We start from the raw sequence: 60,948 nt of genomic DNA, 5'->3' as shown, positions 1-60,948 counted from the left end.
TCTGATGAAACCAAGAGATTCAACTCTTTGGCCTTAATGCCAAGCGTCACGTCTGGAGGAAACCTGGCACCATCCCTACGGTGAAGCATGGTGGTGGCAGCATCATGCTGTTGCGATGTTTTTCAGCGGCAGGGACTGGGAGACTAGTCAGGATCGAGGGAAAGACGAACAGAGGAAAGTATAGAGAGACTCTTGATGAAGTCCTGCTCCAGAGTGCTCAGGACCTCAGACTGGGGCGAAGGTTTACCTTCCAACAGGACAACGACCCTAAGCACACAGCTAAGACAACGCAGGAGTGGCTTCAGGACAAGCCTCTAAATGTCCTTCAGTGGCCCAGCCAGAGCCCGTACTTGAACCCGATCGAACATCTCTGGAGAGACCTTAAAATAGCTGTGCGGCAACGCTCCCCATCCAACCTGACAGAGCTTGAGAGGATCTGCAGAGAAGAATGGGAGAAACTTGTAGCGTCATACCCAAGAAGACTCAAGACTGTAATCGCTGCCAAAGGTGCTAAAGCAAAGTACTGAGTAAAGGGTCTGAATAGTTATGTAATTGTGATATTTCAGTTCTGTCCAAAAAAAAGTCTAATAACCTGCTTTTGCTTTGTCATTGTCATTATGAGGTATTGTGTGTAGATATAGGAGGGGGAAAAAACTATTTAATCCATTTTAGAATAAGGCTGTAATGTATCAAAATGTGGAAAAATCAAGGGGTCGGATTACTTTCTGAATGCACTGTGCATTCCAATATTCAACTACTTGTGTTTTCTAAGAAAAAATATCCAGATACTTACTTTCAAATGTTGTGAAAGTAATGGAAATACTGAAAAAAATATTTGAATCTAAGTCAGCATGAGCATAATTGGACAGTGACATTTAGTGGAGTTGCACATTGTCTTGTAACTACAGTGCATTGCAAAACGGCGATAGTGTTGACTCACATTGCACACACTTCTACTTTATACTCTTGAACAATGCTGATCTCATCGATGAGGTTCATTTTGATTTCAAACTTTGGCAAAACTAGAAATAAGTGAACAGCAGTTAACTCATGAATGTTCCAGGATTGTGATGCATTGATTCAACTGCCAGATCCATAATATTACCTAGCATGAAAGGTCCAATAAAGAAGCTCAACTTACCATACTTTTCTACCTTGAAGTGATGGTATATTTTGTTTTCACCAATCCACACTACAATAGCATAGGGATCCAACGGCTTCAGAGTTCAAGGGGTGAGAAAGCTGCAGAATGTTGCCACTGGATATAATGTTGACCAACTGTCCAATCCTGTTCTGATTAACATCCTGTTGATTGATAGAACAAGGGACACGTTTAGCAGGGCACAACATTGTGGAACAGTCACATACAAATATGTTATGTAGGCCAAACTTGCCTGTCTGACATGTAGAATAAGGAGTCACGTCAGCTCTATTCATGACATTTCTATCTGCAACGTTACGAAGTTTGCTTGCTGAAGAACGCTCAGATGTGATCACATAAAGCTGATAGGGAGTCTTCTGGAAACTGCCATGTGGAAATGAATGATGACCTATAGTACCTAGTTACACAATGTTGTACTGTCAACGGCAAGACAAAAGTCTGGTTAATGTTTTATGAATAACTCTCAAATTCCACCAAAATTAACAGAGGAGCAAAGCTGTCAACAATAGAAACTAGGCAGATGCTTGGCTTTGGCTCTTCAATTAAACATCACATATAGCTTTTGCACTGGGACTCTAATGTAAATTCAGTAGATTAATTCAATCTAAGGAAAAAAAATCCCATACATTCAAATCTGATCTATATGAATGGAAAAAACTGTCTTGTGGTGAATGTTTAACGACATTCAAATCCACCCACTCAGGTTTACTTAGAAAACCTGTGCAGACATGTACAGTATGTTTGCCCTGAGTTCAATGGGTCTCAACTGTTTTTGTAGCCTTATCAAACAAATAACATTGGCTAAAGATTTGGATTTTGCCCAATAGTTGTTCATGAACAATAAGGCTTTGGAAATGTTTTGAAGTACTAATGAGATGTGAATGACGTGGTGGCTAGTTGAAAATGCATTTACAGTATATTGTACATATTTATCCTTGTCCATAGGGCAGGAGCCTATCTCCTGTTTCTGTAACTTGAGGCAGCCTGGACAGGACACTAGTCTATCGCAGGGCATTAACCCCAATCCATCTCCTTAACGCTGAGTGCGAAGCAGAGAGGCATCGGGTCCCATTTTTAGAGTCTTTGGTATGGCCCATAAAAAAGGTTAATTGACCACAAAATCTACATTTTGCTATGGCCATCTCAGTCTTCAGACTTGAACCCCATTGAAAACCTGTAGTTTGAATTGAAGATAACTGTCAATAAGCGCAGATGAAGGATATCAAGGATCTGGAAATATTCTGTATGGAGGAATGGAAGCTCAGTAGTTCTATTATTTATTTTATAGTCTTTTTTGCTCATCTCTATCAAGGGATCCAATCATTTTGGACCCCACTGTATATTATGGACAAACAAACAAAAACAGGCATTGCATGCAATCTACTGAGATGTAATCAGGTCATGCACTGTACTGTTTGTATAGTGATGGTGCATCAAGAGAATCAGCCAATCACAACAGTGAAAATCACTGTTATTGACACAAATTGGTCAAACGTTCACAAGGCTATTACTTCAATCATTTAACCTGGCTACACCAGTTCCTCTCCTTGTCCTCTAAACAGTGCAGTAGGGAGGTCTTGCCAGTAGAAATACCGGGACATAGGCTGACTTTGTGTTTTTTATTTCCTTCAGTCATGGTTCCTTCTGGACTTCAGGTTTGGAGATGGATACTCTTTGCTTGCTTTCACTGGCTTTGTGTCTGTCAAGAAACTCCAAGACCGTAAGTAGAATTGAGTAATCAGACGTGGCGCCTCATCCTGGTGTAACATTCTCTCTGTCAGAGAGCAAATTTAGAACAGTTTTTCATCTACCCTTTCTGCAAATATTTTTTCTGTGTATTTCACCTATACCTACATATTATTCTTAATTTTTTGTATCTTTTTTTATTTTATTTTTTAAATGTTTTTATTGGCCCATCCACCCTCTTCGGAGGACAAAATAAAAATGATTTTTTACAGCTTTTTCTTTTGTTGTTACATGTACATTCTACACACATTTTACATATATGGTGCCAAAGGAAATGCAGAATGCACTAACACACTGTTATATTAACAGTATTGCACTTTGCCCAGCTAACAGCCAAAACACATATCAAGCAACATTATGGACTAAACGTTAAAATCCTGTGGCTGCAGGATTATTTGACAATACTGGTCAAATTAAAATCCTACATCTGTAGTTTCTTGTTTAGAGGTGCCCTCTCATTTTGTACTGATTTTCCTGTGTGTTTGTTGCTGTGTGCGTGCGTGTGTATGTTCTCTGTAGGGTTTACATGGTAGCCACTCCTGCAGTGATCCAGGCAGGCTCAGAGGCCAAACTTTGTGCCAGCCTTCTACAGCCCAATGAGACCCTGGTCATGACCATATCTCTGATCGCCAATGGACAGAACAAAACTCTTCTCCAAGAGAGTTCTGACCAAGAGTTTCACCGCTGCTTCCAGTTTCAGGTCAGCCCAGCACTGGGCGACATCCAGAACCATTCCAATAAGAGTGTACTGTACTTCTCAGCTTTGTGATGCATCTCTTAATTTTGTGTGCAATGCCAGGTTATTTTATGGGACATATCAATGTGGTGGCTTACTATAACTTTTCTGGGATTCAGGCTGAAATTTTACATAAAAAACATGACATCAACTACTAAAGAAAAAGCATTTTTAAAACACACTGATGAATGAAAAAGTTATTGAATCTACACATCCTTGACGTTGTTAGGAGCACGTTCATACCAACTGAGCTGCACAGGATCATATGTTATTTGTACATTGTCTCCCTGACAGGCCCCTCATGTGGAGAGTGACGAAGTGCAACTTTTTAAGGTGGAGGTTCGAGGTGAAACGTTTCTATCGACAGAGGAGAGAAAGGTCATGATTAAACCCTACAGTCCGATGACATTCGTCCAAACAGATAAACCAATCTACAACCCGGGACACACAGGTAATTTTACACAGAGCCAGTACACAATTAGTCTGCTTGCTAAGAAACAGGACCATTAGGTGGTAGCATGTTTCTATGATGGTTTACTCTGTAATCACGTTACTCATAAGAGACACTTGAAACAGGACCATCAGGTGCAGTTAAAGAAAAAAATCCACTGTGGGTTTACTCAAAATATGTACACTGGAGTATGAACCAACATACCCCATATTACAAGCTGTTCCTCTCCTGGACATTATCATTGGATTCCAATTGGCTCATTCATTCCCCATCCTCTCCCCTGTAACTATTCCCCAGGTCGTTGCTGTAAATGAGAATGTGTTCTCAGTCAACTTACATGGTAAAATAAGGGTAAAACAAATAATAATGTGATATCGATGGTGTAAATATTTTCTGTGAACTCACAGTGCAGTTTTCCTTTATCTGCAATTGATTGAATTGAGACCTTAATACCAACAGTGTAAAATATTATCCAGAGTAGCTGTCAAAAGTTTGTCTTGCAAAATTCTGGGAACTTTCATGAAAATCCCTAGTTTTCCAGAAATCCCGATTGAAAGATTCCTGGAATCTGGGAATCCTTCAATGGGGATTTCTGGAAAACCTGGGAAAGTTAGCAAAAATATGCTTCTAAACCTCTCATTGAGTGCCTGTCTTTGTCTTTTCATTGTCTTTTTACAGTGAAGTTTAGAGTGATCACCTTGGATACAAGTTTTAGCCCTGTCAATCAGTTGGTGAGTATCAAAAATGTGAAACATTGAATATTGAAAACAATGACCTGTCTCCACTATTTCAAACAAAAAGACAGATACTGAAGAATCTCAAGAATCACAACGTTATATTACTGTCTGATAGACATAGCAATCAGGTATTATTGTCACGATCGTCAGGGAGAGACCAAGGCGCAGCATTGAATGCGAACATTATATTTATTAGAATGATCACACGATCAAAATAACAGACGAAAACGTGATGTCTCTGGTTACATAAACAACCCAAATAAGAACAAGAAACCACAAACACAAAGTGAAAGACAGACAGTTAAATATGGCTCCCAATCAGAGACAACCAGCTGACACTCGTTGCCTCTGATTGGGAGTCACTCAGGCCAACATAGAAATACAAACATAGAATTACACACCCTGGCTCAACATAACAGTGTCCCTAGAGCCAGGGCGTGACAATTATGTAACCCTATTTATGATATTGTCCAACCAGCTAAACTCTGCGGCCTTGTGGTTAGAGTGAGAATGGATGGGGGGGGGGGGGGGGGGAATCGAGTCATACCAAAGACTGTAAAAATGGGACCCGATGCCTCTCTGCTTGACACTCAATATTAAGGAGATGGATTGGGGGTAAGGCCCAGCAATACAGGTTGCTTCACGCTACAGAAACAGGACACAGGCTCCTGCCCTATGGACAAGGACAAAGCATATTATGTACAATATACTGTAAATGCTTATTTGAATTCAGCAATCAACTAGCCACCACGTCATACACATCTCGTTAGCACTCAAATGACCAATAAGACTTTGGAAATGGGAAATGTTTTGAACAACTATTGGGCAAAATCCCAAATTCAAATCTTTAGCCCATGTTGTCTGTTTGATAAGGCTACACAAACAGTTGAGACACATAGCACTCAGGGCAAACATACTGTACATGTCTGCAGAGGTTTTCTAAGTAAACCTGCGTGGGTGGATTTGACTCCGACCGCGCCAACTAAATACCACAGGGGAGGGACCGGGTGGGCACTCCGCCTTGGCGGCGGATCCGGCTCCGGACCTGATCCCCACTCCCTCTCCAACCCCCCAAAGTACCCCTGGTCCGGTCTGGCCCCGCTGGCCGGAGCTGGACTGCACACTGATGGAGCGGATTGCTCTAGCTCCGGCGTAACGCATCTGACCGGTGCCGGACCAGGCACCAGTGGAACAGGCACGGGCCGTGCCGGACCGACGACGCACACCACTGGCTTGGTGTGGGGAACAGGCACGGGCCGTGCTGGACTGACGACGCACACCACTGGCTTGGTGTGGGGAGCAGGAGCGGGCCGGACAGGGCTGACGAAACGCACCACTGACTTGGTGCGGGGAGCAGGCCGGGCCGAGCTGGCGACACGCACCGTAGACTTGGTGCGGGGAGCAGGAACGGGCCGAGCCGGGCTGACGAAACGCACCACAGACTTGGTGCGGGGAGCAGGAATGGGCCGGACTGAGCTGGCGACGCGCACCACAGACTTGGTGCGGGGAGCAGGAATGGGCCGGACTGGGCTGGCGACGCGCACCACAGACTTGGTGCGGAGAGCAGGAACGGGCCGGACAGGGCTGACGAAACGCACCACAGACTTGGTGCGGAGAGCAGGAACGGGCCGGACAGGGCTGACGAAGCGCACCCCTGACTTGGTGCGGGGAGCAGGAACGGGCCGAGCCGGGCTGACGAAGCGCACCACTGACTTGGTGCGGGGAGCAGGAACAGACCGGACCGTACTGGGGACACACACCACTGGCCCTACATCGGGATCTGGAACGGGCCGGACCGGACTGGTAACACACCCCAGTACCTCTCGCCGTGCCTCTCCACCTTCCATCCCCTCTTCGACCAGTGGCCCCCGTAACCCGGCGGCCTCCTCTGCCAACCCGCTGGACCGCTCTATCGCGGCCTCCTGCTGCCCCGACGTCGTGAGCCCCCCCCCTAAAAAAATTCTGGGGGTCTCTCCTCCCCGTGGGCCAGGCCTCTATCGTTCTCGCCCAACTCTCGCTCTTCTGTCTCCAACTCCCGCTATTCAGCTCCTCAATGGGCTTGACCCAGTCGAAGCTCTTCCTCAACTGTTCCCAAGTCCACCCTCTCTGCTCCTCACTAGGCTTGACCCAGTCGAGGTTGCCACGGAGATCTGCTAGCGATGGCTCCTGGACACGCTGCTTGGTCTGGTTTTGTTGGTTTCTTCTGTCACGATCGTCAGGGAGAGACCAAGGCGCAGCGTTGAATGCGAACATTATATTTATTAGAATGATCACACGATCAAAATAACAGACGAAAACGTGATGTCTCTGGTTACATAAACAACCCAAATAAGAACAAGAAACCACAAACACAAAGTGAAAGACAGACAGTTAAATATGGCTCCCAATCAGAGACAACCAGCTGACACTCGTTGCCTCTGATTGGGAGTCACTCAGGCCAACATAGAAATACAAACAGAATTACGCACCCTGGCTCAACATAACAGTGTCCCCAGAGCCAGGGCGTGACAATTATGTAACCCTATTTATGATATTGTCCAACCAGCTAAACTCTGCGGCCTTGTGGTTAGAGTGAGAATGGATGGGGGGGAATCGAGTCATACCAAAGACTGTAAAAATGGGACCCGATGCCTCTCTGCTTGACACTCAATATTAAGGAGATAGATTGGGGGTAAGGCCCAGCAATACAGGCTGCTTCACGCTACAGAAACAGGACACAGGCTCCTGCCCTATGGACAAGGACAAGGCATATTATGTACAATATACTGTAAATGCTTATTTGAATTCAGCAATCAACTAGCCACCACGTCATACACATCTCGTTAGCACTCAAATGACCAATAAGACTTTGGAAATGGGAAATGTTTTGAACAACTATTGGGCAAAATCCCAAATTCAAATCTTTAGCCCATGTTGTCTGTTTGATAAGGCTACACAAACAGTTGAGACACATAGCACTCAGGGCAAACATACTGTACATGTCTGCAGAGGTTTTCTAAGTAAACCTGCGTGGGTGGATTTGAAGGTCCTCAAACATTTACCACCAAGACATGGTGTTTTCCATTCATATAGGTCAGATTGGAATGTATGGGAATTCTTTCCCTGAGATTGAATTAATCTACTGAATTTACATTAGAGTCACAGTGCAAAAGCTACATGTGATGTTTAACTGAAGAGACAAAGCCAAGCATCTGCCTAGTTCCTATTGTTGTTGACAGCTTTGCTCCTCTTAAAATGTTGGGTAATTTGCGAGTTATTCATAAAACATTAACCAGTCTTTTGTCTTGCACTTCACAGTACAACATTGTGGAACTTGAGGTAAGACCCTTAGTCTGTCAATGTATGATGACTGTCACTGTAAATACTACTACATTATAAGACAATGACTCCACCAGCTAGGTCCTGTAGGTCATCATTCATTTCCACATGGCAGTTCCCAGAAAACTCCCTATCAGCTTTATGTAATCACATCTGGGCCACCTTCAGCAAGCAAACTTTGTAACTTTGCAGATAGAAATGTCATGAATAGAGCTGATGTGACTCCTTACTCTTCATATCAGACAGGCATGTTTGGCCTACATAACATAATTTATACCTGAACGTTCCACAATGTTGTGCCCTGCTAAACGTGTCCCTTGTTCTATGAATCAACAGGATGTTCATCAGAACAGGATTGGACAGTGGGTCAATACTACATCCAGTGGCAACATTCTGCAGCTTTCTCACCCCTTGAACTCTGAAGCACCTGTAGGATCCTATGCTATTGTAGTGTGGATTGGTGAAAACAAAATATACCATCACTTCAAGGTAGAAAAGTATGGTAAGTTGAGCTTCTTTATTGGACCTTTCATGCTAGGTAATATTATGGATCTGGCAGTTGAGTCAATGAATGACAATCCTGGAACATTCACGAGATAACTGCCATTATTTTATTTCTAGTTTTGCCAAAGTTTGAAATCAAAATGAACCTCCCCGATGAGATCAGCGTTGTTCAAGAGGAGTATAAAGTAGAAGTGTGTGCAATGTGAGTCAACACTATCGCTGTTTTGAAATGCACTATAGTTACAAGACAATGTGTAATTCCACTAAATGTCACTGTCTAATGAATCGCATTACGCTAATGCAGACCTTGATTCAAATACTATTTTCAGTATTTTAATTACTTTTACATACATTTCAAAGTACATTTATTTGGAAATGTTTCTTTGAAAATACTAGTAATTCAGTATTGGAAAGTATTTGTAAATACTTAAATACAAATATTTGAATACTCCATGCATTTCAACCCAGGTCTGTTTGGTCCTAGGGGTATTTGGAAACAAGTATTTGAAAATGTCAAATAGTAGGCTATCTATAGGAAATTATTTGAAAATATTTTTCAAATAGAAGTTGTTGATTGGGCCATATTCTTTGAAAATACTCAAATACACAGAAAATATGTATTTAAAATACAAATACTTAAATATGCATGTACTTGAACCAAGGTCTGTGCTAATGACAAATACTAATTGAAGACCTACAATGCTACTGCTCAATGTCATAAATTGCTTCTGTGAGTACCCTGAGAATTAAAAAGTTTGGGACAGTGGTATTTACATGAACAGCCGGGCCTGTATTCATAAAGCATCTCAAAATAGGATTGCTGACCTACGATCAGGTCTCCCCTGTCCATGCGACCTTGTTCGTTATGATCAAAAAGTTTACACTGATCCTAGATCAGCACTCATACACTGAGAGGAGATGATTGTGGACTTCAGGAAACAGCAGAGGGTGCACCCCCCTATCCACATCGACGGGACCGCAGTGGAGAAGGTGGAAAGCTTCAAGTTCCTTGGTGTACACATCACTGACAAACTGAAATGGTCCACCCACACAGACAGTGACGTGAAGAAGGCGCAACAGAGCCTCTTCAACCTCAGGAGGCTGAAGAAAGTTGTCTTGGCACCTAAAACCCTCACAAACTTTTACAGATGCACAATTGAGAGCATCCTGTCGGGCTGTATCATCGCCTGGTACAGCAACTGCACCACCCGCAACCGCAGGGCTCTCCAGAGGGTGGTGCGGTCTGCTGAACGCATTACCGGGGGCAAACTACCCGCCCTCCAAGACACCTACAGCACCCGATGTCACAGGAAGGCCAAAAAGATCATCAAGGACATCAACCACCCGAGCCACTGCCTGTTCACCACACTATCATCCAGAAGGCGAGGTCAGTACAGGTGCATCAAAGCTGGGAACGAGAGAATGAAAAACAGCTTCTATCTTAAGGCCATCAGACTGTTAAATAGCCATCACTAGCACATTAGAGGCTGCTGCTGCCTATTATAATCACTGGCCACTTTAAGAAATGGAACACTAGTCACTTTAATAATGTTTACATATCTTGCACTACTCATCTCATATGTATATACTGTATTCTATTCTATAATATTATACTGTATCTTAGTCCATGCCGCTCTGTCATTGCTTGTCCATATATGTATATATTCTTAAATTCCATTCCTTACTAGATTTTGTGTATTGGGTATATGCTGTGAAATTGTTAGATATTACTTGTTAGATATTACTGCACTGTCGGAGCTAGAAGCACAAGCATTTCTCTACACCCGCAATAACATCTGCATTTGATTTCATTTGATTTGAGAGGCTTTATGAATACAGGTCCATTGGCAATGTTGAAAAAACTTGACTTAAAGAAAGCCTGCAGGAATAATGCATTATAAATTGTTCTAAGCATGCATGTATGAGCCTTTGTAATGTCTCATATGAGGTTTATAATATACTATGTATCTCTAAGTAGGAAATATACAGTTGAAGTCGGAAGTTTACATACACCTTAGCCAAATACATTTAAACTCAGTTTTTCACAATTTCTGACATTTAATCCTAGTAAAAATTCCCTGTCTTAGGTCAGTTAGGATCACCACTTTATTTTAAGAATGTGAAATGTCAGAATAATAGTAGAGAGAATGATTTATTTCAGCTTTTATTTATTTCATCACATTCCCAGTGGGTCAGAAGTTTGCATACACTCAATTAGTATTTGGTAGCATTGCCTTTAAATTGTTTAACTTGGGTCAAACGTTTCGGGTAGCCTACCACAAGCTTCCCACAATAAATTGGGCGAATTTTGGCCCATTCCTCCTGACAGAGCTGGAGTAACTGAGTCAGGTTTGTAGGCCTCCTTGCTCGCACACGCTTTTTCAGTTCTGCCCACAAATGTTCTATAGGATTGAGGTCAGGGCTTTGTGATGGCCACTCCAATACCTTGACTTTGTTGTCCTTAAGCCATTTTGCCACAACTTTGGAAGTATGCTTGGGGTCATTGTCCATTTGGAAGACCCATTTGCGACCAAGCTTTATCTTCCTGACTGATGTCTTGAGATGTTGCTTCAATATATGCACATAATTTTCCTTCCTCATGATGCCATCTATTTTGTGAAGTGCACCAGTCCCTCCTGCAGCAAAGCACCCCCACAGCATGATGCTGCCACCCCCGTGCTTCACGGTTTGGATGGTGTTCTTCGGCTTGCAAGCACCTCCCTTTTTCCTCCAAACATAACGATGGTCATTATGGCCAAACAGTTCTATTTTTGTTTAATCAGACCAGAGGACATTTCTCCATGTGCAGTTGCAAACTGTAGTCTGGCTTTTTTATGGTGGTTTTGGAGCAGTCGCTTCATTGATATAGGACTCGTTTTACTGTGGATATAGATACTTTTGTACCTGTTTCCTCCAGCATCTTCACAAGGTCCTTTGCTGTTGTTCTGGGATTGATTTGCACTTTTCGCAACAAAGTACGTTCATCTCTAGGAGAAAGAACGCGTCTCCTTCCTGAGCGGTATGACGGCTACGTGGTCACATGGTGTTTATACTTGCGTACTATTGTTTGTACAGATGAATGTGGTACCTTCAGGCATTTGGAAATTGCTCCCAAGGATGAACCAGACTTGTGGAGGTCTACAATTTTTTTTCTGAGGTCTTGGCCGATTTCTTTTGATTGTCCCATGGTGTCAAGCAAAAAGGCACTGAGTTTGCAGGTAGGCTGTCACGATCGTCGTTAAGAGAGGAGGACCAAGGCGCAGCGTGATGAACGAACATGTTTATTTGTCATTAGCGATAAACATGGACAGTAAACAAAAACAATAAACGACTCGTAACGTCCTAGGTAACATAGACCAACACGGAACAAGAACCCACAAACACAAAGGGAAAAACAGACAGTTTAAATATGGCTCCCAATCAGAGACAACCAGCCACAGCTGACACTCGTTGCCTCTGATTGGGAGTCACTCAGGCCAACATAGAAATAAACAACCTAGAACTCCCAACATAGAAATACACCACAATGAAAGAACACACCCTGGCTCAACATATAGAGTCCCAGAGCCAGGGTGTTACATAGGCCTTGAAATACATCCACAGGTACACCTCCAATTGACTCAAATGATGTCAATTGGCCTATCAGAAGCTTCTAAAGCCATGACATAATTTTCTGGAATTTTCCAAGCTGTTTAAAGGCACAGTCAACTTAGTGTATGTAAACTTCTAACCCACTGGAATTGTGATACAGTGAATTATAAGTGAAATAATCTGTCTGTAAACAACTGTTGGAAAAATGACTTGTGTCATGCACAAAGTCGATGTCCTAACCGACTTGCCAAAACTATAGTTTGTTAACAAGAAATTTGTGGAATGGTTGAAAATCGAGTTTTAATGACTCCAACCTAAGTGTATGTAAACTTCCGACTTAATAATAATAATATGCCATTTAGCAGACGCTTTTATTCAAAGCGACTTACAGTCATGTGTGCATAAATATTTACGTATGGGTGGATTGAACCCACTACCCTGGCGTTACAAGCGCCATGCTCTACCAATTGAGCTACAGTGGACCACAACAACTGTATGATGTTTTATGTTTTTGATGTGTTTTATTATTACATAAAATCAGATACACGTATGGACAACCTGTACCTGGTAAAGCAGAGGTAGAGCTGTGCCGACCCTTAGGGCACAATGTATTGATACCAATGAGATTTGATGAGAAAAGTCAACAAGGAGTTCCTGATTATACACCCCCCTGCCATAAGGAGTCAATAGAGGTATGTATGCTTTCCTGAAGAAACGATATAATTGTTTTTACCATCATATTACATTTGAATGTGATGTGGTTACATTTATTTAAATCATTTCTTAATGTGTGTGGTTTTGCTTGCTTTTCCCAGATGGACCAAACTGGCTGTGCTTCTCATGTCTTCAACATGTCTATTTTCACAATGAATGCTGGCCAGAAAATGCTCAGAGACAGGCTTAGTTTTAACACAAAAGTAGAAGAGGAGGGGACAGGCAAGTCATTTATCACAAGAATTTGGAGATGGGAAAAGTGCTGACACCATTTGCCTGAAGTCAAATGAAAACATTTTTTTTTTTTATTGAGAGTGAATGGCATGATGTCAATGTTTAATTAGATCATGAAGATTGGCAAGACCTGTGTGTTTGACCTTCGTTGCTACATCATAATATTTTATTCCGCTTTTTTTTTATTGTATTTTGTTTTTAATCATGTTTTTAATATCTTGAGTAAGCTGCACTGGAATTCAGTTTCTACATTGTGAACTGCCATTGTGCATCATGGTGACGTGTAGTTGTGAAATAAACCATCCTATTTTAATTTGTTTTCCTTTGACAGGTATTACACAGTCAAAGGAAAAACACATAACGCTCTCTTATGCGATTGGAAAACTCACATTTGTCAACACACCCAAAATCTATGAGCATGGATCAATTATCGAGGGCAAGGTAAGTCCAAATACAGTGATATTGTTTCTTGTACTTTGTTGAATTGTGGATGCCATTTGTTCTTTGACACTCCTGTTTACTTAACTACCAATGGTGGGTAACAGTGACACATAGCATCACTTCATACAACTTTCCCCACTTTTTCCTCAGATAAACGTTGTTCACTTCAACAACACACCTATCTCTGACATGTTAGTCTACCTGTTGGAGAAGAAAGGCAGGTCCTCACATCGTCTACAGAACCTAACCACGGACAGTCATGGTATTGCCAGTTTCTCCCTCAACACAACCAGTATGCCCAAAGAGAATATTAAACTCATAGTAAGTATGAGGTTTTGAATGTCCTTCTAGGTTTTGAAAGACTCTGAAGACTCTTTATGCTCAACCCTAAATCACCCCCTTGACCCTACGCCCTAGGGCCTATCATGCTCTTGTGGAGATCTTATAAGATTCCATTGGTATAATAAGCAATATGGTGAAACTTCCACCTAGCCTATCAGAGGGAAAGGTGGAGCTCTAAGGGTCGATTTGGGATTGGGCCTTTAGTTATACTCTCTCTTCCCTCTGTTGCTTTCCAGGTAAGCAACACACCACAAGTGGAGAACACTAGAGACAGGGTCCCCTATTTCAACAGAGGGCAACACATACTCTCACTGATCCAGCCCACTGCACCTCACAGTAAAACGTCCAGCTCTCTGGATATTCAGAAGATGGAGAAACCACTGGCATGTTGGGAGGAAGTGTCAATCACCATACAGTACGCCATCGTAGGGGAGACCGTCCCAAAGGGCTCCGTGGATGTCATCTACCTGGTGAGTAGAACCAGGAGCAATTTGTGACAACCTGCTAACCCAGGGTGCATCCAAAATGGAACCCTATTCTCTAATGCACTACTTTTGAGCATGGTCATTTCAGACATAGTCCCAGCCTCTCATCTTTTTTTATTTTTTATTTTTTTATTTAACCTTTATTTAACCAAAGGAAGGGTGTCTCTATACCATATCAATGATGTTGCTCTTGCTGCTGGTGACGCTCGGATCCACCTCTATGCGGACGACACCATTTTGTATACATCTGGCCCTTCATTGGACACTGTGTTAACAAACCTCCAAACGAGCTTCAACACCATACAACACTCCTTCAGTAGCCTCCAAATAGTAAAACTAAATGCATGCTCTTCAACCGAACGCTGCTTGCACCCGCCCACCCGACTAGAATCACTACTCTTGGAGGGTCTGACCTAGAGTATGTGGACAACTACGAATACATTTACATACATTTACATTTACGTCATTTAGCAGACGCTCTTATCTAGAGCGACTTACAAATAGGTGCATTCACCTTATAGCCAGTGGGATAACCACTTTACAATGTTTTTTTTTGGGGGGGGGGGGGGGGGGGGGGTTGGGGTAAGGGGGGGGGTAGAATGATTACTTTATCCTATCCCAGGTATTCCTTAAAGAGGTGGGGTTTCAAATGTCTCCGGAAGGTGGTGAGTGACTCCGCTGTCCTGGCGTCGTGAGGGAGCTTGTTCCACCATTGGGGTGCCAGAGCAGCAAACAGTTTTGACTGGGCTGAGCGGGAACTATGCTTCCGCAGAGGTAGGGGAGCCAGCAGGCCAGAGGTGGATGAACGCAGTGCCCTCGTTTGGGTGTAGGGACTGATCAGAGCCTGAAGGTACGGAGGTGCCGTTCCCCTCACAGCTCCGTAGGCAAGCACCATGGTCTTGTAGCAGATGCGAGCTTCAACTGGAAGCCAGTGGAGTGTGCGGAGGAGCGGGGTGATGTGAGAGAACTTGGGAAGGTTGAACACCAGACGGGCTGCAGCATTCTGGATGAGTTGTAGGGGTTTAATGGCACAGGCAGGGAGCCCGGCCAACAGCGAGTTGCAGTAATCCAGACGGGAGATGACAAGTGCCTGGATTAGGACCTGTGCCGCTTCCTGTGTAAGGCAGGGTCGTACTCTCCGAATGTTGTAGAGCATGAACCTACAGGATCGGGTCACCGCCTTGATGTTAGCGGAGAACGACAGGGTGTTGTCCAGGGTCACGCCAAGGCTCTTCGCACTCTGGGAGGAGGACACAACGGAGTTGTCAACCGTGATGGCGAGATCATGGAACAGGCAGTCCTTCCCCGGGAGGAAGAGCAGCTCCGTCTTGCCAAGATTCAGCTTGAGGTGGTGATCTGTCATCCATACTGATATGTCTGCCAGACATGCAGAGATGCGATTCGCCACCTGGTTATCAGAAGGGGGAAAGGAGAAGATTAGTTGTGTGTCGTCAGCGTAGCAATGATAGGAGAGGCCATGTGAGGATATGACAGAGCCAACTGACTTGGTGTATAGCGAGAATAGGAGAGGGCCTAGAACTGAGCCCTGGGGGACACCAGTGGTGAGAGCACGTGGTGCGGAGACAGCTTCTCGCCACGCCACTTGGTAGGAGCGACCGGTCAGGTAGGACGCAATCCAAGAGTGAGCCGCGCCGGAGATGCCCAGCTCGGAGAGGGTGGAGAGGAGGATCTGATGGTTCACAATATCAAAGGCAGCAGACAGGTCTAGAAGGACAAGAGCAGAGGAGAGAGAGTTAGCTTTAGCAGTGTGGAGAGCCTCCGTGACACAGAGAAGAGCAGTCTCAGTTGAATGACCAGTCTTGAAACCTGACTGGTTTGGATCAAGAAGGTCATTCTGAGAGAGATAGCAAGAGAGTTGGCTAAAGACGGCACGCTCAATGGTTTTGGAGAGAAAAGAAAGAAGGGATACTGGTCTGTAGTTGTTGACATCAGAGGGATCGAGTGTTGGTTTTTTGAGAAGGGGTGCAACTCTCGCTCTCTTGAAGACGGAAGGGACATAGCCAGCGGTCAAGGATGAGTTGATCAGCGAGGTGAGGTAAGGGAGAAGGTCACCGGAGATGGTCTGGAGAAGAGAGGAGGGGATAGGGTCAAGCGGGCAGGTTGTTGGGCGGCCTGCCATCACAAGTCGCAAGATTTTATCTGGAGAGAGAGGGGAGAAAGAAGTCAAAGCATAGGGTAGGGCAGTGTGAGCAGGACCAGCAGTGTCATTAGACTTAACAAACGAGGATCGGATGTCGTCAACCTTCTTTTCAAAATGGTTGATGAAGTCATCCACAGAGAGGGAGGAGGGGGGGGGGGGATTCAGCAGGGAGGAGAATGTGGCAAAGAGCTTCCTAGGGTTAGAGGCAGATGCTTGGAATTTAGAGTGGTAGAAAGTGGCCTTAGCAGCAGAAACAGATGAAGAAAATGTAGAGAGGAGGGAGTGAAAAGATGCCAGGTCCGCAGGGAGTCTAGTTTTCTTCCATTTCCGCTCAGCTGCCCGGAGCTCTGTTCTGTGAGCTCGCAATGAGTCATCAAGCCACGGAGCTGGAGGGGAGGACCGAGCCGGCCGGGAGGATAGGGGACATAGAGAGTCAAAGGATGCAGAAAGGGAGGAGAGGAGGGTTGAGGAGGCAGAATCAGGAGATTGGAGGGAGAAGGATTGAGCAGAGGGAAGAGATCATAGGATGGAAGAGGAGAGAGTAGCGGGAGAGAGAGATCGAAGGTTGCGATGGCGCATTACCATCTGTGTAGGGGCAGAGTGAGTAGTGTTGGAGGAGAGGGAGAGAGAAAAGGATACAAAGTAGTGGTCGGAGACTTGGAGGGGAGTTGCAGTGAGATTAGTAGAACAACAGCATCTAGTAAAGATGAGGTCAAGCGTATTGCCTGCCTTGTGAGTAGGGGGGGACGATGAGAGGGTGAGGTCAAAAGAGGAGAGGAGTGGAAAGAAGGAGGCAGAGAGAAATGAGTCAAATGTAGACGTAGGGAGGTTGAAATCCCCCAGAACTGTGAGGGGTGAGCCATCCTCAGGAAAGGAACTTATCAAGGCGTCAAGCTCATTGATGAACTCTCCAAGGGAACCTGGAGGGCGATAGATGACAAGGATATTAAGCTTAAATGGGCTAGTGACTGTGACAGCATGGAATTCAAATGAGGAGATAGACAGATGGGTCAGGGGAAAAATTGAGAATGTCCACTTGGGAGAGATGAGGATTCCTGTGCCACCACCCCGCTGACCAGATGCTCTCGGGGTATGCGAGAACACATGGTCAGACGAGGAGAGAGCAGCAGGAGTAGCAGTGTTTTCAGTGGTAATCCATGTTTCCGTCAGCGCCAAGAAGTCGAGGGACTGGAGGGTAGCATAGGCTGAGATGAACTTTGCCTTGTTGGCAGCAGAACGGCAGTTCCAGAGGCTGCCTGAGACCTGGAACTCCACGTGGGTCGTGCGTGCAGGGACCACCAGGTTAGAGAGGCAGCAGCCACGCGGTGTGAGGCGTTTGTGTAGCCTGTGCGGAGAGGAGAGAACAGGAATAGGCAGAGGCATAGTTGACAGGCTGCAGCAGATGGCTACAATAATGCAGAGGAGATCGGAATGAAATGAACTAAACATCTGGGAAAGGAGAGAGCGGGGCCTCCCTCACCACAACTCCCAAATATAACTCTTCCAACTTCCACCTCAGAAACTATAATTGTTGTAAACTACAGCGGTTCAATGTTTTCTAGGAATAGACTAACTTAGTTTATTCAGCTAGCTAACTAGGTGCAGTATTATTCCGTGAAAATCGTCCGGCACCTCGTCATAAGACGCCACAGCCAGCTAGCATGCTGGACTCCAACAACATGGTTTAGCGCCAATACTCGGCCACAACAAACCACCAGTGTATCAACACGCAAGCAGATCGTTCGTGTCCGTGTCTAACGTTGTGGGTTAGTCCCGACAGCTTGAGCGAGTCCATCGTCAACTTATTCAGCCAGTTAGTTAGCTAGAATAGTTTGCAAACTAGCTAGCCATTGCTTTCAGACAAAGAAGAACCCCTCATTTCACGGCACGAACACACAGAGAGAGCCAAACTAACGTTAACTAGTCACCCATGTCCCGAATTCCTTGAACGACTCGGGCTATCAATATGTAAAAAACAAAACACAGATGTAGGTTATGACTTACCCCTAGCAGCTACTGTTAGCTAGCCAAGTGCAAAGCTAGCCACTGAATTGACTCAGCCAGTTCGCGTCTGTTCGCTCGGTCGTTCCAGCTATTGTTTACTAGTACCTATCCAGGTAGCAACAAGCTAGCTAAATTTCAAGCACAGTAGCCACTTGCTACCTAACGTTAACGGTTCAGACAATGAGGTTAGAAAACAGCTGAATGGTAGGCAATTATTGTATGTAATCATTTTAGGCAGCCAGCTGGCGTAATTACAGGCACTCTCAGGCGTGAAACAACTATACCGTTGCTAATAGCTACTCGCCAGCTAGTCCAGGTGGTGGGTTAGCTAGCTAGCTTCGTGCTACACCCGGCACAGCCGAATACAATACTAACCTACAATAATTACATACAAAAACCCACGATAACTACCTACAATACCTAACTACAATCTAAATACATAGCTTAAGCCTTACTCGACAAAGCCCAAGCTATGTATAAAGCCAAGCTTACCCGACGCCAAGCTTACCCGACGACCTCCTCCTAGTGCTTACGGCTCAATTTAACACCGGACCACAGTTCCCCCAACAATCAAGAAGGGATAGAATCCTTTAAGAAGATAGTTGAAGATTACCACCGTGCTCAACCTAACAGTACCAAATACCTAGGTGTCTGGTTAGACTGTAAACTCTCCTTCCAGACTCACATTAAGCATCTCCAATCAAAAGTTAGATCTAGAATCGGCTTCCTATTTCGCAACAAAGCCTCCTTCACTCATGCTGCCAAACATGCCCTCGTAAAACGGACTATCCTACCGATCCTTGACTTTGGCGATGTCATTTACAAAATAGCCTCCAACACTCTACTCAGAAAATTGGATGTAGTCACCAAAGCCCCATATACTACTCACCATTGTGACCTGTACGCTCTTGTTGGCTGGCCCTCACTACATATTCGTCGCCAAACCCACTGGCTCCAGGTCATCTATAAATCACTGCTAGGCAAATCCCCGCCTTATCTTAGCTCACTGGTCACCATAACAACACCCACCCATAGTCTGCGCTCCAGCAGGTATATCTCACTGGTCATCCCCAAAGCTAACACCTCCTTTGGTCACCATTCCTTCCAGTTCTCTGCTGCCAATGACTGGAACGAACTGCAAAAATCTCTGAAGCTGGAGACTCTTATCTCCCTCACTAACTTTAAGCATCAGTTGTCAGAGCAGCTTACCGATCACTGCACCTGTACACAGCCTTTCTGAAATTAGCCCACCCAACTACCTCATCCCCATATTGTTTTTTATTTTGCACCCCAGTATCTCTATTTGCACATCATCTTTTGCACATCTATCATTCCAGTGTTAATACGAAATTGTAACTATTTTGCACTATGGCCTATTTATTGCCTTACCTCCATAACTTACTACATTCGCACACACTGTATATATATTTTCTGTTGTATTTTTGACTTTATGTCTCAACTGGCTTACCTGGTTAAATAAAGGTGAAAAAAAAAAATATATATTTTAAAAAATACAACACCAATACTCCTCATCATCTCCTTCTTGCTGTCTTGATGGGATAACTGTTTTTCCCTTTCCCTCCTCCAGGCCTTATCCAGAGGGGTGATAGTTCAGCATGGACATATGAAGGTTACTGTGCGGCATGGGAGTCCTGGTATGGAAGATTCATTAAGTAATTATGAATGTACTGGAAGGTGCTTGATGACAATGACAATGAGTACGGTTACATGCGCACAATAATGTGATTATTGTGGATAGTCAGATGAATATAATACTTCGATTAAAACGTTTACATGCTTTGCAAGAAGAACAATTTCCCTAATAATCCTGTTTACATTGATGTCTGAAATAATAATAATTTACCATTTAGCAGACGCATTTAGCAAAGCCTCCTTCACTCATGCTGTGTATGGGTGGTCCTGGGTTTCGAACCCACTACCCTGGCGTTACAAGCGCCGTGCTCTACCCGCTGAGCTACAGAGGACCACGAAATCAAGCTACTGATGGCACTCTGATGAATGCAGAAATCGTCAAACAAAATAGACGTTCTACCACAGCGACTATGCTATTTTTGGGAAGCTTATTTGATTCTGAGGTCGGAAATATAAAGTTTGTATGTGAAAACTACTTTTAAGACACATACAGTGCATTCGGAAAGTTTTCAGACCCCTTGACTTTTTCCACATTTTGTTACGTTACAGCCTTATTCTAAAATGGATTAAATAAAATAAATATAAAATCCTCATTAATCTACACACAATACCCCATAATGACAAAGAGAAAACAGATTTTTTTTTAAAGTTTGCAAATGTATAAAAATACATAGCCAGTTTTTTTAGTTTTTTGTCTATTTTGTATATATTTCTAATTTTTCATTCTTTAAATAAATATACTTTCCTGTAACCCGCCTCACTCAACGTGGAAAGGATTCTATTATTTATTTATAACTTTTATTAAGAAACTAGTCTAGCTGCAACCAAATGGCTACTTGCTATTAGCCACCGTTAGCGTCTTCACCATTGTCCGTGGCCTGCACTACCCACCAGCCAGCTCTAGCTCTAGCCTGGACAATTTGTCGACCCAGAGCATATCGGATTTTCTGCCGGAATCACTGGACCCTAGCGCCGGATCATCGCAACCAGCTAGCTGCAACCAAATGGCTGTTGTCGTTGGCTAATTACCATTGCCCCTTAGCAAGCACCAGTTAGCCGCGAGCTAGCCGCGAGCCAGGCCCATCTCCCGGCTATCTACGTACCTCTCTGTCAACCTGACGGGACCTCCTAGTGTTGACACGGAGCCCCGCCGATCCAACACGACTGGTTTGCCGACGAAATCGTCTGATGTGGTTTCAACAGGCTTCCCGTTACGACGTCGATCACGAAGATCCATCTGCTTGCACACGCATGCCGGGCCTCTTGCTCGCCAGTGCTGTAGCAGCCCCCGAACTACCTCCGAACTCTCCTATTGCTGTTCACCGGACCTTATGATAACTCAGCTATACAGCTGATACCTGCTGGACTGTTCCTTTATTTGGTACCGCATCCTGTTTATGTTTAGCCTCAGCCCAAACTTTGTTGCCATTGCCAGCTGTTGTCTTAGCTCACTCGAATAACACCTGTGAATTCTTTATGCCTCTCTCCCATGTCAATATGCCTTGCTTATTGCTGTTTCGGTTATTTCTTATTGTACTATTTCACTGTAGAGCCCCCAGCCCAGCTCAACCTGCCTTAGACAGCTCCTTTGTCCCACCCCCCATACACGCGGAGACCGACTCAATCGGTGCCTCCAGTGATGCTATCTCTTTCATCGTTACCCAACGCTTAGGTTTACCTCCACTGTACTCATATCCTTCCATATCCTTGTCTGTACATAATGCCCTGAATCTATTCTACAACGCCCGGAAATCTGCCCCTTTTTTTCTCTGTACCCAACGCACTAGAAGACCAGTTCTTAAAGCATTTAGCCGTATCCTTATTCTACTCCTCCTCTGTTCGTCTGGTGATGTAGAGGTTAACACAGGCCCTGTAGCCCCCAGTATCACTCCTACTCCCCAAGCGTAATCATTTGTTGACTTCTGTAACCGTAAAAGCCTTGGTTTTTTGCACGTTAACATCCGAAGCCTCCTCCCTAAGTTTGAGTTATTCACTGCGTTAGCACACTCCGCCAACCCTGATGTTCTAGCAGTGTCTGAATCCTGGCTTAGTAAGGCCACCAAAAACGCAGAAATGTCCATCCCCAACTACAACATTTTCCGTCTCGATAGAACTGCCAAAGGGGGTGGGGTGGTGTTGCAATCTACTGTAGAGATAGCCTGCAGAGCTCTATCATACTATCCAGGTCTGTGCCCAAACAGTTTGAGCTTCTACTTCTAAAAATCCACCTTTCCAGAAATAAGTCTCTCACTGTTGCCGCTTGCTACAGACCCCCCTCAGCCCCGAGCTGTGCCCTGGACACCATATGTGAACTGATCGCCCCCCATCTATCCTCAGAGTAGTTCGTACTGCTTGGTGACCTAAACTGGGATATGCTTAACACCCCAGCCAACCTACAATCTAAACTAGATGCCCTCAATCTCACACAAATTATCAACGAACCTACCAGGTACAACCCAAAATCTGTAAACATAGGCACCCTCATAGATATAATCCTGACAAATGTACCCTCTAAATACACCTCTGCTGTCTTCAACCAGGATCTCAGCGATCACTGCCTTATTGCCTGCGTCCGTAATGGCTCCGTGGTCAAACGACCACCCCTCATCACTGTCAAACGCTCCCTAAAACACTTTAGCGAGCAGGCCTTTCTAATTGACCTGGCCCGGGTATCCTGGATGGATATTGACCTCATTCCGCCAGTAGAGGATGCCTGGTTGTTCTTTAAAAGTGCTTTCCTCTCAATCTTAAATAAGTATGCCCCATTCAAAAAATTCAGAACTAAGAACAGATATAGCCCCTGGTTCTCCTCAGACTTGACTGCCCTTGACCAGCACAAAAACATCCTGTGGCGTACTGCATTAGCATGGAACAGCCCCTGCGATATGCAACTTTTCAGGGAAGTCAGGAACCAATATACACAATCAGTTAGGAAAGCAAAGGCTAGCTTTTTCAAACAGAAATTTGCATCCTGTAGCACTAACTCCAAAAAGGTTTGGGACATTGTAAAGTCCATGGAGAATAAGAGCACCTCCTCCCAACTGCCCACTGCACTTAGGCTAGGAAACACTGTCACCACCGATAAATCTACAATAATCGAGAATTTCAACAAGCATTTTGCTACGGCTGGCCATGCTTTCCACCTGGCTACCACTACGCCGGCCACCAGCTCCGCACCCTCCGCTGCAACTTGCCCATGCCCCCCCCCCCCCCCCCCCTTCTCCTTTACACAAATTCAGACAGCTGATGTTCTGAAAGAGCTGAAAAATCTGGACCCCTACAAATCAGCTGGGCTAGACAATCTGGACCCTTTCTTTCTAAAATTAGCCGCCGAAATTGTCGCAACCCCTATTACTAGCCTGTTCAACCTCTCTTTCGTAACGTCTGAGATCCCCAGAGATTGGAAAGCTGCCGCGGTCATCCCCCTCTTCAAAGGGGGTGACACTCTAGATCCAAACTGTTACAGACCTATATCCATCCTACCCTGCCTTTCGAAAGTTAACAAACAGATCACCGACCATTTCAAATCCCACTGTACCTTCTCCGCTATGCAATCCGGTTTCCGAGCTGGTCATGGGTGCACCTCAGTCACGCTCAAGGTCCTAAACGATATTATAACCGCGATTGATAAAAGACAGTACTGCGCAGCCTTCTTCATCGACCTGGCCATGGCTTTTGACTCTGTCAACCACCGCATTCTTATTGGCAGACTAAATAGCCTTGGTTTCTCAAATGACTGCCTCGCCTGGTTCACCAACTACTTCTCAGATAGAGTTCAATGTGTCAAATAGGAGGGCCTGTTGTCTGGACCTCTGGCAGTCTCTATGGGGGTGCCACAGGGTTCAATTCTCGGGCCGACTCTACTCTCTGTGTAGAGTCGGCGCAGCGACGCCGTTCTTCAAACAAAGTCAACACAGTAGCCATTGCTAGCCAGCCAACACTACCAGCTGGCTGTACTGTGGTAGCTAAATACAATATCTTTGTGCTAGCTACCCAACGTTTAATCATTGCTGCGTTATGAAAGGTAAGCTTGGCTTCTTATATGGTGTTGAGTTAAGCTTAAACCATGTATTTAGATTGTAGGTAGGTATTGTAGTTTGGTATTATAGGTAGCTTACTCAGGTAGTTATTGAAGGTTATTGTAGGTAATTATTGTAGGTAAGGACTGTATTCGGCAGACTCCGGCGAAGCACGAGGCTAACCTACCCACTACTTGGACCAACAAAGCTAGCTAGCTAGCGGGTAGCTACTGGTAACTTTTTGCAACTGTGGTTAATTGTTTCCAATGTTATTTCATGCTTGAGAGTACCTGTGATTGAGCCAGCTAGCTGCTACCATTCAGCTGTTTTTCTAACCTCATCCAAGGCATTAACGTTAGGTGGTTGGTAGCTGCTGTACTTAATCACAGCTACTGATAAGTCTGCTGTAGTCTACAACAATTCTAATTTCTAAAGTGGAAGTTGGGAGAGTTTTACTCGGGTGGTTCAGTGAAACAATTATAGTTTCTGAGGTGGAAGTTGGGAGGGTTATATATATATATTTTGTTTTTTTTGGTGAGGGAGGCCTGCTCTCTCCTTTCCCTGATGTTCAGTTCATTTCATCCCGATCTCCTCTGCATTATTGTAGCCATCTGCTGCAGCCTGTCAACTATGCCTCTGCCTATCCCTGTTCTCTCCTCTCCGCACAGGCTACACAAACGCCTCACACCGCGTGGCTGCTGCCTCTCTAACCTGGTGGTCCCTGCACGCACCACACACCTGGAGTTCCAGGTCTCAGGCAGCCTCTGGAACTGCCGTTCTGCCGCCAACAAGGCTGACTTCATCCCAGCCTATGCTACCCTCCAGTCCCTCGACTTCCTGGCGCTGACGGAAACATGGATTACCACTGAAAACACTGCTACTCCTACTGCTCTCTCCTCGTCTGACCATGTGTTCTCGCATACCCCGAGAGCATCTGGTCAGAGGGGTGGTGGCACAGGAATCCTCATCTCTCCCAAGTGGACATTCTCAATTTTTCCCCTAACCCATCTGTCTATCTCCTCATTTGAATTCCATGCTGTCACAGTCACTAGCCCATTTAAGCTTAATATCCTTGTCATCTATCGCCCCCCAGGTTCCCTTGGAGAGTTCATCAATGAGCTTGACGCCTTGATAAGTTCCTTTCCTGAGGATGGCTCACCCCTCACAGTTTTGGGGGATTTCAACCTCCCTGTGTCCACATTTGACTCATTTCTCTCTGCCTCCTTCTTTCCACTCCTCTCCTCTTTTGACCTCACCCTCTCACCGTCCCCCCCTACTCACAAGGCAGGCAATACGCTTGACCTCATCTTTACTAGATGCTGCTCTTCTACTAATCTCACTGCAACTCCCCTCCATGTCTCTGACCACTACTTTGTTTCCTTTTCTCTCTCGCTCTCCTCCCACACTACTCACTCTGCCCCTACACAGATGGTAATGCGCCGCCGCAACCTTCGCTCTCTCTCTCCCACTACTCTCTCCTCTTCCATCCTATCATCTCTTCCCTCTGCTCAATCCTTCTCCCTCCAATCTCCTGATTCTGCCTCCTCAACCCTCCTCTCCTCCCTTTCTGCATCCTTTGACTCTCTGTGTCCCCTATCCTCCCGGCCGGCTCGGTCCTCCCCTCCAGCTCCGTGGCTTGATGACTCATTGCGAGCTCACAGAACAGAGCTCCGGGCAGCGGAGCGGAAATGGAAGAAAACTCAACTCCCTGCCGACCTGGCATCTTTTCACTCCCTCCTCTCTACATTTTCTTCATCTGTTTCTGCTGCTAAGGCCACTTTCTACCACTCTAAATTCCAAGCATCTGCCTCTAACCCTAGGAAGCTCTTTGCCACATTTTCTTCCCTGCTGAATCCCCCCCCCCCCCCTCCTCTCTCTCTGTGGATGACTTCGTCAACCACTTTGAAAAGAAGGTTGACGACATTCGATCCTCGTTTGCTAAGTCTAATGACACTGCTGGTCCTACTCACACTGCCCTTCCCTATGCTTTGACTTCTTTCTCCCCTCTCTCTCCAGATAAAATCCTGCGACTTGTGACTGCAGGCCGCCCAACAACCTGCCCGCTTGACCCCATCCCCTCCTCTCTTCTCCAGACCATCTCCGGTGACTTTCTCCCCTACCTCACCTCGCTGATCAACTCATCCTTGACCGCTGGCCATGTCCCTTCCGTCTTCAAGAGAGCGAGAGTTGCTCCCCTTCTCAAAAAACCAACACACGATCCCACTGATGTCAACAACTACAGACCAGTATCCCTTCTTTCTTTTCTTTCCAAAACTATTGAGCGTGCCGTCTTTAGCCAACTCTCTTGCTATCTCTCTCAGAATGACCTTCTTGATCCAAACCAGTCAGGTTTCAGGACTGGTCATTCAACTGAGACTGCTCTTCTCTGTGTCACGGAGACTCTCCGCACTGCTAAAGCTAACTCTCTCTCCTCTGCTCTTGTCCTTCTAGACCTGTCTGCTGCCTTTGATACTGTGAACCATCAGATCCTCCTCTCCACCCTCTCCGAGCTGGGCATCTCCGGCGCGGCTCACTCCTCGATTGCGTCCTACCTGACCGGTCGCTCCTACCAAGTGGCGTGGCGAGAAGCTGTCTCCGCACCACGTGCTCTCACCACTGGTGTCCCCCAGGGCTCAGTTCTAGGCCCTCTCCTTTTCTCCCTATACACCAAGTCACTTGGCTCTGTCATATCCTCACATGGCCTCTCCTATCATTGCTACGCTGACGATACACCACTAATCTTCTCCTTTCCCCCTTCTGATAACCAGGTGGCGAATCGCATCTCTGCATGTCTGGCAGACATATCAGTATGGATGACGGATCACCACCTCAAGCTGAACCCTGGCAAGACGGAGCTGCTCTTCCTCCCGGGGAAGGACTGCCCGTTCCATGATCTCGCCATCACGGTTGACAACTCCGCTGTGTCCTCCTCCCAGAGTGCGAAGAGCCTAGGCGTGACCCTGGACAACACCCTGTCGTTCTCCGCCAACATCAAGGCGGTGACCCGCTCCTGCAGGTTCATGCTCTACAACATTCGGAGAGTACGACCCTGCCTTACACAGGAAGCGGCACAGGTCCTAATCCAGGCACTTGTCATCTCCCGTCTGGACTACTGCAACTCGCTGTTGGCTGGCCTCCCTGCCTGTGCCATTAAACCCCTACAACTCATCCAGAATGCCGCAGCCCGTCTGGTGTTCAACCTTCCCAAGTTCTCTCACGTAAACCCCCTCCTCCGCACACTCCACTGGCTTCCAGTTGAAGCTCGCATCCGCTACAAGACCATGGTGCTTGCCTATGGAGCAGTGAGGGGAACGGCACCTCTGTACCTTCGGGCTCTGATCAGTCCCTACACCCAAACGAGGGCATTGCGCTCATCCACCTCTGGCCTGCTGGCTCCCCTTCCTCTGCGGAAGCACAGCTCCCGCTCAGCCCAGTCAAAACTGTTCGCTGCTCTGGCACCCCAATGGTGGAACAAGCTCCCTCACGACGCCAGGACAGCGGAGTCACTCACCACCTTCCGGAGACATTTGAAACCCCACCTCTTTAAGGATTACCTGGGATAGGATAAAGTAATCCTTCTACCCCCCCCAAAAAAATTGTAAAGTGGTTATCCCACTGGCTATAGGGTGAACGCACCAATTGGTGAGTCGTTCTGGATAAGAGCGTCTGCTAAATGACGTAAATGTGCCCTTGAGCAAGGCACTTAACCCTAATTGCTCCTGTAAGTCGCTCTGGTTAAGAGCGTCTGCTAAATGACTAAAATGTAATGTAAAATGTAAAATCAATGATGTTGCTCTTGCTGCTGGTGACGCTCGGATCCACCTCTATGCGGACGACACCATTTTGTATACATCTGGCCCTTCATTGGACACTGTGTTAACAAACCTCCAAACGAGCTTCAACGCCATACAACACTCCTTCCATAGCCTCTAACTGCTCTTAAACACTAGTAAAACTAAATGCATGCTCTTCAACTGAACGCTGCTTGCACCCGCCCACCCGACTAGAATCACTACTCTCGGCGGGTCTGACCTAGAGTATCTGGACAACTACAAATACCTAGGTGTCTGGTTAGACTGTAAACTCTCCTTCCAGACTCAGATTAAGCATCTCCAATCAAAAGTTAGAACTAGAATCGGCTTCCTATTTCGCAACAAAGCCTCCTTCACTCATGCTGCCAAACATGCCCTCGTAAAACGGACTATCCTACCGATCCTTGACTTCGGCGATGTCATTTACAAAATAGCCTCCAACACTCTACTCAGCAAATTGGATGTAGTCTATCACAGTGCCATCCGTTTTGTCACCAAAGCCCCATATACTACCCACCATTGTGACCTGTACGCTCTTGTTGGCTGGCCCTCACTACATATTCGTCGCCAAACCCACTGGCTCCAGGTCATCTATAAATCACTGTTAGGCAAATCCCAGTCTTATCTTAGCTCACTGGTCACCATAGCAACACCCACCCGTAGTCTGCGCTCCAGCAGGTATATCTCACTGGTCATCCCCAAAGCCAACACCTCCTTTGGCCGCCATTCCTTCCAGTTCTCTGCTGCCAATGACTGGAACGAATTGCAAAAATCTCTGAAGCTGGAGACTCTTATCTCCCTCACTAACTTTAGGCATCAGTTGTCAGAGCAGCTTACCGATCACTGCACCTGTACACAGCCTTTCTGAAATTAGCCCACCCAACTACCTCATCCCCATATTGTTTTTTATTTTGCTAATTTGCACCCCAGTATCTCTATTTGCACATCATCTTTTGCACATCTATCATTCCAGTGTTAATACGAAATTGTAACTATTTTGCACTATGGCCTATTTATTGCCTTACCTCCATAATTTACTACATTCGCACACACTGTATATATATTTTCTGTTGTATTTTTGACTTTATGTTTTGTTTCACCCATATGTAACTCTGTCTTGTTGTTTTTATCGCACTGCTTTGCTTTATCTTGGCCAGGTCGCAGTTGTAAATGAGAACTTGTTCTCAACTGGCTTAACTGGTTAAATAAAGGTTAAATAAAATAAAAAATTTAAATAAACATTAATGGAATAGCCTTTTTACATAAATATTCAGACCCTTTGCTATGAACTCGAAATTGAGCTCAGGTGTATCCTGTTTCCATTGATCATCCTGGAGATGTTTCTACAACTTGATTGGAGTCCACCTGTGGTAAATTCAATTGATTGGACATGAGGTCCGACAGATATAAGGTCCCACAGTTAACAGTGCATGTCAAAGCAAAAACCAAGCCATGAGGTGAAAGGAATTGTCCGTAGAGCTCCGAGACAGGATTGTGTCGAGGCACAGATTTCTGCAGCATTGAACGTCCCCAAGAACACAGTGGCCTCCATTATTCTTAAATGGAAGAAGTTTGGAACCACCAAGACTCTTCCTAGAGCTGACTGCCCGGCCAAACTGAGCAATCGGGGGAGAAGGGCCTTGGTCAGGGAGGTGACCAAGAACCCGATGGTCACTCTGACAGAGCTCCAGAGTTCCTCTGTGGAGATGGGAGAACCTTCCACAAGGACAACCTTCTCTGCAGCACTCCACCAATCAGGCCTTTATGGTAGAGTGGCCAGACGGAAGCCACTCCTCAGTAAAAGGCACATGACAGCCCGCTTGGAGTTTCTTAAAAGGCACCTAAAGGACTCTCAGAACATGAGAAACCAAGATTGAAGCGTCACGTCTGGAGGAAACCTGGCACCATCCCTACGGTGAAGCATGATGGTGGCAGCATCATGCTGTGGGGATGTTTTTCAGTGGCAGGGACTGGGAGACTAGTCAGGATCGAGGGAAAGATGAACAGAGCAAAGTACAGAGAGATCCTTGATGAAACCCTGCTCCAGAGCGCTCAGGACCTCAGACTGGGGCGAAGGTTCACTTTCCAGCAGGACAACGACCCTAAGCACACAGCCAAGACAATGCAGGAGTGGCTTCTGGACAAATCTCTGAATGTCCTTGAGTGGCTCAGCCAGAGCCCGGACTTGAACCCGATCGAACATCTCTGGAGAGACCTGAAAATAGCTTTGCAGCAACACTACCCATCCAACCTGACAGAGCTTGAGAGGATCTGCAGTGAAGAATGGGAGAAATACCCCAAATTCAGGTGTGCCAAGCTTGTAGTGTCATACCCAAGAAGACTCGAGGCTGTAATCGCTACCAAAGGTGCTTCAACAAAGTACTGAGTAAAGGGTTTGAATACTTATGTAAATGTGATATTTCCGTTGTTTTATTTTTTATACATTTGCAAAAAAATCTAAAAACCTGTTTTTCTTTGTCATTATGGGGTATTGTGTGTAGATTGATGAGGGGGGGGGGGGGGAACAATGTAATCCCTTTTAGAATAAGGCTGTAACATAATAAAATGTGGAAAAAGTCAAGGGGTCTAAATACTTAACGAATGCACTGTTCATTCGAAATCATTTCCCTTGAGCTAAAGAGGGCAGATCGCTCGGATGGTGCGTGCACATGCGCAGATCAAATACACTGCTGGAACACTGATTAAGGTGTTTACATGTCCAAAGAATTTGAAAGTTTGCTCAGAAAACCAGGGGCCTCATTCACAACCTTTGCGTAAATTTAACACAAAATATCGCCATAAATGCGCATGTTTTCGTTAAGAATCAGACCTCTCGTAAACTGTGCGCGCGTGAACGAGCATTATAACTCCGCCTGGAAAAAGCTCATCATACTTTTATGGTGACAGTAACGCCCTTATTGGCTGTATACTTTAAAAGTATTGGAATTAGGCGAAGACCCTATCTAATTGAAATAGCAATGGCGAACTTGATTAAATATCTTTGGAGGTGTTGGCAGAATTGTTTCTTTTGTAGGCTATCTGACCGTTTCTTAAAAACAAAAACAATAGCAAATTATTGTGGACCTGTAAACAGATCGTTTGAATGCAATAATGTTTTGCATTCATTTTTTCCCGAACCTAAATATGATGCACTGCCCACGAATTCTGAAACATTGTCTACAATGTAAACTACAGTAGGCCTACTTACAGTGGTAGCCTACACACTTCAATGCAAAAGATTAACTGCTGTTCATCTGTTAAATTTTACTGTATGTTATAAACCGCGCTCCTTGTCGAATGCATAGAGCAAAAACTTGAAATGACAGTACACTAGCCAATCTAATAGGCCCAATAAATGAGAGCTGCACATGGTAATTTGTTGTATGGCTACTTCGGGAATATGAACTCATCATGGCCAGGAAAGGTGAGGAATGTATTCTGAAATGGTTATGATATATGTATTATGTTTATAAATGAAATATTGTCTAATCGAGAAATTCGACATTACAGTATTCAGGACGCTTATAAAAGTCAAGGAAAAGGTGAACCGTCTGCTCTATCGTTAAACTGCGCTTCGAATCGGATCGCATAGAGCCAAATACTTGAAATAGCTCATCTATTTATTGTGAAGTGGGTCCAATTAAATGAGAGATGGGACGAACGGTAGCCTATCCTAACTTGTTGTAGGCCTATGGGCTATTTCGTGAGTAGCCTATGAAACCATCACAGTCAGAAAAGGTGTGCCAAGCTTGTAGTGTCATACCCAAGAAGACTCGAGGCTGTAATCGCTACCAAAGGTGCTTCAACAAAGTACTGAGTAAAGGGTTTGAATACTTATGTAAATGTGATATTTCCGTTGTTTTTCTTTGTCATTATGGGGTTTCAAAATGTATTAAAATGTATTCTGCAATGATCATGGAAATGAAATGAATAATTAGAAATAGGCATCTATTTCCTATTATTTTAAAATGCAAAGATAAAATAAATGTTCGCTTCTCTCACTAAGGGCAAGTGATTGCATCTTGTTATATGTAGATAACGGTTTTTTTGTTATGAATAAGAGTGTAATATATTCCTACACAAGACTACTTTTGCCCTCTTGCAATGCAATACTTCAACCACTAAAAACTGCATACGCATGGTCTGAAGTTTGCAGGAGGATAGTAAGCACATTCTCACTTCAAGTTCAATTTCTATACTGCCATAATCACTTTACTATCGAATTATTACTGTGCAAGTAAACGTACTCAGTGTGACATGCTCTTGCGTTGCAGTAACTGAGGGTGAAGTCACTTTGAAGTTGGCAGTGGTTCCAGAGATGGCGCCAATAGTACAGGTCCTGGTGTACAGTATGCTACCCAGTGAGACTGTCATCGCCCACACCATGAACTTCCCCACTGAGAAATGCTTCAGGCACAAGGTGTGTGTGTATGCATGCATGCGTCTGTGTGTGTCATATGGTGTTCATTTTATGGAAGGTAAAAAAAGTGTCAAGTATTTCCATGCACATAGATATCATTCCTTGAGTAAAGGTGTATAATGTACACGTATGTATGTCATGTGCACCAGGTGTTGGTGGAGTTCTCACCCTCAAAAGCAGTTCCAGGGGAGGAGAACACCCTGCAGCTCTCGGCCCAGCCCGGCTCCCTTTGTGGCCTCAGCGCTGTGGACCAGAGTGTTCACATCATGGAGCCAGGGAAGAGGCTGGATGCTGACAAGGTAACAGAGCTCACTGAAGTGAATATCAACGGTCATACCACCATATAAACAGCTTTTGTGGTGCTGGCAATACAACCAGCTTCAGGGGAATAATAAGTGACTACAGCATACTTGGAGTGGGTCTGTTCACCGTGGGCCATTTGGTGTGCTTTCATCAACTGGAAAGCATATCCCTATTGGTTCATATTGACATTCTGTTCATATTCATGTTCATATTCTGGGTTGTGTTCATTAGGGCACGGAAAGCATTAAAAACGTTTAGCAATGAGCGTTTACAATAAGTCATTTAGCAGACACTCTTATCCAGAGCGACTTACAGTTAGTGAGTGCATACATTATTTTTAATTTTTTCATACTGGCCCCCCATGGGAATCGAACCCACATGCTCTACCAACTGAGCTACATCCCTGCCGGCCATTCCCTCCCCAATCCTGGACGACGCTGGGCCAATTGTGCGCCGCCCCATGGGTCTCCCGGTCGCGGCCGGCTACAACAGAGCCTGGATTCAAACCAGGATCTCTAGTGGCACAGCTAGCACTGTGATGCAGTGCCTTAGACCACTGCGCCACTCGGGAGGACTCGTTTCTTATGAAAGTCCAAGTAGTCCCTGCCTTCTGTTTGGTGCCCAATGAACATGGTCATTTCATGTCTCCTTATTATCCCATTCCAGATATTTGATTTGTTACCAGTCAAGGAGACTACATATATTCCCTACGAGCTTGATGATCCAGTAACATGTTTACGTGTAAGACCAAGGAGATACATAATGCCATACCCAGATAGACCATCTGAGGAGAAAAATCAACCTTATGAAGTTTTTCAGGTAACTTCTGCCTTTTTTTCTTTTAACTTGAAGCCTCTTTTCCTCTCTCGTAAGAATCAGTTACCGTACTGTTACCATGCATTCATCTTCTTAAATTATACATTTCTAAAATAGCCTGTTTGAAGCAAAAAAACACATTTAGAATAGAAAAATTAAACAGAGACATTCATTAATATTGAGCTCTGTTTGTGATTTCTAGAAACTGGGACTGAAGCTGGCAACTAATCTGGTTCTAAGAGTACCTTCTTGCCTAAGTTACAAGGGGAACCAGTACCATCACTATCGCTCCTATGGTGAGATGTCCTCCTTACCATCGCTTACTCACGTCATTGCCAGAAGTCTTTGGTGAATCTTGGGAAATGTTATTCTAACATAGCCTGGTTAAACCAGTCTGAACGCTGCATGCATCACCAGTGACCACAGTATTCAGTCTGGGTTGACCAGGCTGATTCTAACACGACAATAATGACTATGTTTTGTTTTAGTAGGACCCTATAGATACTACTCCCACCCTGTAGCCATGGTCAGTTTAAGAAAGGCTGCAGTTGTTCCGGGATCTCCAGTGGCTGTAGCTGGAGAACATGCACGACCTCCGCCACCCATAGAGACGGTCCGTACGTTCTTCCCCGAGACATGGATATGGGATCTTGTGGAAATTGGGTAAGAGGACAGCACAGTGAGGCTCTTGCCCTATAGACGGGTTGGCTGACAACGTCACAAAAATAATGAGCGCACATCGATGAGGCAGAAGGCCATGTGATGTTAAGATTCTGAACGGTCAGATAGTTAGCAACAATAACAAGAAGCTGCCATGTGGGGAATAGTAGGTGGCTAGTTTCAGCTCGTATCTTGTTATTGATACCATGTCTTGTTTTGAGGTGTTTTGACTCATGTCATGTCTATGCTAATATGGCAAAAAAATTGCTAGCTAGCTAACCAAAAACTGTAACGATGTATTTGAGAGACAAAAACTGCTCATTGTGCAAATCTTTTTATGTTTTCAATAAACATTTGGAGGCAAAAGATAGTTTACATGTTGTCAACAATTTAAGCCAACCCTGTCTGTTTCGCTCCATAGTTGCGCATGTATCGGTTTTGTTGCTATACAACCAACCCGCCTATATCAAAACATACAGTAATGGTGTAGATTAGGAACCTGTACCTGATTAAACTGCATTACAGAGTAGGGGAGAGTGGGGTAAACAGATAAATGTTTTTACATTCAACATCACTCTGTCAAGGGAAATATAGTATTCTTTCTAACAAAGATATCGATTTCAGGATGTTGTGTATCCCTGGAAATAATCACAATTCATGTAAGCATTACAGTTTTGAACATTGCTTGTCCAAAAAAAGTGGTCTCCTGGCACAACACACCAGGTTTTTTTATTATTATTTTTTTATTTAACCTTTATTTAACCAGTTAAGCCAGTTGAGAACAAGTTCTCATTTACAACTGCGACCTGGCCAAGATAAAGCAAAGCAGTGCGATAAAAACAACAAGAGAGTGTTACATATGGGGTAAACAAAACATAAAGTCAAAAATACAACAGAAAATATATATACAGTGTGTGCGAATGTAGTAAATTATGGAGGTAAGGCAATAAATAGGCCATAGTGCAAAATAGTTACAATTTCGTATTAACACTGGAATGATAGATGTGCAAGAGATGATGTGCAAATAGAGATACTGGGGTGCAAATGAGCAAAATAAATAACAATATAGGGATGAGGTAGTTGGGTGGGCTAATTTCAGATGGGCTGTGTACAGGTGCAGTGATCGGTAAGCTGCTCTGACAACTGATGCTTAAAGTTAGTGAGGGAGATAAGTCTCCAGCTTCAGAGATTTTTGCAATTCGTTCCAGTCATTGGCAGCAGAGAACCGGAAGGAATGGCGGCCAAAGGAGGTGTTGGCTTTCGGGATGACCAGTGAGATATACCTGCTGGAGCGCATACTACGGGTGGGTGTTGCTATGGTGACCAATGAGCTAAGATAAGGCAGGGATTTGCCTAGCAGTGATTTATAGATGGCCTGGAGCCAGTGGGTTTGGCGACAAATATGTAGTGAGGACCAGCCAACAAGAGCGTACAGGTCACAGTGGTGTGTAGTGTATGGGGCTTTGGAGACAAAACGGATGGCACTGTGATAGACTACATCCAATTTCCAAAGAGTGTTGGAGGCTATTTTGTAAATGACATCGCCGAAGTCAAGGATTGGTAGGATAGTCAGTTTTACGAGGGCATGTTTGGCAGCATGAGTGAAGGAGGCTTTGTTGCGAAATAGGAAGCCGATTCTAGATTTAACTTTGGATTGGAGATTCTTAATGCGATTCTGGAAGGAGAGTTTACAGTCTAACCAGACACCTAGGTATTTGTAGTTGTCCACATACTCTAGGTCAGACCCGTCGAGAGTAGCGATTCTAGTCGGGTGGGCGGGTGCCAGCAGCGTTCGATTGAAGAGCATGCATTTAGTTTTACTAGTGTTTAAGAGCAGTTGGAGGCTACTGAAGGAGTGTTGTATGGCATTGAAGCTCGTTTGGATGTTTGTTAACACAGTGTCCAGTGAAGGGCCAGATGTATACAAAATGGTGTCGTCTGCGTAGAGGTGGATCTGAGAGTCACCAGCAGCAAGAGCGACATCATTGATATACACGGAGAAAAGAGTCGGCCCAAGAATTGAACCCTGTGGCACCCCCATAGAGACTGCCATAGGTCCAGACAACAGGCCCTCCGATTTGACACATTGAACTCTATCTGAGAAGTAGTTGGTGAACCAGGCGAGGCAGTCATTTGAGAAACCAAGGCTATTTAGTCTGCCAATAAGAATGCGGTGGTTGACAGAGTCGAAAGCCTTGGCCAGGTCGATGAAGACGGCTGCACAGTACTGTCTATTATCGATCGCGGTTATAATATCGTTTAGGACCTTGAGCGTGGCTGAAGTGCACCCATGACCAGCTCGGAAACCGGATTGCATAGCGGAGAAGGTACGGTGGTATTCGAAGTGTTCGGTGATCTGTTTGTTAACTTGGCTTTCAAAAACTTTCGAAAGGCAGGGCAGAATGGATATAGGTCTGTAACAGTTTGGATCTAGAGTGTCACCCCCTTTGAAGAGGGGGATGACCGCAGCAGCTTTCCAATCTCTGGGGATCTCAGACGTTACGAAAGAGAGGTAACAGGTATGGGGTAAATTGAGCCATGTGACAGGGTAAGTTAAGTCGCCTACAAATGTCTGTACTGAATGAAATATTACCACTACCTTATTAAAACCATAGCTAGGTTTCCATCCAAATGGTGACATATTTTCATGTGAATATGTTCTAAAATCTGCATAAAAACAATATGTGTATTTTCCTACCAGAGATGTGTTTCCATCAGATGTACTTGTTGTGGGTAAAATGCTGTGCGTAGTGCACATAAAAATACATTTTGTGGTTAAATTCCCATGTACTGAATAAAAAAGACAAGTTAAATGGGTTTCCATTGCATTTTCAAAAATGTGTGTTATAGCGAGTGTGCCCACTCTGGTATTGGCACGTGTGCTCTAGCCAACAGCTGGTAGATACAGTGCGGGTAGAGCCTACATGATGAGATTATTATGGACAAAAGAGCGAGATTATTTTTATTTGTCAAAAGGCAGCCAAGCATCACCAGAATAAAACCCTCAATATTTATTGGAAAGGAGCATCAAGCTCTTCATCTTGCACATTCACCACCCTGTGAAGTTCATCATAATTTATTTAATCTGTAGCCTAATAAACGACACAACATGTCATCGCGTGACTCCAAGTTTACTTCGATATGATGGTTATTTTATCAATATTTGCGCATAAAAGCGTTTCCATTCCCATTTCTCGCATAATTTATTTTACAGACACAAAAAGACCCCACCTTGTCTAGCGTATTTTGTTTTGTCAACGTTTTGAAAGTTTACTGACAAATGTTGTTTCCATCAGGCCTGTCATGACATTTTTTATCCAATGTACTTTACGGGCATAAAACGGTTAGATGTAAACCTGGTTCATGTCTATCTCTAATTTCCCAAACACAATTCAACACAATCACTTTTTGTCTTTTATTTATTTTTAGCATCTTTTAACATATGTTTAACACCTAACAAACACGTTGTAAAAAAAGAAAAAGGCCCTGTTGTTACCTCATGTCCCAGCAATAATGCCTTGCATTAAGCCTGGGAAGGGTTGGGCGGATTACTTGAAAAATATAATCCGTTACCGATTACAGTTACATGAAAAATAAAGTAATCAGTAACATAATCCTTTTGATTACTCAAAATGAGTAACGTAATCCGATTGCATTTCTATTACTTTTAGATTACTTTCACTTTTAACACCCAGACATTTTAAAACATTTAAAAACGTTAATATAATATTGCGTTTTTTCATTTAGTAACATGAGTATTTCCAAATTGGGGACTAGTGTTCAATCTATTCTACTGTATGTGTAAGAACATAGTTACATGGGTCCATACTAACATTTTCAGTTGGTGGCACCAGCCCATGATTTGATTGCACCACAATTACTGTGGGGTCACGCAAAAGAAAACATTTGTAGCCTCATCGTCTTATAAAGTCATTCAAAGTGTTTCATTAAGAAGTGTACTAGACTACTAAAATGGTATGATTCAAGAACCAGTGATTGTCATGAATTTGGGGTTTGACAACTAGGCAATTGTTGTTATTATTTTACTATCAAAATAGTTTTCCAGAATTTTCAGTTGTTTTTGTTCAATAGAGATTCATTTGTCTACATCTTTTTTTGAACTAAAATCACATAGGCTAATTCATTTGGGGCTAATTCACCACCTGAGGATGTGGTTAGCTAGATCGCTAAATATAGCCTATTACAAATAGTTAGTTGTCTTATTGATATCTAACTGTACATTTAATGTATATACCTTTGCACCCACCTTGAATGGCTTATGCACCCACCTATTTAATATTGCCTTTTGTTCAATATTAAATACAATTCTGACCAGAAACCTGGGACCCTTATCTCTTGAACAGCAACAATAGTGGTTGCTTTCAATACTGTGTTTTTCCTGCCATTAGGCCTACATTTTGAAATATTGTGCAATCAGAAAGCATTTAATTAAGGAGGGAGCGAAAGAAACTGCACTGCTTCAAAGCAGCAAGCAGGAACTCAGTAATCCAGACGACTGTCTGATTGACCAGTGGGCCAGGTGTAAATGTTTTGGAAGCCTTACCTTCGACAACTGAAGCCATCCACCCTTGATGGGCGATCAGCAGAACAATAGAATCTCTGAGAGCATGTTAAAAGTCTTGACGGTGTGCTAAATGCCAGCAATGGGTTTTATCAAATGTTCCTATTGATATTAGATTAAGTAATCCCGAATGTAATCAGCTTTTTTAAAGAATGTAACACTTCAATTTGCTCAATTTGCCATAGAGCTCGCCAGCTTCCAGTCCTAAACCCGGAAATGAGTTATCTCTTGTTCGTTCAGCCATTCATATGGGGAAAATGAATAGGGAAGGAATAGGGTTTTGGGATAAACGCCGAAAATAAGGTCTGAGGTTAACACAGGTTTAGGAGATCTTATACATTTTGTTCAGTGAGATAATATCAGTCAGTTAACATGACCTTTATGAATTATGAAGCATTTATGTGATTTATGTGCTTTTATTTTTACATAAATGCTTAAAAATTCACAAAAGTGACATTAGCTGATAAGGATGATCTCATAGAACAAAACGTACAGTATAAGATCTCCTTAGCCTGTTTTTACCACAGATCTTATTTTCAGCGTTTATCAAATATTTGGACTATATTAGCCCACACAGCTACAAGGATACACTTTCATGCTAGGTTTAGGACCTCATATTGAAGCTTATAGAGACCCCCAAATGATGTATAGAACAATCTTAATTATCTACGTTGGTTTAGATACAAGAATCATGAAACCTCTAACACAATAAATTCATTTGACTTGGTGAAAGTCAGTTTTTTGGACCTAATTGCTTACCACTTTTTCCATGTGGGTTCTTCCTTTAAAGACTCCATGAAATGACCTCTTCCTAAAAATGTGGTCAAATTGTACATTTTGTGTATAGTTTCCTAGAAACAAGCGTGGCTCAACTTAACACTGTGGCTCAACTTACCCCTTTGGCAAAAAATGTCTCTATGGAAAACTTATTGCCTTTCTGTTTTAGGGAATCTGGAACAGCAGACATGCCCCTCACAGTCCCAGACACCATCACCACCTGGGAGACAGAGGCATTCTGCCTGGCCCCTGGCGGCTTCGGTCTGGCTCCTCCGGTGAAACTTACTGTCTTCCAGCCCTTCTTCCTGGAGCTCACCCTGCCCTACTCCATCATCCGTGGAGAGCACTTTGAGCTGAAGGCCACTGTATTCAACTACCTCTCCAAGTGCATCATGGTACGGCACTGCATCATGATCGTTTCTTGAGTTGTTTCATGAGTTTCTCAAGTTGTATAAAATCTTGTGTTTTGTTGCAGTTTGTCTAATTAGGGTTTATTCTTTGTATTTATTTTTACACCCAGGGTATCAGTCTTGGTTTTTCCATGTTTTGTTACAAGTGTTTCTTTTTGGCAGGTTTCTGTGACTCCGGCTCCCTCCTTAGACTACACTCTCACACCCTTGAATGATGTCCAGTACTCATCATGCTTGTGTGCCAATGGACGAAAGACCTTCAGTTGGACAATGGCACCCTCTGTCCTGGGTATGTCGCCAGTATTCATTCAACCGTTCAAACAGCAGAATGGATGTCAACCTGAGTTGTGTACTCTCAGTCACCATATTGGATGTTGTGTAACCTGTGCTGCACTCTGTCTGTCAATGTGTATGTAGGGGTTTTCAATGTGTCTGTTAGTGCAGAGGCTGTCCAGTCCCACACTACGTGTGACAATGAGATTGTGAACGTACCGGAGAGAGGACGCATCGACATAGTCACACAGAGCCTGCTGGTAAAAGTATGTAGTCTACTGCTGTGGTGGAACGTACTGTTGTACAGATAGCATCTAGTGTAACTGCCTTTGACTGAAAATAATCTCCTCTCCTCTCAGGCTGAGGGAACAGAGAAGACCGACACCTACAACTGGTTGCTGTGTCCAACTGGTCAGTAATGCATGAACGTTGAATGTTCACTTTGATTGAACTGATCATCTCCATTCATCTTATCATCTGTGTGTCCACAGGAGAAACTCTGACAGAGGAGGTGGAACTGCAACTCCCCAAGAATGTGGTGGATGGATCTGATCGAATTTCTCTCTCAGTCCTGGGTAAAATAAACCATTGTAATGTTTAGAGAGGCGTAGTGAGTTTAAAAAGGCGTAGTGGTGGGAAAAGCAACCCTACTCCAGTGCTCTTTGCTAAAGAGGACAGTCTTACAGAAGTCCCATGTGTACCTGTAGGCGACATCCTGGGTCGGGCCCTCAAGAACCTGGATGGACTGTTGCAGATGCCGTATGGGTGTGGAGAGCAGAATATGGCCCTCCTCGCCCCCAATATCTACATCCTGGAGTACCTGAGGAACACAGAGCAGCTCACTCCAGCCATCCGAGACAAGGCCATCAAGTTCCTCACTAGTGGTAAGAGAGTCCCTCAAAATATGGGTTATATTCATTAGGCTCCAAATGGAAGAAAACTGACTGAAACAGGGCTAGATTTGTCGAATAAGATATATATTTTTTTTGTAATAACATTTTGAAACGTTTCACCACAGTATGCCCTAATGACTACAACCCTGCTATCATGTAAATGATAGAGCTACAGCATAGATGACATCACAGTGTCTTATCAACAGAGCATCACTGACCCAACACATGTAGGGATTTCCAGATGTTTTCCCACTGAAATAAATTGATCAGAGAATATTGAGGCTGCATTCCAAATGGTACCCCCAGTGTTGGGGAGTAACTGATTACATGTAATCTGCAGTTCCATGTAATCTGATTACACAAAATTCCTGCTGTAATCAGTTACATTACCAGATTAAATATTATAATTGGATTACAGATACTTTAGAAAAACGTGATTATTACTAACTTTTAAATTCAGAATTTTTGTGGGGAAAAAATACATTAACACCTTTCTGTTTTCTCAATGACATTCCATTCAGCATTGAAAAAGGAGCAATTTTAAGTTTTTTCCACCCAAGCGAGTCTGATCACAAGTCAGAGACCACTATGATGACACAGCAAATGCGTTCGATGGATCCTTTTTGTCTTCTTCTATGCCTCTTAAGGGGAAAGTAATCCCAAAGTTAAAGAAAGTAATCAGATTACATTACTGAGTTTGGGTAATCCAAAACTTACGTTACTGATTACAATTTTGGAAACTAGTAACTGTAATGGATTACCTTTAAAAAGTAACCTACCCAACCCTGCCTATTCCCTACATAGTGAACTCATTTTTTCCTGGCAAAAGTAGTGCACTATATAGGGAATAGGGTGCCATTTGGGGCACACACTCAGTGACTATAAAAAACACTCGGTCACTGTTGTTCACTCTAAAAACTCACCGACAGGTTACCAAAGGCAGCTGAACTACAAGCATGTTGATGGTGCATACAGCACATTTGGACAAGGCTCAGGGAACACTTGGTGAGTATTGTGTTTTTCACCTACTGGTAAACACATTATAACTGTGTCTGTTTCAATTAAGTATTGACCAATCAAATGGCATTGTCTCTGGCAGGGAGACCATGGATGTGACATAAATTAAAAAAATCTGTCATTGCATGTAATGTCAAGCTCTAAGTTATGTTTGTGCCAACTTTATGTGGATATTAAATTAAGTTCTCTTTCCTCAGGCTGACTACTTTTGTCTTGAGATCCTTTGGCAAAGCACAGTCTTTCATTTATATTGACCCGGCAAAAATTGAGGAATCTAAGACTTGGTTGGAACGTCAACAAGGCAAACATGGGTGTTTCAGAAGATTGGGGAAACTCTTTAACAACAGAATGAAGGTATTTATATTGATAATAAACTGATAAAATATGTAAGATGATGTAGTTTTACGTCTCATCAGACCAGCCATAAAGTTGGGAATGATGATTTCAGCAAAATTGTATCAGGCTAGATACAGTTTCATGGACATGTTTTAGAATTTAAACATATTGTTTTGTAGGGTGGGGTGACAGATGAAGTCACACTGACGGCCTACATCACTGCTTCAATGCTGGAGCTCAACATGTCAGTGTCGGTACGTAGCATCTCCACATAACCGTTGTTTCTCACTGCAACAATGTCCATTACAGGCAACTGATTTAGCCTCCTGTATTAAGTCTGTTGTATACATCTTATGTCAACTGTCATTTAGATATTCTAAAATGTAGTGTTGTGTATTTATTTAATGAAAGTATTTCTTCTCTGAAAGTAGCCTAATAAATGAGCATAAGAATAGGTGTTACAGCAGATCTGGGACCAGGCTAGCATGTCGCCCAAATGTGTGGCTCTGTTATTTTGTGCTCCAGGATCCTGTTGTGTACGGCAGCTTGTCTTGCCTGAGGAACTCCACCAGTGATTTGTCCAACACCTACACTACTGCTCTGCTGGCCTACACCTTTACCCTGGCAGGGGACATGGAGACCCGGGCCCAGCTTCTGCAGCACCTGGACACGATCGCATTACAAGAGGGTGAGCCATATCCTGGTCCAAGATCTGTTTGTGGTGTCTTGCCTTGATTGAGCTTACCTGGGCAATGGAGCCAATGGAGTAGTCACAAAGTGCAAACCCTCCACACGTCTGGCACTCCAGATAGTCTCAATTAAATGCCCAGTGTATTTCAAAGAACTCAGGTGTCTGTCATAAAATTCATTGGAAATTCAGAGAAGAACTTTGTATTCTGTATGATGATGAATAAGCTAGTCCCCTGTCTCTCTGTGTGTGTGTGTTCCTCATCCCTCAGGGGGTCTCCTGCACTGGACTCAGACCTCCTCAGAGACCTCAGCCTCCCTGGCAGTGGAGATCAGCTCCTATGTTCTGCTGGCTTCCCTCAGTGCCTCTCCTCTGTCTTCCTCTGACCTGGGCTATGCCTCCCGCATCATCAGGTGGCTGGTGAGACAGCAGAACGCCTATGGAGGCTTCTCCTCCACACAGGTATACTTCCAAAACACCTCTGTTCCAAAATGGCTCCCTGTGCTGTGCACTAGTAGTGAGGCATTATTACCTTGACTTTTACCAGACCACAGGCTTGTATGTGCTTCTTGTCATGGCAAGCCTGATGAGGATAACTTCCACTGAAACAGAGCCAAGAAATCATAATGGATGGAAATGGGAAATAGTCACTCTAGGAACTGACCAATGTAAAAATCAACCCTTTCTGTAAAATGGGGTATTTTCTTTAATTTTGAACAGATTTTTCTGTGGTCTGTTGGTGTGTGTGTTTAGGACACAGTTGTGGCCCTCCAGGCCCTAGCTCTCTACTCCACCAGGGTGTACAGTAGAGAGGGTGCCAGCACAGTGACAGTACAGTCTCCCAGTGGGGCACAGCACCTCTTCGATGTGAACCAAAACAACAAGCTTCTCTACCAGGAGAGTACGCTGCAGGACACAGAAGGGAAGTACAGCGTGGAAGTGAAGGGCAGTGCTTGTGCCTCAGTGCAGGTCAGTGAATACACTCCTCCCAATCCTATGGTGCAATATATGGTTTATATATTACTGTGAAGTTCAAACATTTAAGAAGCTTTGTCTGGCTTGATATTTAGTTTATGAAATGTATATTTTTAGACAACATTGTTTCCCTGACTTCTTCTTCCCTCTTTCCTAGGTGGCGCTCCACTACAACATTCCTACTCCTACTGACAGCACAACGCTCAGTATCCAGGTGAAGACAGAGGTCGACTGCAACAGCAACTCTTTGAGACCCAGAGTCATGCTGAAACTCCAGTCTCAGTAAGAATGAATGACACATTTGCATTCACAGAAGCAGTCTTTCAATCAGTTTATTATTTGAATCAGGTCATTGATGACACTCCAGTGTTATTTTGGAGCATGTCTTACAGAATGCATCTGACCCAATTTAATTGATGTTATTATACCTATAGTGCCCTCCGTAATTATTGGGACAAAGAAGCATTTTTTCTTATTCTGCCCTATATACTCTAAAAGTGTGGATTTGAAATCAAACAATGACTATGAGGTTAAAGTGGGGTATTTACATCTATATTGGGTGAACAGTTAAAAAATTACAGTAAAAAAAAATTACAGTACTTTTTGTAAATAGTCCCCCCATTTTAGGGAACCAAAATTATTGGGACAAATTCATTTATATGTGTATTAAAGTAGTAAAAAGTTAAGTACTTGGTCCCATATTCACTCTACAAATTTGTTGGATGCTTTTCCTGTTTGTTTCAGATAATTTTGTGCCCAATAGAAATTAATTGTAAATAATGTATTGTGTCATTTTGGAGTCACTTTTATTGTAAATAAGAATAGAATATGTTTCTAAACACTTCTATATTAATGTGGATGCTACCATGATTACGGATAATCCTGAATGTTATTGTAATGGTGAGAGGATAGCATGTCTTGGGGGTATGATATTTGTTGAATATAGAAATGTTTAGAAAAACATAATATTCTTATTTACAATAAAAGTGACTCAATGACACAATACATTATTTACCATTAATTTCTATTGGGCACAAAATAATCTGAAACACAACCACAACAAACAGCAAATGCATGCAACACATTTGTAGAGTCACAAGCTTGATGTAGTCATTGTGTGCCATGAATGTGGGACCAAATACTTAACTTTTTAATACTTTAATACACATATAAGTTAATAGCCTACTGTTGGTCCCCTAAAATGGGGGGACTATGTATAAAAAATGCTGTAATTTCTAAACGGTTCACCCGATATGGATGAAAATACACTCAAATTAAAGCTGTTTGATTTTAAACAATGCTTCACTGTCCCAATAATTACAGAGGGCACTGTATGTATAGGTTATTTCACTTCTAGGTTGTACCTAGGCTTGGACCATAACAGTCAGAAAACATATCAGGCAACCTTGTCTTTTTATGGGTAAATAATCAAAGTATCCATTCCTTTGATTATTACAAGCACTTGTCAAAATCAAACTTTGATATCACAGGCACCTCTTTGCTTTCACAGATATCATGGAAAGGAGCTGACTACCAATATGATTATAGTGGATTTGAAAATGTTGTCTGGGTTTGCCCCAGACCCAGAGTCTTTGGGGAGGGTGAGTTTTTGTCATAACAGACGTTTATGGTGTTACCTGTGACCTTTTTCCATGTATAGTAGCTCTTGCCTCTTTCACCTGTGAACCTTTCTGAAACTGAACGTTATTGTCAATGCAATATGAATACCATGTATGGCTTGTCTTCACAGCTGAGGAGTTCACTTCAAGTGGATCGTGTTGATACTAAAGATGACCATGTGTTAATGTACTTGACAGAGGTGAGACCAAAACCAAATAATCCATTCTATCAACTTTATATGCCCATTGTTTTTGTCAAAATTGCTCAAGATCAGTACATTTGGTTGGGAATCATTGATCGAGAGCAATATTCAAACCTTGTCTCTGATTTTCACATTTTAGACCACTCAGGAACACTCTTAACACCTCTTGGTAAGCAATTCTGGTCTTTGGCATAAAAAGGTTTTCCTTTACCTGGGTTTTGTGCCTTTCATATTTATTTTGATCCTGACAAACTCCCTAGTCCATGCCAATGACAAGCATACCCATAACATGATGCTGCCACCACAATACTGGAAAATACAGAGGGTTTCACTCTGTGTTGTGTTGTACTGGATTTAACCCAAACCTGTAGTTTTTAATTTAGGCCACAACGTTAATGACTTTTCCATGTTGTCTTGCAGTATTACTTAACAGCCTTGTTTCAAACAGAATGGATGATTTGGACTGGATTTTTGAACACAGGCTTTCTTCTTTTCATTGTGTCATACAGGCCAGTAATGTGGCGTGAATGCAATGTTGTTGATCCCTTCGTATTTTCAAGTATTGTGGTGGCAGCATCATGTTATGGTTATGCTTGTCACCGGCAGGGACCGGGAGTTTGTTAGGATCAAAATATATATGAAAGGAGCAAAGCCCAGGTAGAAAGTTAGAGGAAAAACCCTCTCAGTTTTCTGAAAAACATACCCTGGGATAGAGTTTTATTTTTCTGTGGGACAATTACACAATTTGTAATGCCAAAGACACAACATAATGGCTTTCCAATAGGTGTTAAGTGTTCCTGAATGGTCCAGTCTCCATCCTAATTTAAATCTACTTTAAAAAAAATCTGAGACAAGGTTTGAATATTGCTGTCCATCAATGATTCCCAACCAAATTTACTGAGCTTGAGACATTTTGACAAAAACAATGGATATATGCTGCCCTAAGAGTTGTGCAAGGTTGGTAGAATCTTATTCAATATTATTCACAGCTGTAATGGCTGCCAAAGGTGCTTCCACCAATATTATTAACTCTGGGGTGTGAAGACATCATCATTTTGTACTTCTTTGTAATTTGGAAAATGGTTTATAATTTTCTTTCACTTTGGAAATGTGATTGTTTTCAATGAAAATGGTCCAAAAGAAACAAAAATAGCTTCTTAGCAAAGAGCAATTTCTCAAGCAATAAAATACAGAGCAAAAACAGAACAGAGGTAAAAAGAAAATAATAAAAAACAGCGGCGGAGAAGATGGCTGCCGTTTTACAGCCCTCTAACCAATTGTACTATTATGTGTGTTTTTCCGCGTTATTTGTAATTTATTTTGTACATAATGTTTCTGCCATCGTCTCTTATAACCAAAAAGAGCTTCTGGATATCAGGACAGCGATTACTCACCTCGTATTGGACGAAGATTTTTTCTTCAACGAGGCGGCCGCGAAGGATATCATACAGACACCCGACAAGGCCCAAATCCCCGTCATTCGCATGAGGAAGAGACGGAGATATCGTGGACGTAGGTCGGGGTGCCTTGTATGGATCCGACGGCGAGCGAGTAAACTGCCGCTCCCATCAATCCTATTACCCAATCTTCAATCATTGGAGAACAAATTGGATGACCTAAGATTACGGTTATCCTACCAACGGGACATTCAAACCTGTAATATCTTATGTTTCACCGAGTCGTGGCTGAACGACGACATGGATAACATACAGCTAGCGGGCTATACGCTACATCGGCAGGATAGAACGGCTGACTCCGGTAAGACAAGGGGTGGCGGTCTGTGTATATTTGTAAACAACAGCTGGTGCACAAAATCAAATACTAAGGAAGTCTCAAGGTTTTGCTCGCCTGAGGTAGAGTATCTTATGATAAGCTGTAGACCACACTATTTACCAAGAGAGTTTTCATCTATATTTTTCATAGCTGTCTATTTACCACCACAAACCAATGCTGGCATTAAGATTGCACTGAATGAGCTGTATAAGGCCATAAATCAACAGGAAAACGCTCATCCAGATGCAGCGCTCCTAGTGGCCGGGGACTTTAATGCAGGGAAACTTAAATCCGTTCTACCTAATTTCTACCAGCATGTTAAATGTGCAACCAGAGGAAAAAAAACTCTAGACCACCTTTACTCCACACACAGAGACGCATACAAAGCTCTCCCTCGCCCTCCATTTGGCAAATCTGACCATAACTCTATCCTCCTGATTCCTGCTTATAAAAAACTAAAGCAGGAAGCACCAGTGACTCGGTTAATAAAAAAGTGGTCAGATGACGCAGATGCTAAGCTACAGGACTGTTTTGCTAGCACAGACTGTTCCGGGATTCTTCAGATAGCATTGAGGAGTACACCACATCAGTCACTGGCTTCATCAATAAGTGCATCGATGATGTCGTCCCCACAGTGACCGTACGTACATAACCCAACCAGAAGCCATAGATTACAGGAAACATCCGCACTGAGCTAAAGGGTAGAGCTGCCGCTTTCAAGGAGCGGGACTCTAACCCGGACGCTTAAAAGAAATCCCGCTATGCCCTCCGATGAACCATCAAACAGGCAAAGAGTCAATACAGGACTAAGATTGAATCGTACTACACTGGCTCTGACGCTCGTCGGATGTGGCAGGGCTTGAAAACTATTACAGACTACAAAGGGAAGTACAGCCGCGAGCTGCCCAGTGACACAAGCCTACCAGACGAGCTAAACCACTTCTATGCTCGCTTCGAGGCAAGCAACACTGAAGCATGCATGAGAGCACCAGCTGTTCCGGATGACTATGTGATCACGCTCTCCGTAGCCGATGTGAGTAAGACTTTTAAGCAGGTCAACATTCACAAGGCCGCAGGGCCAGATGGATTACCAGGACGTGTACTCCGAGCATGTGCTGACCAACTGGCAAGTGTCTTCACTGACATTTTCAACATGTCCCTGACTGAGTCTGTAATACCAACATGTTTCAAGCAGACCACCATAGTCCCCGTGCCCAAGGACTCTAAGATAACCTGCCTAAATGACTACCGACCCGTAGCACTGACGTCTGTAGCCATGAAGTGCTTTGAAAGGCTGGTCATGGCTCACATCAACAGCATTATTCCAGAAACCCTAGACCCACTCCAATTTGCATACCGCCCCAACAGATCCACAGATGATGCAATCTCTATTGCACTCCACACTGCCCTTTCCCACCTGGACAAGAGGAACACCTACGTGAGAATGCTATTCATTGACTACAGCTCAGCATTCAACACCATAGTGCCCTCTAAGCTCATCACTAAGCTAAGGATCCTGGGACTAAACACCTCCCTCTGCAACTGGATCCTGGACTTCCTGACGGGCCGCCCCCAGGTGGTAAGGGTAGGTAACAACACATCTGCCACAGTGATCCTCAACACGGGGGCCCCTCAGGGGTGCGTGCTCAGTCCCCTCCTGTACTCCCTATTCACCCATGACTGCATGGCCAGGTACGACTCCAACACCATCATTAAGTTTGCAGACGACACAACAGTGGTAGGCCTGATCACCGACAACGATGAGACAGCCTATAGGGAGGAGGTCAGAGACCTGGCCGTGTGGTGCCAGGACAACAACCTCTCCCTCAACGTGACCAAGACAAAGGAGATGATTGTGGACTACAGGAAAAAAAAGAGGACTGAGCACGCCCCCATTCTCATCGACGGGGCTGTAGTGGAACAGGTTGAGAGCTTCAAGTTCCTTGGTGTCCACATCACCAACGAACTATCATGGTCCAAACACACCAAGACAGTCGTGAAGAGGGCACGACAAAGCCTATTCCCCCTCAGGAGACTGAAAAGATTTGGCATGGGTCCTCAGATCCTCCAAAAATTCTACAGCTGCACCATCGAGAGCATCCTGACTGGTTGCATCACCGCCTGGTATGGCAACTGCTTGGCCTCCGACCGCAAGGCACTACAGAGGGTAGTGCGTACGGCCCAGTACATCACTGGGGCCAAGCTTCCTGCCATCCAGGACCTCTATACCAGGCGGTGTCAGAGGAAGGCCCTCAAAATTGTCAAAGACTCCAGCCACCCTAGTCATAGACTGTTCTCTCTGCTACCGCACGGCAAGCGGTACCGGAGTGCCAAGTCTAGGTCCAAAAGACTTCTCAACAGCTTCTACCCCCAAGCCATAAGACTCCTGAACAGCTAATCATGGCTACCCGGACTATTTGCACTGCCCCCCCACCCCATCCTTTTTCGCTGCTGCTACTCTGTTAATTATTTATGCATAGTCACTTTAACTCTACCCACATGTACATATTACTTCAACTACCTCAACTAGCCGGTGCCCCCGCACATTGACTCTGCACCGGTACCCCCCTGTATATATAGCCTCCCTACTGTTATTTTATTTTACTTCTGCTCTTTTTTTCTCAACACTTTTTTTGTTGTTGTCTTATTTTTACTTTTTTGTTAAAAATAAATGCACTGTTGGTTAAGGGCTGTAAGTAAGCATTTCACTGTAATGTCTGCACCTGTTGTATTCGGCGCATGTGCCCAATACAATTTGATTTGATTTGATTTGAAGAAAATAATAAGTATCTCTGAAAATATTTGTGCGGAATGTCCTTCAGTCAGCAAAGCTGATTGGTAACACTTTACTTGCCACCCAGTGTCATAACACGTTATTACACGGTCAAAACCATGTCATAATATGTCATAACAGCTGACATAACTTGTCATAACCTGTCATAATATAGTCATAACACTGTCATGACCCATATATTTACACCTGTTGTGACATATATTGTGTTATTTTAGGGCTGGTTATGACACCTACATAAGAGTGTCAAAACTCACATTTATTCAAATGAGTTTTTTCCCTGCAAAGAAGTTTACTTTCATTTAAAAGTGTGCTTCTTAAATCCTTTGTTGTTGTTGTAATGAATTCTTTACGGTCATGTTTTTTTCATCATATTTTAAATAACTTGTAGAAATTACACTTTATGACACTGTCAAGAAGCATAATGACCATCCTGTGTCACTTTACTTGGACTAAGAAAATACACTTTATGACACTGTCAAGAAGCATTAAGGCCATTATAATCATATAAGCCAGATAGGCCTATCACGTACATGCCCTTATATCAGTCAAAAAGAGGGTGTCTTGTCCTGCTCCTGAAATCTGCTCCTGCATTCATCCCGGTCATCAGCAACAGAGCAATTACAATGTTCATTTAATATGGTCAATTAAAAAATATATAGTATACAACATAAACATACTGTTGACCAAGAAGGAGAGTGATGAAGTGCTGCATCAGATGACCTGGCCTCCACAATCACCCGACCTCAACCCAATTGAGATGGTTTGAGATGAGATGGACTGCAGAGTGAAGGAAAAGCAGCCAACAAGTGCTCAGCATATGTGGGAACTCCTTCAAGACTGTTGGAAAAGCATTCCAGGTGAAGCTGGTAGAGAGAATGCCAAGAGTGTGCAAAGCTGTCATCAAGGCAAAGGGTGGCTACTTTGAAGAATCTAAAATCTAAAATATATTTTGATTTGTTTAAAAGAAATTTGGTTACTAGATGATTCCATATGTGTTATTTCATAGTTTTGATGTCTTCATTATTATTCTACAATGTAGAAAATTGTAAAAATAAAGAAAAACCCTGAAATGAGTAGGTGTGTCCAAACTTTTGACTGGCACTGTAGGTGTCATAACCAGCCATAAAATAACTACCGTGGTAGGTTTTGTTGGTTTTTACACTCTTATGTATTTGTCATATGCAGCCCTAAAATAACACAATATATATCACAAACAGGTCTAAATATATGTGTCATGACAGTGTTATGACCATATTATAACAGGTTATGTCAAGTTATGTCAGCTGTTATGACATATTATAACGTATTATGATGCTGGGTATCATGTAGAGTGTTAACGAAACGAAAACTTCTGCTTATAGCATTTAAATAATTGTGACCAATATGTTTATATATATTTTTTTTTAAATCTCCCAACAGTTACCATCACTATTTCCTTTCAACCACACGCTGGACATCATACAGGAGCTCCCAGTACAGAATCTAAAGCCAGCGGTGGTCAAGATCTATGACTACTATCAGCCAAGTAAGTTTATATCTAACCCTCCCCAAAACATGTTTTCCCCTCTTCTTTTTAGTAACATTTGGTTAACTTGTTCATTTACTGAGACTAATATGTCTTATGGTTTTATTCAGGTGACCAGGCCGAGACAGAATATGTCTTCCCTTGCAAGTAGGGGTTACAAACTGGTGAGCTACTTTAAATATGGAATTATTGATGTTGAATTATTAATGTACTCACATTTTTATTTAAACTATGTTGATATTTATTTTACCTAAATGCTGGTCAGTTTGTTAAAGGTCAAATTTGTAAGTCGCTCTGAATAAGAGCGTCTCCTAAATTACGTAAATGTAAACGTAAATGTTAAAGCATTAATTCCTTACAGTATGTCTTTACTCCTCTGCAGATGTAAGAAGAAAATGACATTCACACAGAGGTCAAACCTACAACATCTTTCAAGCTCTAAAGTAAAATATGTAACTGGAATTAAAGTTTCCATTGTAACCCTATTCTTCAGCATTTTTTCCAGATAGTTTTGTCACACTGTGACAAGCAATGAGTTCCAAGGTGTAGGCTCAGGAGACAAGGTGAATATTGAAAGGATTTTTGTAAGACAGTGGGTCTCTTCCTGAGGTACTACTATCCATGGGGGTACCTGGCCTTTCAACAGGGAATACTTGGGAAGACTCATGGGCAGCGCAATATGTGATTGGGGGTACAGTAAACAAAAAAGGTTTAGAACCACTGTAGTAGTAAGTAGTAACAGAAAATCTACACACAAGAACGATTTATGACCATGATTTACGACCTAAATGTCAAAGGTCACGTACACGTATGTGTGTAAAGTAGGCCACGTGGATTAGACACTGGAGGGATTTTGTTCACTTTAGAATGTGGGACTATTCTAATGATGATGTATGTACGTACATACGTATATGTTGTATATACAGTTGAAGTCGGAAGTTTACATACACATTAGCCAAATACATTTAAACTCAGTTTTGTACAATTCCTGACATTTAATCCTAGTAAAGATTCCCTGTCTTAGGTCAGTTAGGATCACCACTTTATTTTAAGAATGTGAAATGTCAGAATAATAGTAGAGAGAATGATTTATTTCAGCTTTTATTTCTTTCATCACATTCCCAGTGGGTCAGAAGTTTACATACACTCAATTAGTATTTGGTAGCATTGCCTTTAAATTGTTTAACTTGGGTAAAACGTTTCAGGTAGCCTTCCACATGCTTCCCACAATATGTTGGGTGAATTTTGGCCCATTCCTCCTGACAGAGCTGGTGTAACTGAGTCAGGTTTGTAGGCATCCTTGCTCGCACACGCTTTTTCAGTTCTGCCCACACATTTTCTATAGGATTGAGGTCAGGGCTTTGTGATGGCCACTCCAATACCTTGACTTTGTTGTCCTTAAGCCATTTTGCCACAACTTTGGAAGTATGCTTGGGTTCATTGTCCATTTGGAAGACCCATTTGCGACCAAGCTTTAACTTCCTGACTGATGTCTTGAGATGTTGCTTCAATATATCCACATCATTTTCCTTCCTCATGATGCCATCTATTTTGTGAAGTGCACCAGTCCCTCCTGCAGCAAAGCACCCCACAGCATGATGCTGCCACCCCCGTGCTTCATGGTTGGGATGGTGTTCTTCGGCTTGCAATTCCCCCCTTTCTCCTCCAAACATAACGATGGTCATTATGGCCAAACAGTTATATTTTTGTTTCATCAGACCAGAGGACATTTCTCCAAAAAGTACGATCTTTGTCCCCATGTGTAGTTGCAAACCGTAGTCTGGCTTTTTTATGGCGGTTTTGGAGCAGTGGCTTCTTCCTTGCTGAGCGGCCTTTCAGGTTATGTCGATATAGGACTCGTTTTACTGTGGATATAGATACTTTTGTACCGGTTTCCTCCAGCATCTTGACAAGGTCCTTTGCTGTTGTTCTGGGATTGATTTGCACTTTTCGCACCAAAGTACGTTCATCTCTAGGAGACAGAACGCGTCTCCTTCCTGAGCGGTATGACAGCTGCATGGTCCCATGGTGTTTATACTTGCGTGCTATTGTTTGTACAGATGAATGTGGTACCTTCAGGCGATTGGAAATTGCTCCCAAGGATGAACCAGACTTGTGGAGGTCTACCATTTTTTTTCTGAGTTCTTGGCTGATTTCTTTTGATTTCCCCATGATGTCAAGCAAAGAAGCACTGAGTTTGAAGGTAGGCCTTGAAATACATCCACAGGTACACCTCCAATTGACTCAAATGATGAAGAAGCTTCTAAAGCCATGTCATCATTTTCTGGAATTTTCCAAGCTGTTTAAAGGCACAGTCAACTTAGTGTATGTCAACTTCTGACCCACTGGAATTGTGATACAGTGAATTATAAGTGAAATAATCAGTCTGGAAACAATTGTTGGAAAAATGACTTGTGTCATGCACAAAGTAGATGTCCTAACCGACTTGCCAAAACTATAGTTTGTTAACAAGACATTTGTGGAGTGGTTAAAAAACTAGTTTTAATGACTCCAACCTAAGTGTATGTAAACTTCCGACTTCAACTGTATATGTACACGTGTACGGTGAAAATATTGGAGCAGGTGCATGTGTTTGGTGAATTTGGTGAAAAGTATATTTTTACACTCAAGAATGTGAGTGTTGATTGTTGATGTATATTCCAAACATTTGTATGTGAGTGAAAGTGGCTATTTGTCTAGTACACACACAGTTTAAATATGTGGATATGGGTTTGTGTAAGACATGTTGTGCGTGTGGGTTTAAATATGGAAGTATGTACTGTATGTGTGTCTAAGGTGTGTGTGTGTGTGTGTGGTGTACTAAGAGTAGCTGGGTCTGGGTGGGATAGCTGAGGGCAATGTGAGGTAAGAGTGAGTAAAGTAAACAGACTTGGGGCTTGCAGGGATAGCTCAGGGCTTCCAGACCTTTTCTATGGTGTGATTGAGGCCCCCTCTCTCCCTACATATAGCCGTGTTTGAGAGGGGGAGAGTAAGGCGGAGTCAATATTCATGATTTAAGACCGTGTCCATGACCGAGATTCAAGTAACTGGGGAAGTTAACTTAACTGGAAAGGTTTGTCCCTAGAAAGTTGGAGAGATTTGGAGTTGGAGAAACTTTTACAGGTCTGGCTTTAATTAGTCTCTGTCTCAGGTCCATAAAAAATATGTGTTGGTTTTCCTGACTTCAGCACCACTGTCCAAACAAAGTTACTACTAACTTGGATCTTGTAGGAATGGTTGGATGCATTTTGTTCACTTAGGAATGTGGGCATATCCTCATGATGATGAATGTACTTCCGTTCAAGTGTACAGTGTACGTACACAATAGGGATGTAGCCCAAGATTCAATGAGTAAGATTAGTCCAAAACACTCTCAAACCACCTGTAAAAATTACTCTTGGCTTTAATCTCGGCTTTGTACAAACGAATAAACAGTAGTCGGAGCAGCAGACAGTTTGGACAACGAGTGGGAGAAGAACGATTTTCGCTCTGCTGTGGCAGCCAGGCCTGCTCTTGCTCCCTCAGGAGCCGATGATGACAGTGTCTCCCTCCTCAGGAGCCCGTTAATTTTGACAGTGCTTCGGACAACGGAATGAATCTTAGTCAACATTTTGAAAGCAACGACCATGGTGAGGCACTTATTTTTTTAGGTCAATTTGTCAATAATGATGCCCTTTGGCAGGACAGTAAGAAGTAGCATTGACACATGCTCTTTAGCTGGCTTTGTTAGCTAGCTAACTAACTTAGATAAGTCAGCTAGCTAGTTAGCTAGCTGCTTGCTAACCTAGGTAGCTAGCTAATTTTTGCTAGCTAACTTTACAAAGTGTTGGTGATTTTTGTGTTTTGAAAATGTTAGTTAAATTGTGGGCAGTAAAGCTGACAGGTAGATTTCATATATAAAAACTGTTCAGTCCCCTTACCCCTATACATATCTACCTCCCTCAGTATCCCTGCACATGTAATTATGGTATGTAAATATGTATCTCCAGAGTGGCGCAGTGGTCTAAGGCACTGCATCGCAGTGCTGGCTGTGCCACTAGAGATCGTGGTTTGAATCCAGGCTCTGTCGCAGCCGGCCGTGACCGGGAGAACCATGGGCGGCGCACAATTGGTCCAGCGTCGTCCAAGGTAGGGGAGGGTTTGGCCGGCAGGGATGTGGGTTAGTTTCCCACGGGGTGCCAGTATGAAAAAAACAACAAAAAAAACATGTATGCATTCACTAAAAATGTAAGTCGCTCTGGATTAGAGCGTCTGCTAAATGACGTAAAGGTAAATGTAATGTAAATTCAGAGTGCTAGAGCCTCATCCACCAGGTCCCTTTATGATTGTAAATGGCACGTGTTTGAGGAATGGTGCACTAAATCACAGACAGTGCCATTGCAGAGCTCTGTCTCTGTAAATCTGTAGTTTCTTCGCAAGGTACAAGCTTTAACTTCCTGAGTGATGTCTTGAGATGTTGCTTCAATATATCTGCATAATTTTCCTTCCTCATGATGCCATCTATTTTGTGAAGTGCACCAGTCCCTCCTGCAGCAAAGCACCCCACAGCATGATGCTGCCACCCCCGTGCTTCACGGTTGGGATGGTGTTCTTCGGCTTGCAAGCGTGCCCCCTTTTTCCTCCAAACATAACAATGGTCAATATGGCCAAACAGTTCTATTTTTGTTTCATCAGACCAGAGGACATTTCTCCAAAAAGTACGATCTTTGTCCCCATGTGTAGTTGCAAACCGTAGTCTGGCTTTTCTATGGCGGTTTTGTAGCAGTGGCTTCTTCCTTGCTGAGCGGCCTTTCAGGTTATGTCTATATATGACTCGTTTTACTGTGGATATAGATACTTTTGTACCTGTTTCCTCCAGCATCTTCACAAGGTCCTTTGCTGTTGTTCTGGGATTGATTTGCACTTTTCGCAACAAAGTACGTTCATCTCTAGGAGACCGCTCCTTCCTGAGCGGTATGATGGCTGCGTGGTCCCATGGTGTTTATACTTGCGTGCTATTGTTTGTACAGATGAACGTGGTACCTTCAAGCATTTGGAAATTGCTTCCAAGGATGAACCAGACTTGTGAGTGAATTAGAAGTGAAATAATCTGTCTGTAAACAATTGTTGGAAAAATGACTTGTGTCATGCACAAAGTGGATGTTCTAACAGACTTGCCAAAACTATAGCTTGTTAACAAGAAATTTGTGAAGTGGTTGAAAAACGGGTTATAATGACTCCAACCTAAGTGTATGGAAACTTCCGACTTCAACTGTATACACTAACAATCAAACGTAAACAATTCACACAATGAAGTTATGAAACAATGAATGTGCACAGATTGGCAGGAGAGAGCGCATTCTGGAGAGAGAAGTGCATTGTGCATCTGGGTGCATGGTCAATCCGACATCTGCATTGGCCATGCAGCATTTATGGTGATATGGCCTCAGCAGAAGTCAGGGCATTCATACTACTTGCGCTTCACGGAGCAGTGCAGAGCTGTGTCAAGGAAGTGAGTTTGTGTTTATACAGGCTGTACCGCCCCCACCTACCGTCAACCAATCATGTCAATGCAGAGCCCTTCGCATTGTTACAAAATTTGGGAGGCTGAACGGAGCTCGATTTGGCCTCTGCATGCCTCTGGAGACTGCAATTGCGTCACACCCTCCATATGGAGCCTCTGACCACATTTTCGGATCGAGCATGAATTTTATTTTACAGTGCCTTTCAAAAGTATTCATCCCCCTTGCCGTTTTTCCTATTTTGTTGCATTACAACCTGTGATTTAAATTGATTTTTATTTGGATTTCATGTAATGGACATACACAAAATAGTCCAAATTGGTGAAGTGAAATGAAAAAAATAACTTGTTCCAAAAAATTCTAAAAAATTAATAACGGAAAAGTGGTGCTTGTATATGCATTCACCCCTTTGCTATGAAGCCCCAAAATCAGATCTGGTGCAACCAGTTATCTTCAGAAGTCACATAATTAGTTAAATAAAGCACCTGTGTGCAATCTAAGTGTCACATCATCTGTCACATGATCTCAGTATATACACTGCTCAAAAAATTAAGGGAACACTAAAATAACACATCCTAGATCTGAATGAATGAAATAATCTTATTAAATACTTTTTTTTTTACATAGTTGAATGTGCTGACAACAAAATCACACAAAAATTATCAATGGAAATCAAATTTATCAACCCATGGAGGTCTGGATTTGGAGTCACCCTCAAAATTAAAGTGGAAAACCACACTACAGGCTGATCCAACTTTGATGTAATGTCCTTAAAACAAGTCAAAATGAGGCTCAGTAGTGTGTGTGGCCTCCACGTGCCTGTATGACCTCCCTACAACGCCTGGGCATGCTCCTGATGAGGTGGCGGATGGTCTCCTGAGGGATCTCCTCCCAGACCTGGACTAAAGCATCCGCCAACTCCTGGACAGTCTGTGGTGCAACGTGGCGTTGGTGGATGGAGCGAGACATGATGTCCCAGATGTGCTCAATTGGATTCAGGTCTGGGGAACAGGCGGTCCATAGCATCAATGCCTTCCTCTTGCAGGAACTGCTGACACACTCCAGCCACATGAGGTCTAGCATTGTCTTGCATTAGGAGCCCAGGGCCAACCGCACCAGCATATGGTCTCACAAGGGTTCTGAGGATCTCATCTTGGTACCTAATGGCAGTCAGGCTACCTCTGGCGAGCACATGGAGGGCTGTGCGGCCCCCCAAAGAAATGCCACCCCACACCATGACTGACCCACTGCCAAACCGGTCATGCTGGAGGATGTTGCAGGCAGCAGAACGTTCTCCACGGCGTCTCCAGACTCTGTCACGTCTGTCACGTGCTCAGTGTGAACCTGCTTTCATCTGTGAAGAGCACAGGGCGCCAGTGGCGAATTTGCCAATCTTGGTGTTCTCTGGCAAATGCCAAACGTCCTGCACGGTGTTGGGCTGTAAGCACAACCCCCACCTGTGGACGTCGGGCCCTCATACCACCCTCATGGAGTCTGTTTCTGACCGTTTGAGCAGACACATGCACATTTGTGGCCTGCTGGAGGTCATTTTGCAGGGCTCTGGCAGTGCTCCTCCTGATCCTCCTTGCACAAAGGCGGAGGTAGCTGTCCTGCTGCTGGGTTGTTGCCCTCCTACGGCCTCCTCCACGTCTCCTGATGTACTGGCCTGTCTCCTGGTAGCGCCTCCATGCTCTGGACACTACGCTGACAGACACAGCAAACCTTCTTGCCACAGCTCGCATTGATGTGCCATCCTGGATAGGCTGCACTACCTGAGCCACTTGTGTGGGTTGTAGACTCCGTCTCATGCTACCACTAGAGTGAAAGCACCGCCAGCATTCAAAAGTGACCAAAACATCAACCAGGAAGCATAGGAACTGAGAAGTGGTCTGTGGTCACCACCTGCAAAACCAGTCCTTTATTGGGGGTGTCTTGCTAATTGCCTATAATTTCCACCTGTTGTCTATTCCATTTGCACAACAGCATGTGAAATGTATTGTCAATCAGTGTTGCTTCCTAAGTGGACAGTTTGATTTCATAGAAGTGTGATTGACTTGGAGTTACATTGTGTTGTTTAAGTGTTCCCTTTATTTTTTTGAGCAGTGTATATATACACCTGTTCTGAAAGGCCCCAGATTCTGCAACACCACTAAGCAAGCGGCACCATGAAGACCAAGGAGCAGTTTAGCCTTGAAGAATGGGCAAAAATCCCAGTGGCTAGATGTGCCAAGCTTATAGAGACATACCCCAAGAGACATGCAGCTGTAATTGCTGCAAAAGGTGTATCTACAAAGTATTGACTTTGTGGGGTGAATAGTTATGCACGCTCAAGTTCAGTTTTTTTGTCTTATTTCTTGTTTGTTTCACAAAATCTTCAAAGTGGTAGGCATGTTGTGTAAATCAAATGATACAAACCCCCCAAAAATCAATTTTAATTCCAGGTTGTAAGGCAACAAAATAGAAAAAATGCCAAGGGGGGTGAATACTTTCGCAAGCCTCTGTAGTCTAGGCCTCCGCAATGGATTAGTTAACTGAGATGGGCGCAAATATATATATATTTGTTACTGCTCGACTAAAACAATCTCGATCGACCAACGGCCTAACGACCAAACAATCGATCAGTCGACTAATTGGGGTCAGCCCTACTGGGACTCATCTATAATGGCATCCAAAACAGCCCTTAATCGTTTAGCAAGGACAAGTGCTATTAGCTTATAATCGTTATTTAAGAGGCAAATTGGACGCCAACTATCAATGATTGACATGTCTTTTTTAGGTTTTAGGAATTAGAGTAATTCAACTTTGCGTTAAAGTGGGAGTGAGTGGTTCATTGCCTACCCTTTCAGAGTACACTTCCAATAGAAAGGGAGTCAATTATTTGGAATAACAACTTTGTAGAATTCCGCAGTAATACCATCAACCCAAGGGGATTTGTTAATTTTAAGGTGATCAATAGCCTCTATAATTTCCTCTAAGGAGATGGGATTATCACATAATTCGTGATCGGAAGAATCAATAGAGATAACAAGAAAATCAAAGAACTGAGCTGTAGACTCCTCACAGTACCTAGAGGTATATAAGTTCCTGTAAGAATTGGCACAGTAGTTGGCAATTGTCCTACGATCATCATAGGTCATATCATTCACCTTTAACTGTGTTACTTTTAGAGCGACATTTCTCCAGTCTGAAAAAATAAGCAGAGTTCTGCTCCCCTTCAAGCCATTTTTTCTTTGATCTGATGAAAGCACCCTCTGCCTTAACCTTGTAAATTTC

The 60,948-nt window shown here is 43.5% G+C and overlaps 1 protein-coding gene and 1 long non-coding RNA gene across 4 annotated transcripts; one reads left to right on the top strand and one right to left on the bottom strand.

Annotated features, from left to right (window-relative positions):
* Window positions 1–922: 922 nt before the first annotated feature.
* LOC311101724 lies at window positions 923–1,532 on the bottom strand. The gene is made up of 3 exons (XR_014609944.1): window positions 1,395–1,532; window positions 1,142–1,305; window positions 923–1,022 (listed from the first exon to the last, which is right to left on the bottom strand). It is a non-coding gene; the product is annotated as an uncharacterized lncRNA (long non-coding RNA).
* Window positions 1,533–2,677: 1,145 nt separating this feature from the next.
* LOC311102109 (alpha-2-macroglobulin-like) lies at window positions 2,678–52,659 on the top strand. Of its 3 annotated transcripts, none has more exons than XM_084143340.1 (36): window positions 2,678–2,882; window positions 3,428–3,608; window positions 3,939–4,095; window positions 4,774–4,826; window positions 8,130–8,150; window positions 8,487–8,652; window positions 8,772–8,856; window positions 12,787–12,937; window positions 13,061–13,181; window positions 13,525–13,634; window positions 13,785–13,955; window positions 14,213–14,446; window positions 20,215–20,281; window positions 32,385–32,530; window positions 32,680–32,829; window positions 33,500–33,652; window positions 33,852–33,945; window positions 34,138–34,312; window positions 39,838–40,063; window positions 40,241–40,367; window positions 40,496–40,617; window positions 40,711–40,762; window positions 40,843–40,926; window positions 41,059–41,235; window positions 42,174–42,249; window positions 42,459–42,615; window positions 42,777–42,851; window positions 43,123–43,285; window positions 43,557–43,747; window positions 44,039–44,254; window positions 44,418–44,542; window positions 45,771–45,861; window positions 46,011–46,079; window positions 52,069–52,174; window positions 52,285–52,338; window positions 52,557–52,659. In XM_084143340.1, exons 1-35 carry the CDS (start codon window positions 2,797–2,799, stop codon window positions 52,323–52,325), a joined length of 4,419 nt encoding a protein of 1,472 aa, XP_083999466.1. In that variant the 5' UTR covers window positions 2,678–2,796; the 3' UTR covers window positions 52,326–52,338; window positions 52,557–52,659. The 3 variants fall into 3 exon arrangements, with proteins under 3 accessions (XP_083999466.1, XP_083999465.1, XP_083999464.1); XM_084143339.1 differs by having other exon boundaries at window positions 20,215–20,299; window positions 34,141–34,312; XM_084143338.1 differs by having other exon boundaries at window positions 20,215–20,299.
* The last annotated feature ends 8,289 nt before the right edge of the window (window positions 52,660–60,948 follow it).

This window comes from Coregonus lavaretus (assembly GCF_964263955.1).
Source record: "Coregonus lavaretus genome assembly, chromosome: 26".
Classification (NCBI taxonomy): domain Eukaryota; kingdom Metazoa; phylum Chordata; class Actinopteri; order Salmoniformes; family Salmonidae; genus Coregonus; species Coregonus lavaretus.
The sequence above is the reverse complement of the archived record's forward strand: the minus strand, read 5'-3'. Positions and strand labels throughout refer to the sequence as shown.

Bases quoted from the DNA above. Each gene is read 5' to 3' on its own strand.
- LOC311102109 (XM_084143338.1), top strand. From the start codon at position 2,797: ATGGTTCCTTCTGGACTTCAGGTTTGGAGATGGATACTCTTTGCTTGC. The intron at 3,609-3,938 runs GTCAGCCCAGCA...TCTCCCTGACAG, and splicing joins ACCGCTGCTTCCAGTTTCAG to GCCCCTCATGTGGAGAGTGA. The intron at 41,236-42,173 runs GTAAGAGAGTCC...ACTCACCGACAG, and splicing joins CATCAAGTTCCTCACTAGTG to GTTACCAAAGGCAGCTGAAC.